The sequence below is a fragment of the Taudactylus pleione genome, unplaced genomic scaffold (genome assembly GCF_031769625.1).
Source record: "Taudactylus pleione unplaced genomic scaffold, aTauple2 ptg000207l, whole genome shotgun sequence".
NCBI classification, from domain to species: Eukaryota; Metazoa; Chordata; class Amphibia; order Anura; family Myobatrachidae; genus Taudactylus; species Taudactylus pleione.
In genome coordinates this window covers 6,569,414-6,641,502 of record NW_028284609.1, presented here as the reverse complement: position 1 = coordinate 6,641,502, position 72,089 = coordinate 6,569,414, and positions in this window count along the sequence as shown.

The following is a 72,089-nucleotide window of genomic DNA, read 5'->3' as shown; positions in this document are numbered from 1 at the left end:
GTGTGTGGGCACCTTGAGAATGTTAGGGGTGGCATTACAATTTTAGAGGTAACTTTTGGTGGGAGGGTGAAAAGAGATGAAATTTGGGAGGATGTTGACGGTCGAGAAGTTGAATATTTAGAAGTTGCACGAATCATAAATAAATGGAAAGTTTTGGTTGTAAAGTCTGTGATTCTTCCTATGATGCTGGGCACTAGGACACAGAGTCTGCAAGGAGATTCAACCTCTGACCTGATGTGTTACTGCACATGTGCAGACTGCAGCCATTTTACTTTGTAGAGACACACAGCACTTTAAGGTGAGGCACATAGGGGTCTATTTATTAAGCCTCGGATGGAGATATAGTGAACGGAGATAAAGTACCAGCCCATCAGCTCCTAACTGCCATGTCACAGGCTGTGTTTGAAAAATGACAGTTAGGAGCTGATGGGCTGGTGCCTTATCTCCGTTCACTTTATCTCCATCCAAGGCTTAGTAAATAGACCCGACAATACCTGAATATGCCACTGCTATTAACCTCTGCATTACCATTGTATTCCTGTATTAGCACTGTTACTTTGTTATCTGCTGTTTACCTTTAAGCCCAGCATCCTGTTTAAGGATTCTCTGTGTGGCTTAAGTCACTTTCCCATCTGCTGCCACCCTATTGTGACTACCACCTGAATAGGCTATATCAATATTCCTCCTGCTGTTAGTATTCACTCTAACAGAGTAAATTGACCCTAAAATGGATCTAACAGATCCAAATGGATCTTCCTAAAACATACATTATGCTGTTTGTTCAACAAATGCAGGCACAGAATAAGATTCTCCCAATCAAAGTATTTTGACCTTGACAATGTCTTAATCAAGGGCATGATAAAAAAAAACCCTGAAGGTCATAATGCAGCATCTGCACCAAGCAGATACTGTGCCTTAAGAAGATTAATTGCGAGATACACCCTGATTTGCAGTATATTACTGTTATCGCCAATAACAAATGTTTTTTCTGTTCTGTATACATATTAGGCATTAATACTGCCACTGCCCCTATTAGAATATTGGACTGTGCTGCAACCCCACCTCTGAGGCCGCCACTAGACTCAGACAATGAGCTTACAGTCTCGCAGCACTTGGGACATGTTGCTTTGTCATCCAATCACCTTTGTCGAGAGGAAACATAGTACACTTTTCACCCCCCTTAAGGGGTAGAATTTCAAAAAGTCCCTGCTTAGTGGGTGTTTACATTATAGAAGGAATATACTACCCAAATTTCATGTTTCTAGGTCCGGGGATTGGGCAGGGCACTGATGAGTCAGTGAGTTAGAACATTGCACGAGGGAGGAAACATTTTAACCATTTTCACCCCCTTAGGAGTCGAATTTTGAAAACTCCCTTCTTAGTGGGTGTCTACATCATGGAAGGCATATACTTCCCAAATTACATGTTTTTAGGTCCAGGGGTTTGGGCTGGGCGTTGATGAGTCAGTCAGTCAGGACATTTGCTTTTATATACTGTATATAGATTGAATTTTAGGCAGACCAGGAGGAGAATGAAAATTGGCTTTTCATGCCCAATATGATCACTTGGAATTTTCTACTATTCCCTTTGGTCTCTGTAATGCACCTGCCAACTTCTAGAATGTTAGCAATAATATGTTCAGAGATCTGATCAATCAAAATGTGGTTATCCATCTGGATGATATCCATTGTATTTGCATTGCTTTGCAGAATGTTTTAGACAATGCTCCTTTCCATCATTACAACATTATAATCAAATTAAAAAACTTTATTATGATTGAGACTCATTGGAATTCCTGGGTCATATCAGTTACAAATGGACTACAGCAAGACTCAGGGGCGTTTTAAAAGAGGAGGGGGCCCAAGTGCAGCCTCCGTTTGGGCCCCCTCCTCTCTGTTGGCGGCTCAGCGGCACTAAGCGCTGTAGATTCTGGCTTCATGCCAGAATCTACTGTGCATGTGCTTATCTCCGGGAAAATGGTGCTCGCGCCTACTTTCCCGGGGACATCTTTTCTGCGCATGCGCAGATCACTGGCAAAATGTCCGAGCAGCACTTCAGGAATCGTCAGAGAGGTAAATATAATTACCTATGGGTGCAGGGTGTGTGGTGTGGACCCCCCTGGACCCAGGGGCCCGTGTGCACCGCATACCTTGCACCCATTATAAAGACGCCTATGGCAAGACTAAAGAAATTGACAGTTGGCCAACAATGAAGGAGTTAGGTGGTAAGTTTAATTGGCTTCCTCAATTGTTACCACAAAATTTATAAAATTGTGGCATCCATAACAACATTAACACCCAGATTCAGCATAACACTTCATTCTTGAAATAGATTCATAGATAGATTCAGATTCAGCTTTATTGGCCAAGTATACATACATACATAAATATACAAGGAATTAGTTCTGGATTAACACTCGCCTGTAAAACTCACATAAAAACACAACAATACAAACTACCATATCACACTGCCAGTCTCCTACCATCCCCTACATAAATGCTGCAGACTAAGCCCTGTCAGTTGCCTACGACCCCCTAAATAATGCTGCAGCCTAAACCCTCATAGCCATCAATAGCAAAGGGATAAAATGCTGCTTCAACCCTGTGCTTATTTCTCCCAGAAATGTCTACCTGATTAGCAAAATTATGGTTTTGGGCAAATGGAACAGTTGGAAATGTAGGTAGCTTTCAAAAAATGGTGACATCTACTTTAGGGTGCATTGCCTCAATTTACAGTTCTCATCGACCACAAAAGCTGTGAGCACCTGACGGTGCCGGGATTCTGATTGCCAGCATTATCAGCGATTGGATCGCGTACCCAACCCAAAGAAACATGTATGCATATTTTGCCATGCCTGAATGAGGCACATCTATGTGAACATACGCTTACAGTAATAAACCTATGTTATACTGACCTTTCCTCCTGCTGTTTTGCTGCTCGTAGGGAATTACAAGTGCCAGATGTGCAGAGGACTGTTGGCTGGTATGTTAACTAATGTGATATTAGTTAAGATGTGTTTACCCAGTATTTACAAAGCCAAGTAGCTAAAGAAAATTGTTACTGTACTCCCATACAGAGAAATATTGTTTTTCTTTTCCAAATTTCTGATTTTCTAAGATGATCTAAAAAATCTCTAAATACATGTTTGCATTGATTTGTACTTGTAAAATGCATACTGTAAAGTAGCTAGTACAATTAGACTTTGACCCATAGATTAATTCTCATACTGTGTTATATTTAACTGTACTGTTCTAATGTGCAATAATGCTGGTTTATCAATCTAATAAAGCTTCTTACTGTAAGTAGGATAACTGCATCTCTTGTTTTAATGAGTTATGCTGCCTAGTAACCATATTCTGAAGTAAGCCAATATTTATAATGAATTTATGAGCTGAAGTTTCATAATGTTTAGGCTTTATAGATTTACTTAAATTCTACTTGCTTTAGATATAACCCCTAATTTTGAATCATTCATTTAAACCTTAGATCTATGAAACATTGTATACGACTGACTGGCAGCTCTATAATTTAAGTAATTTTTTTAGTTTGTCATTTTACTGATACAAATTGTTGATGAATAATACATTCCTAAGATATATTTGTACTGAAAATAGGTGGTTTTCAGTAGGCTTGCCAAGAACATACTAATTATTGCAGACATACAAATCAAATATATTTATCCTTAAAACATTTTAATATGCAAAGACAGTTGGGTATAATTAATGACGGATGAGTGGGCATTATTAATCTGAATATGATATTTTTATGGAGCTATTATTATTATTATTATTATTAGCATTTCATTTTAAAGAGTCATGACGATGATACAGAACACTGGACACTGGAGAGAGGGACAGTGCACAATCTGGCAGGAGTGAGAGTATAGTTGAGGTGCAAATGTGTTACAAGCTGTAGTTTTGGATAGCAGGGTACCTGTGCCCAGTGGGAGCAGATTAGTCAGGTAGTTATGTACGTAAGCTTTAGAGATATTTTGTGTTTTCATAGATTGTTTAAAGCTCTGTAGATGGGAAGAGTCTAATAAGCTGTGCTTTCCAATAACATAAGTAGGGTGAGTGTTTTTGGCAGAATTTTGAAAGACTGGATGTGAGTGTTGGGGTAGAGAAGAGCACATGGGCAGTGGACTTGTGAGACTGAGGACTTGTGGGTGTGAATAACACCATGTTATTGACATTGATGCAGAATAAGTGACTCTGGTAGGAGATAAGATCAGTTTCATTAGTGACATGCTGAGCTTCAGGTAGCATTGGGTCATTCATGTGGAGATAGTGCATGTTATAGCTGCTAGTAGAATACCAGTGGGTACATAGTCTGAGCAAATTATATTGAAATAAAGACACAGGTGTTGTTACAGATATTTAGTGAATGCAATGAGCCTCTCCCTTATCCTCTATGGGGTTTCTAGTGGTTTGCTTTCTCTCTTTGTCTCCTGGTAATTGGATCAGCATCGTGGCTTCCGCCACAGCCCCTTCTCCCTCACCAGGGCAGCACAGGAAATTCATCCCAGCTTCCCAGCTCTGAGATGCCTACTGAATTGCCACCTGGTGGTTCTCATTCTCCCATGTCATCAGTGGGTGTGACCCACTGATGACATCACACTCACTCTGAATGGGGTGTTACATCTTATTGAATCCCCACATATATTTATGGAAAATACTTTATTTTTATTTTGTGTTTACAATGATTCAGCTGTACTCTAATAAGAGTATCATCATGCTCTAGGCAGTAAGCTAGAACTCAGTTTCCTTGGCAGAAAAGAATGAACTTGTGAACTTTTGTATCAAATGTGAGAATCTGGTTTATTATCTTCCAGTATTTTTGACAGTTGCTTTTAGCACAGTCAACAGTTGTGGAAAACACTGCATGACCCTGTGAGTCTTCATAACCCAGAATCATATTTTTTTTCCTTCTTTCCTTGCAATAGGAAGCTGGTATAATATGTTACTTGATACAGCACGTTTAAGACCTAGTAATAGCATGGATGAAACAGAGTCCTGTCCGTCACATAATCAAACATAGGATGATTGTCTGCTGATTTAAGTCAACGGTAGTAATCATCAGAAATGAGATGCTTAAGCTGGATCAGGTCAACACGAGTTACTAGGAAAACATAGAGAAATGAGGTACACAAGGAATCCAGTTTATTCAAAAGAACTATTTACAGACTGTTTCCTTTTTATTTAGAATTCTTTTTCACTATATTTCCTTTTAGTGTTATTCATTTTTTACTCTATCTTTTATTTTAGGTGTAATCTTATACAGTAATTAAATAAGTTTTGTGACCCATTGTTTAGTATTTTCTATTGTTCTTACATTACTGTTGTACAATATTTAAAATATGATTCATCATTTGTTTATTACTTTATAGTACACAAAACATTTCCATATAGAGGATAATTGGGTTCACTCTAATTAGCATGGTGACCTGTGTTTTAGGTTCCTGCCTTTCAGCTTAGATTTGAAGCCGTGTAGTATAGTATATTTCACAGTAGTGTTGTATATTAAGGAACATATTAACTTCATTCCATTGAAAAACATACTGGGGCTGCCTGCTGCAGAGCATATTTCAATTAAAAGTTACTGTACATCAATTTAACAATCATATTGAGTGGTATTTTCAGGATGCACACTCTCATGATTATATTGGATTACAAAAGGCACCTTGCCGTGTTTTCGGCAAAGTTGCACAGTAATTGAACAAGGTGCGACTTGTGATAAGTGCATAAAAAGTGGAGACCTTTAAAAATGTGGGAAATTACAAGGTAGTATAGAAGGCTGTTAGTGGGCAAAGCAAAGTATAGGAGGTTTTTAAAGGGCACAAATGATTTTTTTTGCATTTGTTTTATTAACAGTGGAAAAGTTATAGCATGCAAATTATTTTTTTTCCATAAAATTAAAGCCTTTACATTATTTATGGTCACATTAAAATAAATGTAATGTGATTTTTAAGTGAATTTAAGACTTTTTAAAAAGTATTAGGACTAAATACATTGCATCTGCAAGTTCAATTTCCCATCTAGACAACAGCTCCACATACATGCCTCATAACAGGGGCGTAAGTTCATTCTAAGAGCCTAGAGGGAAGATAGTTGTTGGTGCAACACTCCGCTTGCATTCACTACCAACAATCACACTCCAGGGATGAAGCCAGGTTTTCTGTCACCCGGGGCAAAGATTCAGCTTGGCGAACCCCCTCTCCCCCTCCCCAGTAGTGGAGCACCCCCTCTCTACCTCCTCAGTAGTGGTACTCCCCTTCTACCTATATGACAGCCATATAATGCAGAGATCACTGTGACCACCATACAATGCATACAGCATCACAGTGAGCATAACAGTGACCTACATATAATTCAGAAAGCATCAGTGACACCATGCAATACACCAATCATCCATATGAGTGAAAAGAGTGGAGGAGTAGAGAAGTTGCAGATAGCAAACAAATCTTTTAGGAAACATTTAGTACATTCTATAAAATTATGGGTAGATGCTGATTGGTTGCAATGGGCAACTTCTCAGCTGGTCCGTTTTACTCTTTTCACTGCTTGATACAGCAACCCTATAGTGCCCACCACACTGGCCTCTGGGCCATCCCCCCCACCCTTCGCTCTCTGCCATGTCAGTCATTACTCACTTCCCCCTGTCCTCAGTTCTGTTCTTCTTCATGGTAAATTATTCCGCCCATGACTTAAACAACTCTCTCTCTGAGAAGTAAAGAAGTGCAAGAGTTACACATCACACATTAGCCTAGTCCTGCCCCTTCCTCTGAGGAGGGATAAGGGAGTGGTCCTGTTACATATCATTAAGAGATGTAGGTTGGTGGGGCTCAGGTGGAATAGATGAGCGGGAGCCCCTTGCATGGTGTTCGGCTGTTCCCTTAGAGTGAGAGTCAGTGGGCCGCTGTTGCTGGGGTGTGCGCTGTGCACACTGTCCTCGAGCACAGCACCCACCTCACTGCCAGAGAACACAAGCACATGTCACTCATATGTACTCATATGCAGTCTGCAACTGGTCATGCACCAGGGTGCACTGTGCTCCACATAATATATAGAGAGGTCACATCACAGGAGAGAAATGGGGGACATAAAGCAAGAGAGATATAGGGGGAAAGAGACAGAGATAGACAGCTGTATATTTACAGGGCCACAGCATGGGAGACAAAAGAGAGAGGCAGAGAGAAAACGGGACGACAGCAAAAAAGAAAGAAATGGGGGAGAAGACAGAGTTAGGGCAAAGGAGGGGTAAATAGAGAAAACAAGGGCAAGAGACAAAGACAGAGAGAGATGGCAGCAAGAGGGGGAGAGAAACAGGGAGAGATGATTAGGAAAAGAAATAGATGGGGGGAGGCAAGGGGAGGGACAGAGATGGATTACTACCGGAAAGTAGGATGTTAGAAATTACTGAGGTGGTCTCTACCCTGGAGTTTTCTTTTTAGTACTATTGCTCTAAGCTACATATCTCCATTCAATTCATAGTAAGAAATCATTCATTTATTATTGAAGCAGGAAATAAAAGCTACAGTACTGGTCAGATGCTATAGGTGGCTCTGTGAATATGCAGAGCACAGGTGTAGCGGGCACTATGTCTCTGTCTCTGCAGCTGCCCCTAAGAGAGTGCTGGGCCTTGCTTTAGGATGCAACTGTAGAGCGAGAATATAAGGCCGTTATATAATGGAGTATTGTCACTCTCTGAGACCAGCAGCCACCAAAGATAAGGATTTATATTTCATAGTTATTCATTCAAATGACAGTATGAAAACCAACTAGTATCATTTTCATGAAACAGTGCATAAAATAATGTTATGTCCATGGCATCAATGCAACAAAACCCTGCATTGGAATACAATGAAAATAAATAAATGCGTATTGAAACAGATAGGCTAGAAGGAAATTGAAATCGTAAGTGTTCATACACAACACATAGAAATTGAAAACATGACCACAGGCTTTGTTTAGAAAACAAATAATACAGTATGAATCCTGATTGCACACAGCTAGAGCCTCATACACAGTATGGGGTTGATGTCTAATAACTTGGAAAAAATAACATCTAGTAGTCGTATGTTCCAAATAAAATGCAAAAAAAAGTCATTTAGATTTTGCTATATTCTGTCGAACAAAAGTGAGTGATGTAATTTGCAGCCTTCCATAGCTTTACTTCAGCATTAATGAGAGTCAGCTATACAGTCACCTATAGGACCTATTGAATATGTACAACGCCATCCATTTCTCTAAGCAATGAGTGTAAAGGATGGACAGTGGTCTTACACACAGAAATGCTGCCATGTAGAGCAGGCACAATTAGCTGCATCAGATTTGGCATATTCTGTGCAATATAGATGGTGAACTGAAGCCCCACCATAGATGAACTTATTTTATGTCTTAAAAGAAAAGAAAAAAAAGAAAAATTAGAATTACATACGGAATAATTTGATTCAATGGTGCCATGACTGTAGCCCATGGCAATCAGATAAATGCTATGATTTTTGTATCTCCAATTTAAAAAAGATTAGAGCTAAAATATAGGAAGGAATTTGTTGCTACTAGTTACAATTCCACTTTATTAATTAAGACTCAAGTAATATAAAGGTTGGGTATGATATAAGTATTTTTCTAACCTCTATCCTAACCCCACCCCCCAGTGCCTAACCCTAACCTTCCCCCCTAGTGCCTAAACCTAACCTCCTCCTCCCCACACCCTAAACCTAACACCCCCTCCTCGGTGCCTAAACTTAACCTCCTCCTTAGTGTCGAAACCTAACCTCCCCCTCCCTGCACCCTAATCCTAACACTCCCTTCCCGGTGCCTAACCCTAACTCTCCCCCTAATGCCTAACCCTAATCCCGCTACCTAACCCTAACCTCCCCCCTAACACCCCAATACTTACCTTCGGGATGCCGGCGGTCGGGATACTGGTGCTGGGATCCCAACCTTTCGGGGATTTTGGCGCTGGTATCCAGACCGTTGGCATCCCGCACGCCGGGATGTCGACTACATCCGATACAGTTGGGCTGTATTTTGCGAAGAGGAACACTGGAAGGTACAAAACATGCAGATTCTGTATATCTTCTTATAGAAAAATAAGGTGAGTGATTCGTGTGAATTCCTCTACTCCACCACAGCTCCACTGGTGGACCACAGATACAACATCATTGGTAGCGTAAATAGATTTCCATACTCTTTAGTTTGCCCATTATAAGGTGAGGAGGTTGAAAATAGAAGAATCAGCAATAAAGGTAAATGCTAAATACTATATATTAAAGAGCGTATCTAGCAAACTAATAGACATCAAGTAGGGGTTATATCTTCCCAAAAAGATCTATTTTTTACACTTATGGCCTTATGTAGAGCTATACAGTACATACTGTATATAGAGTTGCACCACATTAAAGGTACATGTTGGTGTAAATTAGTGCACTACGCACTTGCATCTGTATTCAGCAGTCTATGGGGGCATCCAATTAGCAGCGCTAAAGTGGTGCTGCTTATTGATTGCGGCGGGGCTATCCAATTAACCCCGAAGTGCCGCCTGACACTGGCACTTATCGTAGATATTTTTTGGGACCTGATTTGTCAGGTCGAAAAAATATAAGTGCTGTTTTTTCACCACCTAAATGGCGAAAACACATAGCTCCGCAAGCTTATCGTGGGTCCTATGTGTATTTGGGAGAACTATCCCATTATTTCGACCTAATAATAGGATAGGGTGAAAAAAGATATTGGCAAATTTTTTTTTTCGACGACTGCGGCTATCCATGCTAATTGGATACCTCCCAATGTATCTTTGTAGAGGAGGAGCAGGTGCATTAATAAGAGCAGTTACTGTATGTGGCGTTTGATCTCAAAAATAATCGCCAGAAATTATATTTTGTGAACTATGTGTAATGAAGCATCTGCATTTGATGTCCTTTAATTGACCCGTGTGTGTCCAGAAGGGCTGATGGATACTCCATGGTTTATGACTGGAACATCCTTTGATGCCAGCCACACCAGGAAGAGGGGTTAATAACGATCTATGTCAATTCCTGCAATTTGAGGAATATTTATAATAATAATAATAATAATAATTTTATATAGCGCTTTTCTCCTAAAGGACTCAAAGTGCTTTACATTTACAGTACAAAATACAAAATAAGCTTAAACAAGGGACATTAGTGAAATGCTTGGGTGAATAGGTGAATCATGAGTCTATTTTTGAAGGATAGAGTGGAGGCCTCTCGAACTGTGCGGGGAAGTGAGTTCCAAAAGGTTGGAGCCACAAAACTGAAAGCTCGACCCCTAGACAAATTCCGTGAGATTCTAGGTACTGTTAATAGTCCTTCGTCAACAGAGTGGGACAGTAAGGAATCAGAAGCTGCTTCAGGTACCCTGGACCATGGTCATGAAGGGATTTGTAAGTTATTAATCCAATCTTGAAAGCAATTCGCCATCTGACAGGCAGCCAGTGAAGGGAGTAGAGAATGGGTGTTATGTGGCACAGGGCTGGTTGGTTAATAGCCTGGCAGCTGCGTTTTGTACCATCTGCAAGCGGTGTAATTCTTTTGCTGGGAGACCGAGGTAGAGAGCGTTGCAGTAGTCTAGGCGTGATGATATAAATGCATGTATGACTTTAGGTAGATCTTCTGAGGGAATTAAGTGCTTGATTCTGACAATGTTCCTCAGATGAAAGAATGAGGATTTGATTGTGGCTGATACCTGATGTTTAAGTGTCAAGCCACTATCCAGGACAACAACAAGATTCCGCACGTTTAATGTTTTGTAAGTCTGAACCCCCAAGCATAAGTAAGTCCTGTTGGTTGGCTATGCTGTAGCCCTGTCCTGTGACCTATCATAAGAACCTCTGTTTTATCAGGGTTCAGTCGCAGCCAACTGGCACTCATTAACTCCTGAAGCTCAGCTAGGCTGCCATTTAGGGTTGGAGCAAAGGACAGGTACAGTTGTGTATCATCTGCATAGCAGTGGTAGACCAGTTGTGTATCATCTGCATAGCAGTGGTAGACCAGGCCATGACGTCTGATTATTTCACCCAATGATAGCATGTATACTGCAAAAAGCATGGGAGATAGTATAGAACCCTGTGGGATACCGCATGGAAGTGACACTGGTGATGAAGAGTTTACTCCAGAAGAAACTCTCTGTGACCTGCCAGTGAGAAATTATTTTTTTACACAGGCGCCCAAGATGGCTGCCTCACCTTTTACATGCTCCTGAATATTTATATAACTGTGTCTTGTCTCCTAAACAGACAGTTATGGGGTCCTTTGACCAGTTGAGGAAAATGTGATATTGGCTTATGTTATTTGAAGAGCAAAATGTGTATAAGTCACATAATATATTAAGAGCTGGCACTGGGAGAGTTAATCAGAAAGATGGGGGCTAGGAGGGCTCTCGCAGGACCATAAGAGTGCAGCTCTTCCAAAACAGTTTGTCACTCATTGGGATGGAACAGATGGAAGTGCTGTGAGTGCACCAGGATATTCTTATGGGTGAAATTCCCCACCCCATCAGCAGTGCTTAGAACTTTAATGTAAATTGTCTTAGGAACTTAGGCCCTCATTCAGAGCCGTTCGCTATTTGCGGTCGTTCGTTTAAAAACAAGGGGTGGCTATTCAAATGATCCGTACGCACATTGCAGTCTGTTCACACCTCTAAGTCTGAACGAACGAGCAAAACATACGCTCGTTTATTTGTTAAAAACGCCCCCTGGCCGCTCGCACCATACGTCATGTCCGCTATTTATTAGATTAATCGAGTACATCGACCAGCGTATGAACTGCTCGCTATTCTTGTGGTTGGTGTTTGCTACCACAAATTTGCGAGCAGTTCTGGCTCTAAAATAACCCAGTGACGTGGTCATTGACGCTGCTGTTTTAAATATACACACCCATAAAATGCCCGTTTTGACCTTTAAGCACGCCTGCGTTCGGATCTCCACTCCCCATTTTCAAGCACCTTCCCCTGTTACCACCCACATACGCCTCATTCTGTCACTCAAAATAGCAGGCACTCGCTATATAGCGTACAAACGATTTTCGGCCGCACTGACTGGTTCGCGCATGCGTATAACGATCCGTACGCATGCGCAGATGTGCAAACATCGCTCGGAACGAGCGTACTGCCGCTAACGAGCGGCTCTGAATGAGGGCCTTAGTTATTTATCTTTTATTTTTAGAAAATATTTGCATCATAATCTGTCATTTTATGAATATTTTTGTACCTAAGCCTTGAAAATATTTTTGGATTAAACACATTTAACTAGCATATTCTCAGTGATTCTTGTTGAAATTGCGAGCCTGTGAGACCCATGCTACATATCTGTGTGTAATTGAATGTGATTTATTAATAATCTGTTCGGAGATCGCAGAACTCCAGAAAAATCTGCATGGTGGCAGAAGAATCATGTATTTTGGTAAGTGACCGAGGTGTGCCGGCATCACGACCAGCTGATCCAGATTGTTGTATCTGTGAGTCAGCCCGGGTTCGTGACACTGTATACATTATTATTATATATGCACCTCTGAAATGGATCTTATTTTCAGTTACACAGATTTTAAAATAAAGCAGGTGCAAGTACTGGATGATGATGATGATGATTGCATACTTGCTCTGGTAGCATCTATACACTACAGACATACAGTATAATAGTGTGCAGATGATTATACAAAAATAGGATATCTTTACATTCAACTCAAAGGGGTCATTCTTTGCTTGTAAAGGAGCATCTCTTACTGCTGTTTTTGCGATATAAGTTGTCTTTTCATAGTTATTTATCATTGCAATCAGGCCGGGACAGCGCCTCAGATAAGAAAGAGTCCCAGTGATGATTGAAACTCTACTATTACTTTTGCTGCTTGCTATTCTGAACTTTCTACACATGTATACCTGCCAACCATCCCATGCGCTCTGTCTACTTTTGCTTTCACAGCAGAGCAGAGATGAATAGGAGCTGCATACACCTGCCACTGGTGTATGCAGCAATAATAGGATAATAGGAGTGGACAAGAGGTGTAAAAGGAGCAGTAATAGGCATGCCACCCATAGTGTGGCTGCACACCATCCATGATGCAGATATGCTCCCTCTGCTTTGTGACCATACCCCTATCCAGGTGTAACTCAGGTTTGCCTACCCTCCCGATTTGGCCGGGAGCCTCCCGATTTTCGGGTGTCGCTCCCGGACCCCCGGAAAGGCAGGCAAGCCTCCCGGAAGCCTCCGACCCTCCTGACCTCCCCCTCTGAAAAACTAGAAACCACCGCAGCAGAGGGGCTGGTGACGTGATTCGCCCTGAATCCAGGCTTGCCTACCCTCTCAATTTGGCCGGGAGCCTCCCGATTTTCGGGTATCACTCCCGGTCCCCTGGAAAGGCAGGCAAGCCTCCCGGAAGCCTCTGACCCTCCCGACCTCCCCCCTGAAAAACTAGAAACCCCCGCAACGGGGAGGGCGGTGACGCGATTCGTGCTGAATCGCGTCATCGCGGCCCCGCCCCCTGCTTCACAATGCCGAAAATAATGGCAATGTGAAGAGGGGCAGAGCCACGATGACGCGATCGTGCGGCCCCAGCCTGGCTCCGCCCCCAATGTGACATCAATTGTTCGGCCCCGCCCCCAATGCCCGCCCCCGCTGTTAGCCAACAATCAGCTCCCTCTCGGAAGGCTGGAGCTGATTGTCGGCAAGTATGGCTGAATCGCGTCATCGCGGCCCCGCTCCCTGCTTCACAATGCCGAAAATAACGGCAATGTGAAGAGGGGCAGAGCCACAATGACGCGATCGTGCTGCTCCGCCGCCCAATGTGACACCAATTGGTCGGCCCCGCCCCCAATGTCCACCCCGTCCCCCCGCTGTTAGCCGACAATCAGCTCCCTCCCGGAAGGCTGGAGCTGATTGTCGACAAGAATGGTGTAACTAGTCATGTGTGGGTCCTAAAGCAACATTTATAAATGCCACATGTACCACCCAATAGCAAAATATTCTCATAGAAACATGAGACAGACAAGGGAGATAGGCCCTTCTCACCTTTGGACCCTATAGCAGCTGCACATGTTGTAGTTAAACACTTGCCCCTTTCCCAATCAGCATATTTGCACTGTTGGAAAGGAATGCACATATACATACCTAGGAGAGGAGGAGCATGCAGCATGGCAGGGACAGGGTCTAGGAAGATCCCATTATACATACTCTCTCCTCTCCAGCAAGGATGTTATGATAGATCTCTGCTGTTAACAACACCCTAAGATGGTGTTAGCTATACCGGCCCAGTGTTGGATGATCCAGCCATGGAGGTGTAGAAATGCCCGCACACATGATTCTTAGGAAATAGTTTTCTGAGTAGGTGTTGTCATGTCACTGTGTTTTTCCATGTCCCTTCTCTAGCACACTGGCATGTGAGATGTCTCAGCGGCCTTGCCTGCATGAAGTCCTGATCATGTCACAATTACTTTTGTCAAGGCAACTCCTATGTGGACAGTCATTATCTATTTTGGGGCACATACTGTAAACATTACACTACCCAACAATGATCACTTGCCCAAGAACGAGATTAAATGATTCATAGGTACAGAGGCTCCCTTTTGCAACCATTTTTATGCACCATTCTAAAGCACACTGGCATAACTAAAGTAGATGCAAGGGGTGCAGCTGCTATGGGGCCCAGACTGTCTACAGGGCACGGCCCTCCCCCTGCACCTATGGTGCCAGACCAGCCATGGGTGTGTCCTCCTTCAGCAGCAGTGTACTGCACTGTGCAGGGCAAGCACATCTACCCTCCCGGTCGGCTCCACCTCCGTCTCTCCTCACTGGCTGATACTGGTAGGAGGCATGGCTGTGATCCGGGGATGTCACAGTAGGCTCAGCAAGGCTCCTCCCAGCATCAGTCAGTGAAAAAAGATGGAGCCGACCATGAGAGGAGATGTGCCTGCCCTGTGCTGCACACTGCTGAAGGAGAATGCAACCACCGAGCAGAGGTAAGTCACGGAGGGAGGAGGGCAAGAGTGTGGGGAAGTGCGAAGGGGGAGGGGGGGAGAATGGTGGGGGACTTAGGGAGGACTGTGAAAATTTTGCTATGGGGCCCCCCTAAGTCTAGTTACGCCTCGGTTAAAGTAGCAGTTCAATCTTCACCAAATTATTAACATGCTAGAGTCAAAGCTGAAATATTTTTTTAAAAGTTGTATAGTCCTTAAAAGGGTATGCATTCAGCATCCCGGCAATCTGGATGCCAACGCTCCTATTACCGGCAATGAAATCCCGACATCAGTCAGAAGCCCGGCGCCTGCATCCTGGCCACCGGGATGCCGAAGGTAAGTATTGGAGGGTTAGGGGGGTTAGGTTTTGGGTTAGATTTAGGCACTAGGGGGAGATTTATGGTTAGGCACTAAGGGAGGAGGGTTAGGGCTAGGCACCGGGGAGGGGGAGGTTAGGGTTAAGCACTAGGGAGGCAGGTTAGGCACCAAAGAGGGAGAATTAGGGTAGAGAGAGGGGGAGGATTAGCATACTGACCAACAAGTGTTGGTATTCTAGCCCTTTCGGGATGCCAGAATCAGGATTCTAATAGCCTCCATCATTTTTTCAAGGCGTCTGTAAGCCAAAATAATTACAGAGCAGTCTCGTTTTTTAAGTAGTTGGGTCAAAGTAGCATAATAAATATTTTAAAACAGAAAGAGAAAAACTGTGCTTTTCTTGCCCATTGCCCCCTCCATCTCTCTCCTATTGCCCCCCTCTCTCTCTATCATATTGATCCCTCCATCTCTCTCCCTTTGCGCCATCTGTCTCTCTCCCTTTGCCCCTTCATATCTCTCCATTTGCCCCTTCCATGTCTCTCCCTTTGCCCCCTCCATGTCTACATGTTTCTCCATTTGCCCCTTCATGCCTCTCTATTTGCCCCCTCCATGTCATTCCCTTTGCCCCCTTTATGTCTCTCCCTTTGCCCCATCCATATCTTTCCCTTTGTCCCCTTCATGTCTTTCAATTAGCCCCATCATGTCGCTCCATTTGCCCTTCTCCATGTTCTCCTCACTTAATTACCTTTAGTTCTGAATGTCAGCGTCGTTCTGCAGCAGCTGTCCTCTTCCCATCTGATATCTCACAATGCACTGAGTTGTAGGACCCCATTCAGCAACAGGAAGCCTCAGGATTCACTGCCAGTTGCGTTACAGTGACAGCTCTCCCCACTAACCCTTCTCCTACCCAGGCAAAATATATATTTTATACAATAATGCAAATACACTGGCTTGCCTCATTAGGCCACTGGCCACCGTGGCACCCCAGTGACAGCACTGCAGCATCCCAGGGAGCTATGACGTACAGTTTGGGAACCACTGACATACAGTAATATAATATTTCCTAGATTCCACTACATACTTAGCTACTTTTTTGAGATGACCTTCAGGAGATCCAGGTGGGAAGAGTAGAGGGTGTGGCACCATGAATCACATCCTCGCTGCCCTGCCCAATACTCCAGTGCTTTCAGGATGGTTATCTACTCTCCCTGAGTCTACAGTAAATTCTGTGAGAGCAGGTAAGTATGTTCCATGATATACAGTAAAGAACAAGTGGGGAAAGGAAAAGTTCCACTTTGGCCTGGAGTTACTTTTGTTATGATTTATGACATAATTGAGAAGCTGTAGATTTACCAAGTGTACTTGCCGAGACACCTCACAGCCCCTGGTGCTACAGGGAGGATGTGACCAAACATAAGGGTGTGGCCACGCCCTACTCGCAATACAAGGAAAAGTAAAGATTGTGTGTGCCACCATGAAGCATTGCCCTGACCTCCCTTACTGGCTCAGGCACCTGTGTAATCTCTAGCTGCCTGCCCCGGTTTGTTGTAGGTAAGAATGTCAGTACATCAACTTCAGATCATTAGTTTGTTTACAGATGTATTTCAAGCCAGAATCTTAATATATATCGATTTTGTGCTTTGTTGAGACTGGATGCTGTACATTTACTTATACTTCAAAATAATAAAAACTTACATTTGGGAGTCCATTTTACTGTGATAATTATATGCATTTCTTTTATAAACATGTATTTGTATTCTATAGTATGTGTTATAATGTATTGCTATAAAAAACAAGCAAATGCAATGTAATTGTTTATTTGTATATAATGCATCCACATCAAAATAGATGATTCAAGATTTAATAAAAAGCTGAATATAATTTAAAAAAGTACAATCTTAGAAATTGAATTGCCTGTGCCTTAGTTCTTTCTCATTATGTTATCCATCTGCACAATGTTTACCAATATTAAAGGCCATGACTAGGACATAAGCCAATTAGATGTTTTTATTCCCATGTGCATGAGTCTCAAGCTCTATAAAGAGAGATTACATACTCTTCTATGTCTTCCAGTTTCAGAAATGCCATGTATCATAGTGTATTTTTATGTAATAGTATTGATCTTAAACAGGCTATACAACTGACATTTTGGCCGTTAGGTTCTTTTATTATTTCTGCACACATTTATTGCTTCTTAGATCTATGTTGATGTGAGATATTCTGGTGAGACCGTTGTCTCTGAAGACCTTATTAACACATCACAAATCTCTGAACTCAATAAAAACCATCAGCTGCTGTGCAAACAGACTACACATTACATTATTCATCTTAACTGTTTAAGTCAAAGAGCATGCAAGTCCTATCCACCAGTCAGTACAGTGTAAGAGGACCCCAGTGGAAGAAAATTTAAGGAATGATATAGTGGAGCTACGTTCAACTTTTTTTTTTTTTTTTGTGCTCCTCATAACCCTTTCCCTTCTCTAACCCCCGGCACACTGTACATTAATACAGGCTACGCAAAAAAAGATAATAACAAGAAAATTCTTTAGCGTTTTATAATCTTGTTCATGGTTTGAAAATATTCAAAGTTGTTTTCAAAGCTTGTAATGTGTCCATACACTGTGCAATACTATGAGATAAAAATGTCTATCTTTCAAACTGAATAAAATAACTGCTATTATGGCTAACTGCAACTGATCAGTGCTCCAGGGTAATTTAAATAAAAAATAGCTCCATGAGTAGTGATTAGCAATACACTGAGCACTGAGCAGATGTTGTGGAAGCCTTTATCTTCAATGAGATACAGAGGAGACCATGTTTAAATATGTCACTCTAAATATCAGGGAATTCCATTATTTATACCCGCAGTGAAATTGAAGTCTGCAAATAATGAAATATTGTATAAAATAATGCAGGTGATAGCGATGGAAAAAGGTAGCTGGCTAGTGCTATAAATCAGTTTGTTTACACCCAGGGGCAAGTTGAGTAGCCCTTCCCTTGAAAAATGATGGAAAATCTTGAACTGGTTCAAAGTTACAGTAGAATGAATTTTCCCTTTAAACATTAATTCCACAATTCTCTAAAAATACTCTTTTGCTACAGTTGAATGCCTATTTGCCATAACTAATTGAATGATTAAATAGAACACAGCAAGGCAACTTTCTGCTTAGAATTATATTTGAGATTTGTTACTTGTTTACATAAGTGATCTATCATAATGTTTCATAATCTATATTATCTGCAGTAGAATAAAGAAAGAACAAAGGGGGCATTTCTGAAAACTGCTCCTTATGTTTTTATACTTAACTTTAGTTTGTGAACTATAAAAATGACAAATACATTGTTATTTGCTAGAGGCAACACCACCTTTCAGCATAGTTACCCGGGGAACATTTTCATAACTACATATTTCTCCAATGATAAGTGATATGATTTACCACTACTAGGCACAAATATTGGGACAGTGACAGAATTTTCATATTTCGGCCTCTATTCACCACCACAATGGCTTTGAAATGAAACAAACGAGATGTGCTTTAACTGCAGACTTTCAGATTTAATTTGAGGGTAATTACATCCAAATCAGGTGAACGGTGTAGGAATTACAACAGTTTCTATATGTGCCTCCCACTTTTTAAGGGGCCAAAAGTAATGGGACTATCAACTCAAAAGCTATTTCATGGACACCTGTGGGCTATTCCCTCGTTATTTCATTATCAATTAAGCAGGTAAAAGGTCTGGAGTTAATTCTAGGTGTGACATTTGCATTTGGAATCAGTTGCTGCTGACTCTCAATATGAGATCCAAAGAGCTGTCACTATCAGTGAAGCAAGCCATCATTAGGCTGAAAAATCAAAACAAACCCATCAGAGAGATAGCAAAAACATTAGGTGTGGCCAAATCAACTGTTTGGAACATTCTTAAAAAGAAATAACGCACCGGAGAGCTCAGCAACACCAAAAGACCCGGAAGACCACAGAAAACAACTGTGGTGGATGACAGAAGAATTATTTCCCTGGTGAAGAAAAACCCCTTCACAACAGTTGGCCAAATCATGAACACTCTCCAGGAGGTAGGTGTATATGTGTCAAAGTCAACAATCAAGAGAAGACTTCACAAGAGTGAATATAGAGGGTTCACCACAAGATGTAAACCATTGGTGAGCCACAAAAACAGGAAGACCAGATTAGAGTTTGCCAAACAACATCTTAAAAAGCCATTACAGTTCTGGAACAACATCCTATGGACAGATGAGACAAAGATCAACTTGTACCAGAGTGATGGGAAGAGAAGAGTATGGAGAAGGAAAGGAACTGCTCATGATCCAAAACATACCACCTCATCAGTGAAGCATGGTGGTGGTAGTGTCATGGCGTGGGCATGTATGGCTGCCGATGGAACTGGTTCCATTGTATTTATTGATGATGTGACAGCTGACAAAAGCAGCAGAATTAATTCTTAAGTGTTTCGGGCAATATTATATGCTCATATTCAGTCAAATGCTTCAGAACTCATTAGACGGCGCTTCACAGTGCAGATGGACAATGACCCAAAGCATACTGCAAAAGCAACCAAAGAGTTTTTTAAGGCTAAAAAGTGGAATGTTATGCAATGGCGAAGTCAATCCCCTGACCTGAATCTGATTGAGCATGCATTTCACTTGATGAAGACAAAACTGAAGGTAAAATGCCCCAAGAACAAGCAGGAACTGAAGACATTTGTAGTAGAGGCCTGGCAGAGCACCACCAGGGATGAAACCCAGCGTCTGGTGATGTCTATGTGTTCCAGACTTCAGGCTGTAATTGCCTGCAAAGGATTTGCAACAAAGTATTAAAAAGTGAAAGTTAGATTTAGGATTGTTTAGTTTGTCCCATTACTTTTGGCCCCTTAAAAAACTGTTGTAATTCCTACACTGTTCACCTGATTTGGATGTAATTATCCTCAAATTAAATCTGAAAGTCTGCAGTTAAAGCACATCTTGTTTGTTTAATTTTAAAGCCATTGTGGTGGTGAATAGAGGCCAAAATATGAAAATTCTGTCAATGTCCCAATATTTATGCACCTGACTGTAAGTAAAATGAATTAGCAATATAGGAATTCTATGTATTAACATTGGTATTGGTCCCCCGAAAATGAACATTTCATATTGCTGCAAATCTCTGCAATTTGGGGTGTATTTTTACACTTGTTCATCAATCCAGGGTTCCTCTTAGAGCCTCACAAAAACTTTTCTGCTAAGTACTCATTTACTCAGTCTCACCAGCAGCCTGGCAGGAAGTTCCTGCAGAATGCACAGTCATTGGGCTACTTTGGAGCAATGCAGGTAAGCAGAGAGTAATCTTAAGGATCCTGCTCAAATTTTTATTTATTTTTTTAAAACGTAGCCTATTGGCTACAATGGATGACTCAATCAAAAGACTGAGGGCCTGGTTCAGATTTAAAAATAGAGTAAGAAAGTGCAAGTAACTATGCATTTTGGTAAAACCATACTGCACTGCAGGGGGTGTAGATATAAAATGTGCAGAGATAATTTGATTTGTGAGGGGTGTGTCCAAACTGACATCTAAATTGCAGTGTAACAATAAAGCTGTCCAGCATTTTTCAGTTACATGCAAAAGCAGCCAGTATGTACCCCACATTGAAAAACAATTATGTATGTGCACCCCTTGCATTGCAACATGGTTTGTTCAGGTACACAGCTATTTGCTCTATCTTACTCTATTCCCAAATCTGAATCAAGCCCTGAGTAAGCTAATGAGGACAAGCTGGGAAGAGGCTTGGTAGATAGGGTCAGACCGAAGTTCCCATAGACAATAATGTGGACTGCCTCCTGCAGGAGTATTTAGCTTAATGCAGGAGTAACCCCATTTTCTCCATGATTTTAAGGTAAAAATAAATTGTCTCCCGAGTCCATTAACATGAGCTAGAGAAACACCTGTGAGGCGCTGTTAATGTTACTATTCATACAAACAGATAGAAGGGAGTAATGTGGAGAAGCAGGAGTTAAGGGGTTCTCCTCAATAATGAATGCAGTAGTAGAACAGAATATATTTATACCTCAGGGGCAGTGTGGAAATTAATAACAGCCCTGGCATATAAATTGAACAGTCCACATATGTATCTATGTATTGTGACCACTGCTCTAGTGAGACCAGGCCCAGAGATCCTAGTGACTGCAGCCTATGAATGACTGGTGGAGACATGCAGGCAGCCAGCGGTGAGTGCAGGAAATGCTATCAGCAGCACATATGCGCTAACAGCACTATAATGTACAAAATAAGAATGGAAAAGGTAACATAGAAAGATGGAGGCACCCTCGCTTCAAAGTCCCCCACTATGTGCCCTCTCATTTCCATAATTACACCAATATTTTGGGCACCCATATTTGAAAGAGGGGAGTCTGATCTTTCAAATTATGTGGCAACTAATAGCTATTTCTGATGATCCCCTGTGATCACCAGACAATGTTACCCTGCACTGCGGAAAATAGTTATTTTCCATATATGGGAGGGCACTACATGCCCTATTATGCCCATAATTACACCTGTAAATGTAGGGTCACTCACATATATAAGAGGGGATTCACCTCTTTCAAATTATGTGCCCCCCTTAGCAGCTATTGTCTGGTGATCTATAGTTTTCCATAGACGGGGAAGGGGCACATTGTGCCCCCTTAGTAGTTATTGTCTGGTGATCACCAGGCAATAACTGAAATAGTACACAAAAAAGAAACAAGATATGATTGGTGTGGGTGCTGCATAAAACACCCAGTAATATAGATGTTAGAATGTGAGTAGCGCTACTGTTAAAATTTGGCCGCGGCACTGAGGTGAGAAAGCCCCAGCAGCAAGAGGATTTAAGTGATTTTTTTGAACATGCTGGAACAGAGCATACCATATGTTATTTGCTTATATATTTAGGATTAGTAATAACTATCAAACATGTAATGCAGCAGATATCACAATTTCTGTTTAAATTTCATGACACTATCACCGCTCTGCTCACTTGAATGGCACCCGATGCTTTTAGTTATGTATCAAGCTCCAAAAATAATTATCTGTGAAGCTTTATGTCAGATCCCTCCAATGTGTCTACAGCCCCTCCTCTCTTTCTTACTTGTTTCTGTTGCAGCAAAATGAGATTTGAGATCTGGAAATTGGACCTTGGGACCTGCTGACCTCTGCACCACTGGACCTCTGCACTTTATTCAGGTATTATTCATTGAGCTCCATGCTGCCTTAATTGACATCAGTGAAAAAAACAGAAGGGCTGCTGTTAATGGGTGACATTATGGGTTGGGTATGAAATGCCGACGGCCAGGAAGGGTTGTGCCTAACCCTAACCTTCCCCCAGGAGTGCCTAAACCTAACCCCCACTCCCCGCACCCTAAACCTAACCCTCCCAGGTTGTGCCTAACCCTAAGTGCCCCCGGGGGTCCCTAAACCTAACACCCCCCGCGCGCGCGAACTAAGCGCTAACATTGCCCGGCTTACCTTCATTGGGGAAGTTGTCTGTCTATGTTCCGGCGTCAGGATATAGTCGGGCGTCAGGATTTCGACGCCTGTCTTTAGTCCCTCATCAGTATTTAGAAATCAGGATTTAGTCAGACGACTTCCCGGCTGTCGACATTTTGACCGTATCCCGACACTATAGTGTATTCTGTACAAAGTGCAGTTTTATTTTGTGGATTGCACCATAACTTTCCATACTGCCCAACTCTAAACTAAGAGATGCAAATGACATTGCAATGTTGGCTTCTAGCGAAGTGGAGGTTTGGGAGTTAAAATTCTAATACTCCTACACTCCTCTCCCTGTCACTTCACCCCACTGCCATCCACATCTCCCTCCCTGCCCACCTCCTATAGGTTCCCTTTCTAGCTCAGGTGCCGCACCATCACTAAACTCTATTCATATCGGTCCCCCAAATTAATCTTACCTCCACGTTACAGCAACCCGGATAATCTTATTCACATCTCCCCCACAAATGCTATCTCTCTATCCTGTGCCCTCTGGAATGCCAGGTCAGTCTGTAATAAACTGGTCCCCACCCATGACCTTTTTATCTCCAACTCTCTGAATCTCCTAGCCATCACTGAAACTTGGATCTCACCCTCTGAAACTTCTCCTGCTGCTCTATCCTCTGGGGGCCTTGCCTTCTCCCACACCCCCCGGCCTGGGGGTCACCATGGTGGTGGTGTTGGGGTCCTTCTATCCACCAGTTATTCCTACCAGCTAATACCCTCTGAACCATCCCTTACATTCCCCACATTTGAGGTTCATGCTATACGCCTCTTCCAACCAGTAAACCTCAGAGTAGCTGTCATTTACCATCCCCCTGGCTCTCCCTCCAAATTCCTTGACAACTTCGCTTCCTAGCTCCCTTCCTAGCTCCCTCACTTTCTCTCCTCAGATCTTCCCTCCATTATCCTAGGTGATTTTAATATTCCTATTGACATTCCCACAGAATCCTCTACAGCTAAACTCCTTACCCTCACCTCTTCATTTGGTCTCACCCAATGGACCTCCTCACCCTCCCATGTGAGTGGGCACTCACTTGACCTGGTCTTTATGCACCGTTGTGATATTTCTGATTACTCCAATTGCCCATTCCCCCTCTCTGACCATCACCTTCTCTCTTTTAACTTATCCCTCTCTCCTTCCCCTCCTCTTACTCCTAAGGCTACCATTACTAAGCGTAATATTGAGGCTATTGACACTGTTGCTTTTTCCTCCCTGCTGGACTCTCTTCTCTCTCCTATCATTTCTCTCTCCTGTCCTGAACAAGCTACTTCCCTGTACAATTCCTCCCTTACTTCTGCTCTTGATTCTGTTGCTCCAGCAATAACCACTCACCCTCGCAGATCCACACCACAACCCTGGCATCCCAAATGCACCAGATACCTACAAAAGTGTTCAAGAATTGCAGAGGGTCAGTGGAGAAAGTCACGCTCTAAGGCTGACTTCCTCCATTTCAAATTTATTCTCTCTTCCTACAGTGCTGCCCTGTCTCTCTCCAAACAAACATATATTAAGAACCTCATCTCCTCCCAGTCCTCAAACCCCCGGCGTCTCTTTGCCACTTTCAACTCCCTACTCTGCCCTTCCCCTCCTCGCCTTCCCTCCTCGCTCTCTGCCCTCGACTTTTCCACCTACTTTACATCTAAAATTGACTCCATACGTGAGGACATCATATCCCATCAGACCCTCAGCACTCCTCCCCCTCCTTGCCCTTACCACCCCTCCCCTTCTGTCTCACCAACTCTGACATCCTTCTCCCCTGCTTCTGGAGAGGAAGTCATGGCCCTCATCCGGTCCTCCCCTCCTTCCACCTCCCCTCTTGACCCTATCCCTTCCCGTCTCCTCTCCCACCTGTCTCCTTCTGCCTGTTCCCATCTGGCTCACCTCCTTAATCTCTCCCTATCATCTGGCACTGTCCCTTCTGCATTCAAAAATGTTCTTGTCTCCCCCATTCTTAAAAAACCTACCCTTGATCCTAACATACTTTCCAACTATCGACCCATCTCTCTTCTCCCTTTTGCTTCCAAACTCCTTGAGCGTATTGTCTACAACCGCCTTACCACCTTTCTTTCCTCCCACTCCCTCCTTGACTCATTTCAATCTGGCTTCTGATCTCTCCACTCCACTGAAACTGCCCTCACGAAAGTCAGCAACGACCTCCTTGCTGCCAAATCCAAGGGCCACTACTCTCTGCTCATTCTCCTTGACCTCTCTGCTGCATTTGACACTGTAGACCACCCTCTCCCCCTGCAAATCCTTTACTCTCTCGGTTTACGTGACACTGCCCTCTCCTGGCTTTCCTCCTACCTCTCTGATCGTTCCTTCGCTGTGTCCTCTCATGACTCCTCTTCCCCTCCACTTCCACTAAAGATAGGAGTTCCCCAAGGTTCTGTTCTTGGACCTCTCCTTTTCTCCCTATATACATCCTCTTTAGGTGAACTCATTAACTCCTTTGACCTCCAATATCATCTGTATGCAGATGATACTCAAATTTACCTTTCCACCCCAGAGCTCACCCCTGAGCTCCTTACCCGTATCTCCAACTGTCTCTCTGCTGTCTCTTCGTGGATGTCCCAGCTCTTTCTTAAACTTAACATGTCTAAGACTGAGCTGATCATCTTCCCACCCTCTTCCACTACATCACTTTCCACAATTTCATTATCTTTTGATGGCACAACTATCTCCTCTAGCCCCAAAGTGCGCTGTCTTGGAGTTATCCTAGACTCCTCCCTCTCCTTTAAACCACACATTCAGCACCTTTCGCAGTCCTGCCGTTTTCACCTAAAAAATATCTCCAGGATTAGACCCTTCCTCACCCAGGATGCCGCTAAAACCCTCATCCACTCACTGGTCATATCCAGATTGGACTACTGTAACCTTCTCCTAGCTGGCCTCCCAGTCTCTCACCTCTCTCCACCTCAATCTGTTCTCAATGCTGCTGCTCGGCTCATCTTTCTCTCCAGACGTTCTACATCTGCTTCCCCTCTCCTTCAAGCCCTACACTGGCTCCCCTTCCCCTTCAGATGCCAATTCAAGTTCTTACATTCGCCTACAAAGCCCTCACCAAATCCTCTCCCGCATACATTTCTGACCTCTCCCTTCACACTCCCGCCCGCCCACGTCGCTCAACTAATGCATACCGCCTCTCTTGCCAACTGATTACTTCCTCCCACTCCCGCATCCGAGATTTTGCCCGTGCTGCTCCCTACCTTTGGAATGCTCTCCCTCTCCCTATAAGACTCTCCACCTCTCTACAAATCTTCAAACGGGCTCTCAAGACCCACTACTTCATCAAGGCCTTCCAGCACTCATCCTAACCCACCTCATGCTCTTTCCTTCCTTTCTTACCCTTCTGTGTCACGCCTGTCTGTCTGCCCCTCCCCTTAGAATGTAAGCTCTCATGAGCAGGGACCTCTTCCCTCATGTGCTTCTATTTACATTTTCTTCTACTCTCTACTCCCCATTAGGGCACCTAACACGGGACCGCCAACTCCCGGCAGCTTATTGTGAGTGCTTTAATCACTATTTCAGCAATGTATATAAGTTGTGTCCTTGTCCTGCACTGTAATGTACTGTAAGTTACTTGTTTCTTGTTCACCTATTAGTTCTATGTACGGCGCTGCGGAACACTTTTGGCGCCATATAAATAAAGGATAATAATAATAGTGTACAGTGCACATACCTGACGTTTGATCTGAGCATGCGCTGAAGACAGAAGCTCTGTTTGGCACATGCCCAAATTGAGGAATACCTGAAAAGAATGTCACATATGTAAAAGACTGCTGCAATGGCCAAAGGGACAGTGAGGGACATCTTTGCTGGGACATCAGGAATTAGGTCACAGCTCTGCATTATTGATAGCTTGCAACAGTACAATTTTACCTAACTTTGCCAAACGCAGCAAATTGTGCCATAACTTAATGGGTTCATTCACTAAATATTGGGAAATAAATGAATAAATGACATTTATATATTACCTATATATAATATTTTATCACTAGAATACTTTATTATTATGGAAACATTTATATATTTTATATTATGGAAACATTGTTAGCTATATTAGATGCACATTGTGCACTGACAAGGGTGGATATCATAGTGATCAATGATTCCCATGGGAAGTCCGTTGCAATGACATTATGTAAGAGGAGACCATTAAAGGTAATTGAAAACAAACTGCAACAGACTGGAGAAAAAGCTCTGTGAATCTAACAATCACTTTTTAAATATTAATGATGAAAATATTCGTGATTAGCAATTTTCATAATACATTGTGCAATGTTTTAAAAGCTATGCTATACAACAGAGCAAATTAAATATGTATACTGTAACTGCTAGCTGGTTGGTACAATGGATTTAAACAAAGTGACCACGGCAACCAGAGATCATTATAGAAAAGTTGTTCTGTAACATACAGTATTCTCATATCATCTACTGTGACATTCTCTTCAACTACTCAGTATAATGAATTAGAACAGCTCATCTTCCTTTATGATATTTTAAAATGTACTGTATATTTTCACCATACTTTATGTCCCCTGTTGAAACATGCCGCACATTTTCCACACAGCTTGATGGCTGATGGAGGCAATTTCCCCTTTGAGACAAAATTGCATGTTGCTTCACTGTATTTTTGTCTTAATTTCTGAAATCTAACAAAGAGAAGACATAAGCACCTAGGACTTGACAGACTCATGTTGTTATGTAGCCATTGTATGTGTGTGTGTGTAGTCACTTCCTTCACAGCTGGTCACTTGTAGCCTCCTTTCCTGAATGAATAGGATATTTAAAACTACAATTGAAACATTATAGATGGATTGCTCAGTGGTACATTGATTCATCTTGTAACAAACAAAATAGATGTTTACATCCTTAGTACTACAAAGAGGAGCATCAGCTGGGTGAATATATACCTCTAAATTACCATTTTATAACAAATGGCTGTCAGTTGTGCGAGATCAAAAATGCACTTTCGCTGCTTGACAATTTAAACTTCTATGTTCAGCATTTTAGAGATGAATTGGAGAGCCACAGTCAGACATCACAATCCATATAGAAAAACATAATTGTGAAGACTATAAATTGTTTTCAATTTCCATGAAATACTTTGTCGCCAAAATTCAAGGGTATGTGTACCCAAAATATAAAATATGTAATATTTTTTTTACTACAGTCAGAAATATAAAGGACAAATTAATAAACACATTAAATGGTATCACTAAACTTTTATTTGATTCTCCCATTTGTAACATATAACATCACATATTTAAAATTATTCTGCATCCAATCTATGGTTGAGTTCAAAAGCAACTGGTAATGTTTATCCATGCATGAAAACTGTATACACAGATGGTACAGTATGAAGGGGCGGCTCAGTAGGTAGAAATTATGGCCATGGTCTAATCATCTCACTATTTGGATACTGCCACTTTATGTCTTTCTTAATTACAATCTCTGTACAAATCAAGTTAAAATTCAAGCTATTGTATTCTTTGTAAAGGAGAAACTGATCTTACAGCTAATTGAATTTTACTAACTGCATATAAAAATAATTGAAATCATATTTTATTTTTAGGTGATTGCTATTTAATTGTCTTGTTTTTATAAATATATAAGATTTATAGTATTTTCCTAAAAAAAAACAAACAATAAAATGTATCTATTCAAAACAGACTTAAATATGAAAAATATAAAGGTGGATTAAATATTATATCTACTACTACTACTACTAATAATAATAATATTTTATTTAATCAGTAGTACAAGTCATGTGTAGTTTCTAAGATGTGGGGCATACCAAACATCAAATTAAGGGGCATTTTTATCACAATCCACATTTTATGTGATAAATATTTTTTGCCAAAAAATCGCAGTGTGAAAATTTATATTTTCACACAAATGTACTAAATTTTTTTTGATAGGAGATGGGCTCTCATAAGAACCCGTCATGGTGAATAGCTGGAAGCAATGTGATAGCTGTCGGTCAGCACATGTGTCACTGGGGGGTGAAAGAGGCTCCCTCTCCGGAACAAATTGTGAATTAGTAGCCCATAGGATACTATAGGGTAATGCAAACCAGAGATAGTGTTACCTATCGGGGCCAAACTACAGAATGCTTTGCATATCGGGCCTTGGTAAATCCTGCAGCCCAGCAGCCCCCATAGAACCTATAGGGGCTGCATTTGCAGACAAGAATGAAGGGACAGCGACAGATATCATAGATATCTGCTGCGATCCCTCCATAGCACACCTGGGGGATATGTAATATTTGCATGTACCCCCAGAAAATGGCTTTTTTGGGAAGAAGATCCCACAAATATTTAATAATAAATAGGCCTACCACATGCTCATACACATACACACTAGGGTCAATTTTGTGTTGGGAGCCAATTAACCTACCAGTATATTTTTGGAGTGTGGGAGGAAACCGGAGTACCCAGAGGAAACCCACGCAAGCACAGGGAGAATACACAAACTCCGCACAGGTAGGGCCATGGTGGGAATCGAACCCATGACCTCAGTGCTGTGAGGCAGTAACGCTAACCATTACACCGTCTGTACACATCAGACATTGCTCAAAGATATGAATATATCAAGTATGTAATCATCTTTTGGACCACTGGGTGCAAATAATAACCGAAAAAGGTAGGTGGCTGGATAATACGTAGAACCCGCCCCAGACACAATGTTGCACCCAGATATGGTTGTCAGTGACAGGGTCAGACAAACCACCACTTTGTAAGTAAATGTTCCTGAAATCACTTATTACTTTCTTAAATGTTTGTCTCGGCTTTAAATATGACTTTAACCGTTTATGTGTTTAAATTTGTTATTTGACACAAGAAGTCCCTTTTTGTAGCTCAGTTTTGTATAATGGGTTAAGATGTCAAAAAAGAGTCACACAACTAAGCTGCATGTATCAGCGGCAATGACTGACTTCTCAGCTATATGTTTACTTGGATATTACTGTCTGCATTTCCCTGTCTTTAGCATGACACATTCTTTGTTATATCATACTGTATTCTTTATTTCTGTATTGTATATGCTTTGTTTTCTGTCTTCTCTTGTGGCAGGTGTGGACCTATAAATCGCTATGACATCTGCATGTTACACACATTTACAGAATTTTGATGTCAGCTGTTACCTGATGTCTTTTGCAACTCTTATCATTTGATAAAATGTCATGTTATACCCACAAGGCTGGCTTTGAGTCTGCCTGGCCTATACAAAGTTGAATGTCAGTCAGCTGTAATTGCTCTCGCATTGCATGTACAGACCTAACTGCTTATATATGCCTGTATTCAGAGTTGTTTCCATCTCTGCTGGAACGCCCCTATCCATATGCCCGATTTCATTCACATCATCATCAGTGGACATGCACTAGCCCTATCCTTGGGGATATGTCTGTAAACAGCGTATTTACACTTACACACACAACTCTGCATAGCCAGCATACGGTAACATTGCCTACATGAACAAAGCCCCTTCACAGCCCAGTTATGCCCTTGTAGTCACAAGTGGAGTGGTGACTACTATTGTTACAGGCGGAGTGTAGATGGATTTTCCGTTTGGACACTCTGTCTCCAAGGGGGCTAAATGAACATCTGGGACTTAGTTGTTACCTGTGATCTATTTGGTTCTAAGATTTGCGGATAATTTTTTACTTGTATATATGTCCGTTTGAGTCATAACTCTTTTTTCGATATCTTTGATATGCCAAGTATATTTAGGATTGTTATCTTATATATATTTTAGCGTTTTGTGGCGCATTTATTGAGCTTTAAATATCTGGTAATATATTAGAGTATTAGAGAGGATTGACTTGCTGCCATTGCACTGTTTTTGCGATATCATGCATATTTGTTACTTTTATATATCATAAGGTTACTATTTATTCTTCGTTCTTGTTTGTGTATATGTCTGTTTGTCTTATGCTATAAGAGATACTATTTACCCTGTCCAGTAGTGACATGTATGTTATTGCCTGCCGGTTGCTAGGTGATCTAATGGTTTGTGCTTTCTATTGGTGTTTAGGTGTCACGTGGTCCGGCCCCTCCGTGACGCTGATGCAGGCGCTCCCAATGACATCACATTTACGCGTGGGACTCCGCGGGCAGACGGCGCCATGGATGGTCTGGTGGGGGTATATAGGTGAGTTCACTGTCTGTATTTTTGAGCCCTGACGAAAATGTTTACATAAACATTGAAACGTTAGCAACAACTGTCTTCTGCTATATATGTATATATATATATATATATATATGTATATATGATATATAGATATAGACATACAGTACCATAGGTGCGGCACTCGCTCATAAATAGAAAACTCCAGTCATGGTTTATGCATCAACGTTTCAGTGCTTTAATGCGCTACCTTCAGGATGACGATTGAATTTCAGTGTGAAGGCACCGCTTGAGTTATAAATCAAGTTGTTTGGAGTGCCGGACCTCTTGATGCTATATACAGTATATATATATACAGCCATGTACAAAAGTTTTGAGAGTGACACAAAGTTTGCTGCTTCAGTGTTTTTAGAACTTTTTGTCAGATGTTACTATGGTATACATTTCATAACTGTCAAAGGCTTTTATTGACAATTATATTAAATTTATGCAAAGAGTCAATATTTGCAGTGTTGACCCTTCTTTTTCAAGACCTCTGAAATTCGTCCTGGCATGCTGTCAATCAACTTCTGGGCCACATACTGACTGATGGCCGTACAAGTTCTCAATGGGATTAAGGTCTGGGAAGTTTACTGGCCATGGACCCAAAATTTCTATGTATTGTTCCCTGAGCCACTTAGTTATCACTTTTGCCTTATGGCAAGGTGCTCCATCATGCTGGAAAACGCATTGTTCATCACCAAACTGTTCTTGGATGGTTGGGAGAAGTTGCTCTTGGAGGTTGTTGTTATACCATTCTTTATTCATGGCTGTGTTCTTAGGCAAAATTGTGAGTGAGCCCACTCCCTTGGCTGAGAAGCAACCCCACACATGAATGGTCTCAGGATGCTTAACTGTTGGCATGACACAGGACTGATGGTAGTGCTCACATTTCCTTCTCCGGACAAGCATTTTTCCAGATGCCCCAAACAATCTGAAATTCATCAGAGAAAATAACTTTACCCCAGTCTTCAGCAGTCCAATCCCTGTACCTTTTGTAGAATATCAGTCTGTCCCTGATGTTTCTCCTGGAGAGAAGTAACTCATTTGCTGCCCTTCTTGACATCAGGCCATTGTCCGAAAGTCTTTGCCTCACTGTGCGTGAAGATGCACTCACACCTGCCTGCTGCCATCCCTGAGCAAGCTCTGCACTGGTGGTGCCCCGATCCTGCAGCTGAATCAACTTTAGCAGATGGTCCTGGCACTTGCTGGACGTTCTTGGGCACCCTGAAGCCTTATTCACAACTATTGAACCTTTCTCCTTGAAGTTCTTGATGATCTGATAAATGGTTGATTTAGGTGCTGTCAAAGCTGGATAATTGGCTGAGACAAGATCAATTTAAAATTGAAGCATGCGCAACGCCATCTTGCGAATGGCAGCTAGACTCCATTTTAGAAACAAGAATCTGCAAAACGCCATTTTGCGACCAGCGTCACTTTAAGTTACAACTCACGAGCTAAGAACAGATGGCAATGTTTTTGATAATCTACCAAGAGCAACTAGAAGAACAGCCTCATGTGAAAAAGTAAATAGAATAGACAATGCACCAGAAACTGTGAGTGTTTTACATACAAATTGGGAATCCCTGAATGCAGACAAGTATAGTTGTGGCAATTGTAATATAATCCAGGCATTGATCTACACAATTGAATGTGTCTGAATCCTAAACAGGTTTTAGTTTCACACTCAGACAGAATGGCCCTAGCTCCACAGCTGGAGGTAACACATTTGCATTGCAGTCTGAAACTGTGAGTGAGGAATGATATGTGTGTATGTATGTATATATATATATATATATATATATATAAATATGTTAAGTCCATCATAGATGGAATCTCATGCATAAACACCGCACATTACGCACAATTGAGCTGCTAACGTGACGCCCAGTAGCGAATGCACAATTATTAGTATCATGCGATTGCATCTTTCACCATTTCACATACACACATTATGCTTAAGACCCCAAATGAAAACACTGTTTAGTAGCTAAATGCGCACGCATCTGTCCCCAGTTAACTAGCGTCTTCATATCAAACCCCGTACTCTCACACATTACATATTCACTTACAAGGTTCCATTAGCGTTAAGGTATAAGATTTAAGTTTGTTCAGTTAATATAAACGCTGTGAAATAAAGATATTTGGTAACTAAGGTTTTATACATGCTAAACAAGCCATGTTTGGTTTCGTACTGATGCGTACTCTTTCCACAGTATTCCGCTGTAATCGGTGGGGAGATCGCATCATGCATTCTCGAGTTATGGACCGCAGAGACTTCAAGCAACAAAATGTATTAACTGTTAGGATGTTACAGGGGGCGGGAAGGGAGAGACCCCAGTTGTTAGAGGCTGGGTGAGTCTATTTGAATCAGCCTGTTAAATGCTCCGTAACAGATGGATTCCCCTTGGGAACCAATAGCATCAGCAACAAACGTCTCTGTTGTTTTGCCTATTCCTGGGGGGTATAAGTATGTGTTCTCCAACACTGAGTCTTTAGTCTTCTTGCTGAATGCTGCCTGAGGGGTTTCTTGCTGATGCCTAACATCTGGTACCGGAAGCACTGCGTAAGTATACTGTACCTGGGTCTGTATAATACCTTTGCGCCTAAATTGTGTCTGGATCAATTGTGTGTAACTGACTGTACTTTTACTTGAATAATACTTGTGCTTTGGAATCACAGATTCCAGGTCTAAGTCTTTATTTACTGTATGACTGCGTACGCAAATTAGCGTCATCCTTAGAAGGTATAGGCAGGATATTAGAAGGTATAGGAAGGTGTGTATAGAGGTTCAATTTTAATATCATCAGTGCAATCTTACTAGAAGCAATATCCTTGCCTGTGAAGCCCTTTTTGTGCAAAGCAATGATGACTGCATGTGTTTTCTTGCAAGTAACCATGGTTAACAGATGAAGAACAAGCTCAAGCTCCACCCTCCTTTTAAAGCTTCCAGTTTGTTATTCTAACTCAATCAGCATGACAGAGTGATCTCCAGCCTTGTCCTCGTCAACACTCTCACTTGTGTTAATGAGAGAATTACTGACATGATGTCAGCTGGTCCTTTTGTGGCAGGGCTGAAATTCAGTGGAAATTTAGTTTTTTGGGATTAAGTTAATTGTCATGGCAAAGACGGACTTTGCAATTAATTGCAATTCATCTGATCACTCTTCATGACATTCTGGAGTATATGCAAATTGCCATCATAAAAACTGAAGCAGCAGACTTTGTGAAAACCAATACTTGTGTCATTCTCAAAACTTTTTACCATGGCTATAATATATACATATATATTATTTATTTACTACCACTTATTTATATAGTGTATACATATTCCGCAGCGAAAAAAATGTTTAAGCACTTCTGGTGATCTGAGCGGACAAACAAAACAAACGTACAAATAACACATATATGTTTATACTCTTTTGTGACTAATGAGAGTTGCAGCTTGCTGGTGTCTTATCAGCGTTGCTGAGAGTGGCAGTCTGTATGCCCGTTCCTCTCCTAACTGTCCCTTACTGTACCTCAGAGTGTCCGGTGATAGCGGCGATCTTCTCCCTTACACGGGGTGCCTTCTCACTCCGGATCACGACTCTGCTTGCAGCGCTGTAAGTGTGCCGCGGCAGCCGGGTATCTAGCAGGCTCTAGCGGTGAGGACTGTTCCACGTGACTCCAGACTCTCCTGCTCCAATGCGTTTCGGACCTCACTGGGTCCTTTGTCAAGGATAGGGGTTGGACTGCTTATGACCTCTATTTATACTGTTCTTTATTAAGCACTTAGTTAAAACAGGAAGTCTGCAAATTGGGACTTCCTTCTTCTTTTTGGTGGCAACCATGTGTTGTCAAAAAATGAAATAAAATCCACTTTAAAAATTCATATATTAGTCATTTGTATTTCTTGCCGGTTTGCCGTTCATTCTATAAATACTATGTGTGTATAAAATATATTAAATTGGAAGAATAATATAATGTATGGGTATATAGGCTAGGGATTGTGTGTCATTTTAAAATTATAAAAATGCTTTTAGTTCGATGTCTATATTCAGCCCATATGGATCCAAAGTTCTCAACACATAGATCCATTTTGTTTCACTTTTTTTCAATAAAGTGATTATATCCTCACCCCTCCAATTGGGGGTCACTCTTTGAATACCCAAAAATTTCAAACCTTCTGGGTTTCTATTGTGATGTTGATGGAAGTGTGCTGATACACTGTGAGTCATTAATCCTTTCTTGATGTTAATGATATGTTCATAAATTCGTGTTTTGATTTTTCTCTTCGTTTGTCCCACATATTGTATGCCACATGGACATTCCAGTAGATATATGGCACCCTCTGTTTCGCAGGAAATTGCATTCATAATTTTATGTTGTTATTTTATTGTTTTTGAAGTAAATTCCAGAATGGGTTTTGTATCTGTTGTTTGATTTCTACAACCTACACATTTTGTGCAGTAGTGGAAACCATTTTTTTCTTTCTTTCTTTTATTCAAAGTGTTTGTAGGCAGAAAACTTCTGGTCAGTTGTTGTTTTAGGTTTTTTGCTTTGATATATATTATTTTTGGTTGTTCCGGAAGTATCTTCTTCACCTCTTCGTCTAGAAGTAAAATTTTCCAGTGCTTATGCAAAATCCTTTCAAAAATTGTGTGATTACTGTTATATTGTGTGATAAATGATAATGGTCCATAGTCTTCTTGTTTCTTTGGTTTATAATTTATTAGATCTTTCCTATTGAGTTTGGACACTTTATTGATTTCAGATTCCAGATATTCTTCTTTGTACCCTTTTTGAACAAAATTGTTCTTCATTTCTGTACTTTGTTGTCTGAAGGTAGTGTCTTCCGTACAGTTTCTTCTAAGACGGCGAAATTGTCCACCAGGAATATTGTTAATCCACTTCTTATGGTGGTTGCTTTGGGCTGGTAGAATATTATTTCCATTCACTTCTTTCAAATGGTTTCTTGTTTGTAGGTGGTTATTTTTGACAAAGATTTCTAGATCTAAAAAGATAACCAGTTCTTTGCTGTGGGTCGATGTGAATTCTAGGTTGAGGGTATTTGTGTTCATCATTTTGAAGAATTTTGTTAGTTCTTCTTTCGTCCCATCCCATATGAAAAAAAGGTAATCTATGTATCTTCGCCATATCTTGATCTTGTCTAGAAACGGGTTGTTCTGACATATGTAGTTGTCTTCCCACCAAGCTACAAATAAGTTGGCAAAGCTTGGTGAGAATGATGTACCCATGGTGGTACCTTTCACTTGCAGGAAGTAGGTGTCCTCATACCAAAAATAATTTTTTGTTAAAATGAAATCTATATTGTCCATGATGAAGTTAATTTGTCTGTTTGGAATTTGTGTTAATGTTGATAAATAGTGCCGGGTTGCGTTGCATCCATCTTGATGATTGATCACTGTGTATAGCGATTTCATATCGCTCGTGCATAGTGTGTAATTATTTTTCCATTCTGTAGTGTCCAATATCTGGAGCATATGCATAGTATCTTTAAGAAAACTTCTCTGTTGTGATACTAAAGGTTGTAAGTAGTGATCCACATACTTAGATAGATTGGCCATCAATGATCCAATGCCCGACACTATAGGTCTTCCCAGTGGTCTTTCTAAGCATTTATGAATCTTTGGTAAGTGGTAAAAGGTGGGGATCCTTGGGTGTTCTATGCTAATTAAATCGTATTATTTTTTTGTTATAATGTCCAATTGTAGGCCTTCATCCAGTTGTGATTGTAGGATATCTTTAAATTCCTTTGTGGGGTCTTTTTGAAGTTTGATGTAGGTTTTTGTATCCGAGAGGAGGTTGGTGGCTTCTTCTTTGTACTTTTCCACATCCATAATTACCACACCTCCTCCCTTGTCTGCCGGTTTTATCACAATTGAACTATCCTCTTTTAAATCTTTCAGACTTTGTATTTCTTCTTTTGTGAAATTGTATGATATTTTTTGTTTGTCCGGTAAATTAGTAATTTCCTCTTCTATCAGTCGTTGAAAGGTAGTTATATGGGGCCCCTTCATATGTGCCAGAAAGAATGTTGATTGGGGTCTATAGTCTATGTGTAGATACTCCCTTGTTTATGGTATAATCTCTCTTGTAGGAGCATCTTTCAGAAAATATTTCTTCAGACACAATTTTCTAATGAATTTTTGTGTATCAATGAATAGGTGGAATTTGTTGCTGCTTGACTGAGGTGCAAATTTAAGGCCTTTTTTGAGGACATTAGTTTGATCTGTTGTTAGTTGTTTCTTACTTAAATTAAAGATGCTTTCTTTAATATTTGTTCCATCACTTCTTTTTGTTTTCGAGTATTTCTTTTCTCCTCTTGTACCTCGTTTTCTTTTGTGGAAATATTTCGTCTCTTTCTGTACTGTGTTTGTGTATGGTCTGGCAGTTTTCCTGATCCCCAACTGATGTCTAAAAAAGTTTCATCATCATCGCTTTCCAAATCTTCTGTGTAGTTTCTTTTTAATGTTCTCTTTTTTGGTGTTTGGTCTTTCTTGTCTTCTATAGTCTGTAATAATGTACGATAGTTGTTGTGTTCTTCTTGTTTTGCATCTAGTGTCCCCTTATGGTAAGAATCTTTTATTATTTTATATGGATTTGGTTCATTGTAGGTGAAATTCCTCCAATTGTAGGGTTGGTAATTTCTCTGGGTTCTTGGTATTTGTGGTATATGTTTAAGTAGCGGTTCTGTTTTCTTGTGGTTAGCTTGAGTTCTTATTTGCTGTTCAATTCCATGAGTCTTCTTTTTCTCCTCACCTATTTGCTGATCTCTTCTTGCATTGATTGTTCTAGTGTATGTATCTTTTTCCTCTAAATCTCTCAAAAATTTTCTTTTTTTCTGTTGGATTATGTTCTCCTCTAGTTTTTCAATTTTATTCTTCGTCATTTCTGTCAATTTTCTGTAATCCTCCATATTCTGAACTGGTTCAAACTTTTTCTCCAATTTTTCTATTTGTTCATTTATATTTCCTAATGAAAATTGTCGATCTGCAATTATGAGCTTGATGAGATCTTGTGAACATTTATCCAAAATGCCATTCCATTGTTTATAGAAGTCAATTCTGCATGGTTCAAATGTGGGGTTTTTCGATATTCTGAGTCCCCTGGGAATCAAACCCTGTTCCACATACTTGGAAAGGGTTGTGATCTCCCACCACTGTCTCGTCTCCTGCGTATAATATTTTTCCAATTTAATAAATTGATTGCAGAATCGTTCTTCTTCTATTTCTGGTTCGATAATAATCGATGTTGAAAATATTTCTTCTAGTTTATTTCTTTTTGGGTTGTGTGTAATATGTCGTGAAGTGTATGTCATAGCTGCAATATCACTCAATATAGATATGTAATTGGGAGAATTGGAGTGTATGCGCTTGACTAATTAGCTGCTTAAATAGAAATAGAAATAGTGAAAAAAATGTTTAAGCGCTTGTGGTGATCTGAGCGGACAAACAAAACAAACGTACAAATAACACATATGTTTATACTCTTTTGTGACTAATGAGAGTTGCAGCTTGCTGGTGTCTTATCAGCGTTGCTGTGAGTGGCAGTCCGTATGCCCGTTCCTCTCCTATCTGTCCCTTACTATACCTCAGAGTGTCCGGTGATAGCGGCGATCTTCTCCCTTACACGGGGTGCCTTCTCACTCCGGATCACGACTCTGCTTGCAGCGCTGTAGGTGCGGCCGCGGCAGTCGGGTATCTAGCAGGCTCTAGCGGTGAGGACTGTTCCATGCTTGTTCCATGTTAAATGCTTAAACATTTTTTTCACTATTTCTATTTCTATTTACGCAGTTAATTAGTCAAGCGCATACATTCCAATTCTCCCAATTACATATCTATATTGAGTGATATTGCAGCTATGACTTACACTTCACGCCATATTACACACAACCCAAAAAGAAATAAACTAGAAGAAATATTTTCAACATCTATTATTATCGAACCAGGAATAGAAGAACGATTCTGCAATCATTTTATTAAATTGGAAAAATATTATACGCAGGAGACGAGACAGTGGTGGGAGATCACAACCCTTTCCAAGTATGTGGAACAGGGTTTGATTCCCAGGGGACTCAGAATATCGAAAAACCCCACATTTGAACCATGCAGAATTGACTTCTATAAACAATGGAATGGCATTTTGGATAAATGTTCACAAGATCTCATCAAGCTCATAATTGCAGATCGACAATTTTCATTAGGAAATATAAATGAACAAATAGAAAAATTGGAGAAAAAGTTTGAACCAGTTCAGAATATGAAGGATTACAGAAAATTGACAGAAATGACGAAGAATAAAATTGAAAAACTAGAGGAGAACATAATCCAACAGAAAAAAAGAAAATTCTCATGGAATTGAACAGCAAATAAGAACTCAAGCTAACCACAAGAAAAAAGAACCGCTACTTAAACATATACCACAAATACCAAGAACCCAGAGAAATTACCAACCCTACAATTGGAGGAATTTCACCTACAATGAACCAAATCCATATAAAATAATAAAAGATTCTTACCATAAGGGGACACTAGATGCAAAACAAGAAGAACACAACAACTATCGTACATTATTACAGACTATAGAAGACAAGAAAGACCAAACACCAAAAAAGAGAACATTAAAAAGAAACTACACAGAAGATTTGGAAAGCGATGATGATGAAACTTTATTAGACATTAGTTGGGGATCAAGAAAACCGCCAGACCATACACAAACACAGTACAGAAAGATACGAAATATTTCCACAAAAGAAAACGAGGTACAAGAGGAGAAAAGAAATACTCGAAAACCAAAAGAAGTGATGGAACAAATATTAAAGAAAGCATCTTTAATTTAAGTAAGAAACAACTAACAACAGATCAAACTAATGTCCTCAAAAAAGGCCTTAAATTTGCACCTCAGTCAAGCAGCAACAAATTCCACCTATTCATTGATACACAAAAATTCATTAGAAAATTGTGTCTGAAGAAATATTTTCTGAAAGATGCTCCTACAAGAGAGATTATACCACAAACAAGGGAGTATCTACACACATACTATACACCCCAATCAACATTATTTCTGGCACATATGAAGGGGCCCCATATAACTATCTTTCAATTACTGATAGAAGAGGAAATTACTAATTTACCGGACAAACAAAAAATATCATACAATTTCACAAAAGAAGAAATACAAAGTCTGAAAGATTTAAAAGAGGATAGTTCAATTGTGATAAAACCGGCAAACAAGGGAGGAGGTGTGGTAATTATGGATGTGGAAAAGTACAAAGAAGAGGCCACCAACCTCCTCTTGGATACAAAAACCTACATCAAACTTCAAAAAGACCCCACAAAGGAAATTAAAAATATCCTACAATCACAACTGGATGAAGGCCTACAATTGGACATTATAACAAAAAAATAATACGATTTTATTAGCATAGAACACCCAAGGATCCCCACCTTTTACCACTTACCAAAGATTCATAAATGCTTAGAAAGACCACCGGGAAGACCTATAGTGTCGGGCATTGGATCATTGACGGCCAATCTATCTAAGTATGTGGATCACTACTTACAACCTTTAGTATCACAACAGAGAAGTTTTCTTAAAGATACTATGCATATGCTCCAGATATTGGACACTATAGAATGGAAAAATAATTACACACTATGCACGAGCGATATTAAATCGCTATACACAATGATCAATCATCAAGATGGATGCAACGCAACCCGGCGCTATTTATCAACATTAACACAAATTCCAAACAGACAAATTAACTTCATCATGGACAATATAGATTTCATTTTAACAAAAAAATATTTTTGGTATGAGGACACCTACTTCCTGCAAGTGAAAGGTACCACCATGGGTACATTATTCGCACCAAGCTATGCCAACTTATTTGTAGCTTGGTGGGAAGACAACTCCATATGGCAGAACAACCCGTTTCTAGACAAGATCAAAATATGGCGAAGATACATAGATGACCTTTTTTTCATATGGGATGGGACAAAAGAAGAACTAACAAAATTCTTCAAAATGATGAACACAAATACCCTCAACCTAGAATTCACATCGACCCACAGCAAAGAACTGGTTATCTTTTTAGATCTAGAAATCTTTGTCAAAAATAACCATCTACAAACAAGAAACCATTTGAAAGAAGTGAATGGAAATAATATTCTACCAGCCCAAAGCAACCACCATAAGAAGTGGATTAACAATATTCCTGGTGGACAATTTCGCCATCTTAGAAGAAACTGTACGGAAGACACTACCTTCAGACAACAAAGTACAGAAATGAAGAACAATTTTGTTCAAAAAGGGTACAAAGAAGAATATCTGGAATCTGAAATCAATAAAGTGTCCAAACTCAATAGGAAAGATCTAATAAATTATAAACCAAAGAAACAAGAAGACTATGGACCATTATCATTTAACATACAATATAACAGTAATCACACAATTTTTGAAAGGATTTTGCATAAGCACTGGAAAATTTTACTTCTAGACGAAGAGGTGAAGAAGATACTTCCAGAACAACCAAAAATAATATATACCAAAGCAAAAAACCTAAAACAACAACTGACCAGAAGTTTTATGCCTACAAACACTTTGAATAAAAGAAAGAAAGAAAAAAATGGTTTCCACTACTGCACAAAATGTGTAGGTTGTAGAAATCAAACAAAACCCATTCTGGAATTTACTTCGAAAACAACAAAAAAACAACATCAAATTATGAATGCAATTTCCTGCAAAACAGAGGGTGCCATATATCTACTGGAATGTCCATGTGGCATACAATATGTGGGACAAACGAAGAGAAAAATCAAAACACGAATTTATGAACATATCAATAACATCAAGAAAGGATTAATGACTCACAGTGTATCAGCCCACTTCCATCAACATCACAATAGAAACCCAGAAAGTTTGAAATTTTTGGGTATTCAAAGAGTGACCCCCAATTGGAGGGGTGAGGATATAATCACTTTATTGAAAAAAAGTGAAACAAAATGGATCTATGTGTTGAGAACTTTGGATCCATATGGGCTGAATATAGACATCGAACTAAAAGCATTTTTATAATTTTAAAATGACACACAATCCCTAGCCTATATACCCATAAATTATATTATTCTTCCAATTTAATATATTTTATACACACATAGTATTTATAGAATGAGCGGCAAACCGGCAAGAAATACAAATGACTAATATATGAATTTTTAAAGTGGATTTTATTTCATTTTTTGACAACACATGGTTGCCACCAAAAAGAAGAAGGAAGTCCCAATTTGCAGACTTCCTGTTTTAACTATGTGCTTAATAAAGAACAGTTTAAATAGAGGTCACAAGCAGCCCAACCCCTATCCTTGACAAAGTACCCAGCGAGGTCCGAAACGCATTGGAGCAGGAGAGTCTGGAGTCACGTGGAACAGTCCTCACCGCTAGAGCCTGCTAGATACCCGGCTGCCGCGGCCGCACTTACAGCGCTGCAAGCAGAGTCGTGATCCGGAGTGAGAAGGCATCCCGTGTAAGGGAGAAGATCGCCGCTATCACCGGACACTCTGAGGTATAGTAAGGGACAGTTAGGAGAGGAACGGGCATACGGACTGCCACTCACAGCAACGCTGATAAGACACCAGCAAGCTGCAACTCTCATTAGTCACAAAAGAGTATAAACATATATGTGTTATTTGTACGTTTGTTTTGTTTGTCTGCTCAGATCACCACAAGCGCTTAAACATTTTTTTCACTATTTCTATTTCTATTTAAGCAGCTAATTAGTCAAGCTCATACACTCCAATTCTCCCAATTACATATTCCGCAGCGCTTTACAGAGAATAATATATGTCCTTTCACATCAGTCCCAGTCCCAGTGGAGCTTACAATCTGTCATATATACAGTATGTGTGTGAGTGTGTGTGTATATATATATATATATATATATATATATGTATATATATATACGTGTACAGTATATTCATCTGATCACTCTTCATGACATTCTGGAGTATATGCAAATTGCCATAATAAAAACTGAAGCAGCAGACTTTGTGAAAACCAATACTTGTGTTATTCTCAAAACTTTTGACCGTGGCCATATATACATATATATTATTTATTTACTACCACTTATTTATATAGTGTATACATATTCCGCAGCGCTTTACAGTGAATTTTATATGTCCATTCACTTCAGTCCCAGTGGAGCTTACAATCTGTCATATATACAGTATGTGTGTGAGTGTGTATATATATATATATATATGTATATATACAGGGGCGTTGAGAGCCATGCTGGGCCCGGGGAAGGGGGCGTGCTAATAGCGGGAGGCATGGCCAGGCAATTAGGATTAAAAAAAAGGAAAAAAAATCAGTTTTGCAGCTCCTGTGCTGGGAAGGGGGGGGCGCTGTGAGCCCCTCATCCCGGTGCAAAGCCTGGGGGTGGCACGATCAGTGTGACCACTCCCCCCAAAGGCATAGGAGACTGCTGCGACTGGGCTGCGTGTGCTGGGGTGCTGTGAGGTAAGAGGGGAGGGGGCACCGGTCCCCTCCAGCAAGCCCGGGTAATTAGTATTTGAAAGATACAACAGAAATTTTGATTAAATTGCAGAATTGCGATAACTTCCCAGATGTATGCTTACTGTAGACATAGTAAGCTTATACACAAATATTCTGCATGCAAATGGTTTAAAAGAAGTAAGGAATTTGCTGTTAAATAATGTCCACTACACAGTGCCTGAGTTAACATTTTAACTATTAGAGTGGTGCCGGTCACAAAGGAGAGGAGATATATATATATATATATATATATATATATAGGCATGTATAGAGAGAGAGCACTCACCAGTACTCTTCATGAAAAAAGCTTGAGGTTTATTCACTCACATATTAGCAATTGAAAGCATGTCGACGTTTTGGGTTCCACATGACCCTTTGTCAAGAACCAGACACCCAGAATCCAACAAGTGGCAGCCAGTTGTCTGGTGAGTGCTCTCTCTCTATACATGCCTTTATTTGACTAGTTTTGGATTAAATTCTGCAGCTGTGCCTGAGACTACGCACCCCAGCAGCGTGAACACCATTATTAGTGAGTGCCATCTACACAATTTATATATATATATAAATAGATATATATCTATGTGTGTGCAAAAAATGCTCTTATATTGCGCTAAATCTAAAATGTAAGTATTATTAAATCAGCAATACCATACAATCGTATAAGAGCAGCACCCCCCAATGGACACCCCGTTAGTATGATGTCCAACAAATAGGTATAGAAACAAAGATAGAAAACTCACCTCTTCAGACAAGCTTATCAGATTCCAGGACCGCCCACCTAACCTTTTATAGCTCCCTATCTAACTCTCTTCTTATAGTAAACACCTATCACATCTTCTCTTTCTTCAATTTAACATCCTCCTAACCCTACGCCAACTTTCCAGTGTGATTGGATTATACAGCCCATTGGAACATCTGCAATCGGGCTGGACCAATTTGCAATGTGTAGCACCTATCCTTGTGTATCAACACATATTTCCCAATAGATTGTAAGCTTCTGAGCAGTGCCCTCTTACCCTTATGTATGTCTTTTATGTATGTATGTCTTTTACAACCCAGTATAATGTTAATGTTGATTAAAATTGTAAAGCGCTATATAATAAACTGTTAATAAATAAATAAATAAATAAAGGGCACTCCAAGATATTATTTAGTTGCAAATTGGACCATCCCACAAATACCTATTTGAGCAACTGTAAAAAAACAATAATTTTTTTTTAGAATACCAATCAGTCTTTTTTAGAGTAAAACAAAGTCCTCCTTATAATGGAACAGATTCAGATGGTTGTCCCATAGGAGTTTGATTTCATTTTTTTCCGAAATTCCTTCCATGAAATAAGCACCAAGATTCCTCAATATGAAGAAAGATGCCAGTAGATCAATTTTACAAGGGACTATTCCTCTCTTAAGCATGATGCTTATGCCATTACTGAGATTTCCATGCTAACAGCTCCACTGTGGAAGCTTCAACTTGGGAAATTTTACAAAATTTTTGTTCCGGTGTGAACTTGAATATTATCATACTGTCCAACAAAGTGTGATATACCCCTGATGAAGTCCTTATAAGGACAAAACGTGTTGGGTCACATGGTTGGTTGAATTGTGTCTAATCTTTGTAGGGTGTGTTTTAGTACAACCCAAAGAGAGGACTATGACAATATGATTCTCCTAAAAACAAGATAAGCTTTTAATATATGTTTTTAGAGTATTTATGAACTTATATATACCTCATCCAGAATTATGGACTTTTACTTTTTATCTATGTCCCTTGATTTACTGTTTTTATTGTTTTTAACAGCTGTGCCTAAATAAATGTGAATGTTATAAACGTATGTGCTGGATATATATCATCTATTTATTACTGGGCACAAAACCATACTTTACTTAATAGTTATCAATTACTTATGTTTTAATCACATATGTATTTTTGCACTAATAGCACTAAGCACTTTCTGAGTTTTCTTATGGCACTTTAAGGCGCTCTGATCTGATATACAGCTTACAACTTTCTTTTGTTTATAAGATGCTGACCACTTCTTATTATTCATTGGATTGACCTGACACCCGTCGTTGTTTTAACTGTTTTATTGCTTCACTGTAACACCTTATCAGGTATATTCTACTTACTGGCACTACTGAGATCTCTCTAGTTTATATATATATATATACACAGTATATATATTTTTTCAATGCAGTTTGATCAATAGTAAATACAATAAATAACCTCTATGCAATGTACAAAGTGTAGAGCAAGAGGTGGCTAAGTTTACCTTTTATGTGTGTGTGTGCATATACATATATAGTAGAAACACACACATATATACTGCACACACATACTTTAAAATATATAATTTAAATTTTTTCCTAAGACAAAACAATCTAAATTATATTTAGCTTACCTAATATGTTGCAATATCCTTGCTTTCAACTGTCTTTTTATCTGACTTCTATTGAGGCCACTCACATGTCTGTCAGATTGAGCAGCTGAATGTTTCGATTTCACATGCTTCCGTGTTGAAAATAAACAACTCACATATATTGATACTAGTAGCCTGAGCATAGGGTAAAAATTTAAAACAGTTGCAAAAGCGCTACTTTAGGTGAAAGATCCCACTGATGTAACTTATGTAGGGTTATTATATATATGTCTGGTAATTCACATATATCCACCAAAGGTATAGTAAAGCATACACTATTTATTGACATATATATAAACAACACACTAAAATATTAAAATATATAATCATGTGTGGCCAGATGGCCATGCTTATAATAGGCTATAGATTGCCAGATGGCTGCTTTACCAGAGAGTAAAAGTTTGGGCATTGGTGTTAAAGACAGAGAGGTAAACCGGATATCCTCAGATCTGTAAGTCCATTCCTTCCCACAGTCTGGTATCAACAACAATATCCCTCCTAGTTGCCAATGTGTTTCGGGACTTATAAGTCCATTTTTCAAGGTATGGCTTTTTCAATTTTTATCCTATTGCACCACGGTTTCGGGTAGACCAAGAAATCAGTGCTAGAGCAGCTTTCCCAAATTATTAGCGCTGTAGGAATTCCCCATTTTTTTTATTTTTAGCCTGAGCGTAGGGTGTCTGTGGTTCTCTAAAACTCAAGGGCTCCTCCCTTGAGGAAAGATTTACAGCCTGTTGTCCCCAGAAAGTTTAATCACTTCAGTCTAGGAAATTGCTTCATCTGTGAATAAAGGGACTTTCAAATAGTCTGCATGAGCACTGAGGGTGTCCACCAGGATTATAATGTGAGGTATTTTTAGATAAAGATCATGGAATCTTTCTGGGTAGCCATCTTTAGGTACTTCAAGTAACGCTGTATGCAAATAAAAAAACCTCCAACTTCCCTTGGATATCCAGGTTAAGTATGTCCAGAAACCACAGAACATCCACCAGTAGTAAAATCTATTGTGAGTTTAAGGACTTTGGCCCTCATTCAGAGCCGCACGTTAACAACAGTACGCTCGTTGTGTTCCGATGTTGACTAACCGCGCATGCGTCGGTGTTACACTGCGCATGTGCGTACGGCAGATTGCGAGCTTTTTTTCTCTCGTTCCTAAAATAGCGTACAGGAAGTGACATGTCAAATGTGATTGACAGAACAGGGCGTTTTTGGGTGTTGACGGGGGTGGAGATGAAAAAGCGCAGGCGTGGCGAGGCGTTTTTGGGGCGTACATACATTAGCAGATGCGAACGTCAAATGTGTTCGGACCGTCTCATACGTCACTGGAACATCCGCTTTCCCTTCAAAATGCTCGCACAGCTTAGGGTCAGGATTACTCGACCACATTGGCGATGGCCTTCTCCTCCGTCCCGGGACTCAACGATGGTGCTGCGATTAATCGCGGCTGGTCAGTAAAGTAATTAGTGTTGGATTGAAAACCGGATAGGTATGTGTTTGGAAAGCAGTTTATTGGGATAGCACAAAAGCGTACGCAGGTGGAAATCAGAGCTGCTAATGTCATGATTACACAATCAATTAGCGTACATTTTTGGGGTTTTATTTTGGCCACAATTTGTTGGTTATGGCCTATTGTAACAATAATGTCATCATGTTTTAATTAGCTCCCCTTTTTTTTGGTTTACTGTGGAATTTGCATCGCTATGTGATTTTTTAAACGTTCCTTAAAGAGGCCTTTTTTTTTTTTGAAGAGGGTCAGTTTTTGCCTTTAGGGCCAGGATTAAATGTAACCCATTTGTACAATAATGTCACAATACAATCTCATTTTTTTGTTTTTAATTTATTGTTTAAACACAAACAAATTGGCCTAATATTTTGTTGCCTTTTTTTGTGGCAAAGATATTTGTTAAAAAAAAAAAAAAAACATAACTGCTAACATAAGCGTAAATACAAAATTTAAAAACATTTCACAAGAAAGGAGAGGGAAGTTTTGACCAGAAAGGAATATGAGCCAAGCACAGAAGGAGTGTGGGAAAAGTCGCCATTGCTGTCACCGTTTTCTCGCCCGTTTGGCTGGGTGAGGGTGGGCGCCAGACCGGGTCCGGGATGCCATCGGGCTGGCCTGTCCAGAGGCAGATGTTGTGGCCTCTGGACTAGGCACAGGGCTAGGCACATTTGGAGGATTGGCTGATGTTGTGCCAGAGGTGGAGGATCCGGATGTTCCGGCAGGAAGGGAGGTCGGCTCCACCATGTGCTGGCGAACGAGCTGCTCCAGGGCATCGGCGATGCGGATGTTGGCCCTGGTATTTTCCGCCAGGGCCTGACCAATGGTCACGTTGGCCGCAGCATTTTGCTCCAGGGCCTCAGCCACCCGTATCAGACTGGCGTCCATCCTCTGCAGAATCTCCGTATGGAAATCCGATTTAAAATTGAGTTCTGTGAGGAGGCCCACTGCCTGCGAGGGGGCACGCCCTGGACTGGCTTCTGCAGGGTCCTCAGCCGGATGTACTGGTTCCTCCCCTGCAGAGCCAGCAGAAATTCTGCGGCCAAGGCTCCCCTCTGGAGCAGACTCATCCACCTCTGTCTCTGTTAGGAAAATTGCGAAAAGACTCACATTAGAATCTACATATTGGCACAATAGCATTTCAGAGTTGGTGACATCACAAGACTTACCTTGGCCAACATGAGGAGCCGCAAAGTCTGGCATGTCCGTATCCATGTTGGACACGCCAAACACCTCCACAGCCTGCACACACCCCTGTGCCAGCTCTTCTAAGTCTGTCAACTCCAATGACACAGGGGTGGGACCCCCACCTGTCCCCCTTGCATGCCTAGCCCTGTCGGCAAGTTTTTGCTTGAGACGATATTTGAAGTCTGCCCATCTGTGGAATGAAATTGGACCCATTATCCTTTTTTTTACAATGGGGTTTGTTTATAGGATGGGAAAGTGTTTACTTACCGCCGTTTGACATCCCGGGCTAGACGGACATAATCACCCACCCTATTGACAGCAACGGCGACCTCCTCCCACATTCTCCACTTCTGGCTTTGGCTCATATTCCTGGCTGCCTGGGGCAGGATGTCAACGCACTTCTGGATCAAAACCTCCATCTCCTTGCTTGTGAAATGTGGCTGCCTTTTTTTTTTGGCAGCTTTGGCGGGTTGACTGGGGCCAGCAGTCTCTTCCATGTCATCCTCCTCACCTATTTGGGTAAATATGCAGATTTAGCCACTTCACAACTTGACCAATATATTTGTTTTAAAATAATCATGGAGACAAAATGCATGAAGGCCTTACCGCCGGATTTTTGGCCATTGTTTCCCTGGTCTGAAACCATGTCTCTGCTTCCAGAATGAAATCAACCAGAAATTCAATGTGATTTCGTGACGTATTTATACATGCGTCCTTTGTTTGCGGCCGCATCATTGATTGTGCGTCCCTATGATTCATCCTTAATTTGTGCGGGAAAATAAACACTATTTATGGCTTGGTGTGTGTGGAGTCGAGGTGGGGTTGTTGGATTGTTGGCGGTTAAGTTGTTTGGATTTGGTTGTTTGCGGTTGGAGGATTTGGCAGAGTTGTTTTTTTGTTTGGTTTTGCTACAGTTGTTTTGTTTTTCCGTTCGCATTTTTTTGCTTTTTTCCACATCCTTTCCTGATTTGGTAAGTTTTGTGCAGTCTAATTTGTGGCCAATTGGTGTCTACTTCTGTTTTTTGGTTAGCTAATTTTTTTTAACACTAATTTCATCTTTTTTAGTTTGTTTTGGCTTTCGGACCCAAAGACCTTTTTTTTGGAAATCTTATATATTCGAGTTGGGTAAGTCCATTTTTTGTCTTGCATTTGCGAACTAATTAACGCATTTTTGACTGTTGGTGTAGTGACTTGCATTTGCGAATTAATTACCGCATTTTTGACTGTTGGTGTAGTGACTTGCATTTGCGAATTAATTACCGCATTTTTGACTGTTGGTGTAGTGACTTGCATTTGCGAACTAATTAACGCATTTTTGGCTGTTGGTGTAGTGACTTGCATTTGCGAATTAATTACTGCATTTTTGACTGTTGGTGTAGTGACTTGCATTTGCGAATTAATTACCGCATTTTTGACTGTTGGTGTAGTGACTTGCATTTGCGAACTAATTAACGCATTTTTGGCGGCTTATTCATCATGTAAACCAGTTTTGCTTTTCCCTTTTCCATTTTTGGGGTCCATTTGAACCCTATTTGACGTACGGTGTGCAATGTCATTTTCATCGATGGCCAAATGTGTGTTTCGCCTATTTTATGTGTTGGCTTGCACCAATTTGAAAAACAAAAAATCACCCTCTAAATTTTTGATGTCTCATTTTTGGCTTTTTACAGTTTATACGTATCATGACAATACCCCGGCATGTAAGCAGCTATGGATGGTATCAGAAAGCTAAGTTGTTTTTTGTTACTTTTGGGGTGGCTCAAAAGCCTTACATTGTAAACTTTGAATTTCAGGTAGATCTGGGGCGAATTGTTCTGGCCCTGCTCCCGGAAGACGACCAACCTCAAACTCGTCCCAGGCGTAGGCATCGTAGGCATGCAAGGCCCCAGATATTTCGAACACGTGTCACCCTTTTTGGAATGCCCGATGATGAGGTTTTAAGACGCTACCGTCTACCTCCCAAAATCATCATAGACACTCTCTCATTAATAGAAAGTGATCTTGAGCGGCAAATTGACAGTCCAACAGCAATACCACCACTGACGCAATTTATGGCGGTGTTACATTTCTGTGCCTCAGGATCGTTTCAAACAACGGTGGGAATAGTGGCGGGCATCTCCCAATCCTCCTTTTCCCGGATCCTGAGGGCAGTGATGGAGGCACTTTTCAAGCACCTCCATCATTTTATTAAAATGCCTTTGGATATGGGTGCCCTTAGTGTGGCCAAGGCCAATTTTTACCAAATAGCTGGCTTCCCACACATCATAGGGGTTGTGGATGGTACTCACATACCACTTCAGCCTCCAGCACGGCTGGAGGCAATATTTAGAAACCGTAAACACTATCACTCCCTGAATGTAATGGTGGTATGTGATGCCTCCCTCCAGATCCTGTCCCTGAATGCTAAATTACCCGGAAGTGCTCATGACTCCTTCGTCATCCGGCAATCAGGGATATGGCAGAAATTAACCAACCTACAAGCTGGTGATGCGTGGCTTCTGGGTAAGTGGAGACCTTTAGTACATAACAATGTTAAGCTTGATACACAGTGTTCCTGATGTGGTCTATTTTTGTTCACAGGAGACAGTGGATACCCTTGCATGTCCTGGCTGCTCACTCCTTATTTGGCTCCCACACCAGGGCCACAAAGTGCGTATAATTCCGCACTTACAGCCACCAGGCAAGTGGTGGAGCGCTGTATCGGCCTTTTAAAAGGCCGATTCAGATGCCTCCACCGCTCTGGTGGCGAGCTCATGTATGTGCCGGATATGGTGTCGAAAATTGTGGTCCTGTGTGGGATATTTCACAACATTGCCATAAGGAGTGGTGTCCCAATGCAGCCAGAGGATGCCTTACCTGAGGATGGCCCCCCCGAGGTTGGTCGAAGGTCAGTATGTGGGGGGGCCATACGCGATGATGTGGTGGCCAGATTTTTTAGGTAAGTTTGAACAAAACTCCAGTGTTTATACCTAATGTGTTTGTGTTTGTTTGCGAACATCTAATTTTTTTTTTTTTTTCTCACCATCTTCTGTTTGTTCACATAATCTTTGGCACTCCAACGCTCACTACTTCCTGCTACCCTTACCAAACCTGGATCTGGTCCTTTTGGGCATATATTCTGGAACCCATATCGCAACGCCATGTTTGTGGAATCATGTTGGCATGGTCCTTCGTCAACCAGTTCTTGATTTTTTGTTTTTATTTAATTATTTCTTGGTATGTGTTGTATTTGAATTTATCACTGTGTTCTTTTTTTGGGAGTGACCACTTTGTTTTCTCTGTTATGTTGTGAATAAATGTTTGGAGAGTGAAATGGTCTTCCTTTTTTGGGACGTTAACAGCAAGTGTAACCAGGTTAACACAAGTTACATTTGACTAAGGGGTAAACCAGTACTGACGCCAGTTGAGCTAAACTGAAATATGTTTTCAGCTTCCCAATCCACACCAAAAGGAAGCCTGGCCCAACCTTGGGATTTGTAAGATTGGCCTAAGCAGCTTGCGCACCAAGTAGGAACCTGGAAAATGTAGAAATATGTAATTGACACTACACCCAAAAAGGGAAATGACATTGTTACTGTTATGTGTTTCTTGTGTCTGTTTGACATACAAAGACAAAACACAATCTAACTTTTAAAAAAGGGAAATCCTTGCAGGAACAGTCTACTTATGTCATGCTAAACTATCTTGGTTTGGGTTTTTAAAAATGAGCCACAACGTATATTTGTCTTAATAAATTTAATTTGAAAATATAACAAAAATAAAAAAACTACTGCCGAAGGAGGCCAGACAGCCGGTCGAGGGCCACCAGAATGCCGATGACATGTTGGCGCATCTGCCCCACAACATCCGCCACCTCTTGCCGACGCCTCTGTTCCTCTGTGGGTGAGAAAAGTGTGTGGGTTAATACAACAATAGGGAATCCACATTAAAAAAAAAAAACACAACCAAATCACTCCTAAACCCAAACCAAAAAAAAAAAAGGGGGGGCTGGCAAAAATACAAGGCCTAGGTACAAATTCCCACAGGTATGATATGTGTATGTTTAAATCACCAGGAAGAGGTAAAGGCAAACCTTCACAATCACCAAAAGTCAAGCCACAAAAACACGAAGAAAGGCACGACACATGATTACATACAAACAGTTTGTGCTTTAAAAAAAAAAAAAAAAAAAACATACCAGGAGACAAAACGGGAGCTCCGGAAAAACCTCCATGATCCTCCTCGGAGGATCCGTCATTACCCAAAGAATGGGGAGGAGTTATGATGGACTCCGGGGAGGGGGTAATTGGAAGAGGGGTGGGTGGAGGAGAGGGGGAAGTGGGACGGAGGGGAAGGAGGCCCGACATTTCCGGGAGAGGGTCTGGGAAGGATGGGGAGGAGTGGGGAATAGGGGAAAGATTTGGGGTGGAGTGTTGGCTGGGGGTTGGGGATAGTGGCCGGGAACGCCGTCTGGACGGACGGTGACGGCGGAGTCTTGGCTGTCCCCCTAAAATATGTCAAAGAAATTGCGGTTAGTTTATGGACAAATCCGGGCAACCAAACTAAAAAAAAAAAAAAAAAAAACAACAAATAAGCCAAATAGCAGTAGAATGAATAAATCAGAAATAGAGGGGAAACATGCACACGCAGATATGAGTACAAATAATAAATAGAACAGACAGGAAAACATGCACACGCAGATATGAGTACAAATAATAAATAGAACAGACAGGAAAACATGCACACGCAGATATGAGTACAAATAATAAATAGAACAGACAGGAAAACATGCACACGCAGATATGAGTACAAATAATAAATAGAACAGACAGGAAAACATGCACACGCAGATATGAGTACAAATAATAAATAGAACAGACAGGAAAACATGCACACGCAGATATGAGTACAAATAATAAATAGAACAGACAGGAAAACATGCACACGCAGATATGAGTACAAATAATAAATAGAACAGACAGGAAAACATGCACACGCAGATATGAGTACAAATAATAAATAGAACAGACAGGAAAACATGCACACGCAGTTTGCCCCACAAACACAAACATTAAAACCACAATACATAACACTTACTTTCCAGGATCTGCATGCGAAAGCATGCCAGCAAGCGGGGCGTTCGCCGTTGCAGGTCGGACCACCTGCGCTCCAGCTGCCCGATGTTGCGGCGTGAGCCGAAGGACCGCAGGCGGGACCGTGCCTCCGCATACGCGGAGCGCTTCTGCCGGTTGGTCATGGGTTGAGGTTGGCTGGTGATCCGGCGATCCATGACCTCCGTAAGCACCAGCAGCTCGCGCCTGGTGAATGCGGAGGCTCTCATGATGGCAATGGTGTTTTTCTTAAAAATCATTTTTGATAAAGTGTGTAAAAATTTTCTGATTGGCTAATGTATTTTGGAAATTAACAGGAGCAATTTTATTGGTTAGTGTATGAGTCATGTGTTCGACAGGGCCAGAAATCTCTGGAGAGTTATGATAGGCTTGATGCAGTGACATGCGTAAGCAAATTTAAATAAAGAAATGAACCCAGGGAAATATGCGGGGATCCACAGCAATAGTACAATTGTTTAATTGTGGTTCACATGTTTTTTGAACAATAAAAGCGAATGTTTCATTCGTACGTATTCTGCGGGTAAACACAAACACGGACAAGAGTAAAGTTTCTTGCATTGTGTTGAAAAAAACAAACAATTAAGCTAATTGATACATTGATTGGCATGATACGATTGATGGAGGTAGGCAGAATAAAGGAGCAGGTAATCGACATCTGACAAGGCCACTTCCTGTTTATACTTGTGCGTGCGTTCCTTTCAAGCCATTTCGGGGATGTACGCTCGCTATTTCGTACGCTCGTTAGTTAGAGGAGGGGTCGTCAGAGTTTTGGGAGGCATTTTAGATGCGAACGAAAATACGAGCGAGCCATTGAATTTAAATATTTTTGTACGTACGCCTAACGTACGTGCGCCCGCTTGCGAGTGGGTCTGAATGAGGGCCTTAATTTTCTTCACTTGCAAAAAAGCTTCACAGTGCCCAAAATTCCACAACGTGAAATAGCACTTTAGCTATTGAAAGCCACATTACAGTACAGTGAAGAGGCAGATGCAGTTCAGCAATCAGATTCTTGAGCTGTCATTTGTTTGAGTACAGTAGCTGACAGCATGTCTGCAATATAATTTATTGTTTCCAGAACATGATTGATTATGGTGTGCAAATGTAGATGGTTAGACATGAGTTGTTCCCAATAGATGATGCATATGTCCGTCCACAAGGATGATGAGGTAGACATAAATAAATCATGGGAAATATAGTTTGATTATCATGAATGCTCACACACTGTACTGTATATCACACTGTACGATATCGGGACCCTTTGGCAGGTATCTTCTGACCAATGTCTCGCCAAATCACTCATGCCTACACACTACATGAGAATATAGCCCAATCACCTGATTATTGGCAAATCGGCCCAATATTTGTATAGTGTATACCTAGCTTTACACTACAAGCTCTTTATTAGAAGTAAATATAAAAGCTAAACATTCTAATGAAATGTATCCTACTTATTCACAATTAATCAAGAAAGTTTACTAAAATAAATAATATGTGATTATATTTAGTGTAGTGTGCTAATACCACACCACAAGGATACTGGAAAATCTTGGGCCAATATATCCCAATTAAATACAACTAACCTGGAGGTACGGAGTCTAACAAGATCCCCAGATTTCAATAAGAACTACCGCAAGGCAGGATTGTCTTTGTGTTGGAGAGCTCGCAAGTTGAGGTAAGATCGGCATGGGAGCAGATGAAGGATGTTGCACTGTAGCCATAGAAAATAGTGAGGTAAGAGGCACAGGAGGGCAACTCTGGAAGCAGTGAGGTGCTGAACAAGAGGCACCAATGCAGTGCTGGGAGCAGAATATGTGATATGTGAGGCACTTGAAAAGGATGCACTGAAGATACAGCTGGGAGCAATGAGGTACAAGACACCACAAGCATAGAGGCTGGAGACACATGATACCAGGGCAACCTGCATACAGTGGAACACCAGGAGCCAGGGATCTAATCCCAGGAGGATAAACAAAGTGCTGTACATTGTTGCCAGAATAAGAAGGTTTAAATAGGACTCCTAATTCCAAGAATTTCAAGGATTGGGTGTACCGGTCACATGACTGCAGTTTCCAGGTTGTGGATTGGCTGGCAAGCTCTTGGAGGAGTAACCAAGAAGTTGGCCCATATGTGCTGGCCTCTATACTGGATTGAGGCATCGCTGTAGCACCGAGGGGGAACCAGCATCTAACCAAGCTGCCATAGAGGAAGACTCAGATGGCAGGAGGGAGGGGAGAGGCTCCACACAACAAAGGAAGTGGTAAAAGATGCCTGCAGTTCGGCTTGTGGTAGCTAAAAATACACAATGAAAGAACTATTATTAAAACCACTCCAATCTACTTCCAGCCATTACCCTGCCCAAAGTTGTTTCTATGTGAAAATCTTTGTACTATGAGCTTGGCGAATTATTGGAGCTGAGGGGTTGGCACAGCGGAGAACCTTCTGAACCATGAGAGTTTCATTTCTGCAACATGCATGTCTCTACTATGTGGAAAAATAATGGACATGGTTTTTAGTAATCTCATTTATGCATGTAGCAATTTATGTATAACCTATACCAGGAGCAGAACTATGGGAGACAATGGAGGCGCCTGAGTGAGCTCCATATCAGACTATCAGCTGCTGCCTTTGTCTATCTATAGCCTGTCTGCAATGCGAATTGCTATATTACAGTGTCAGCGGCTGTGATGAGGGGGGGCACCAAATTATAATTTGCCTCCGGGTGTCTGGTATGAATTTACGCCACTGACCTATACTGCTGTGCACTTTAAACAGATATGCATTATTTTGTACAGATGGAAGAATATAGATATTATGTGGAAGCTTGACATACTTTAAATGTATACTGTGGTGAGTAGCTCAGCTCATATTATATTTTTGTTGAGCTCATATGTTTTATTTTTATATTAAAGAATTAAAAGACATCATCTAGGATACAATGTATTATAATTTTATTCTTTCATGAAACTCATGCACAGCATAAATGAAATGGTCTTGACAGCCTTGACGTCGCCACATTCGACTTTTTGCTATACAGCCGTCGGCTATTAACATTAACATTGGAGCATGTCTGCAGACCAGGTCTTTTGCAGACATGTCTCCTCTCCAGTGGTGACGGGGATTGTGCAGGAGGCACAGACAGTGAGGACACTGAAAAGTGTTAACGAATACATTAATAAGTAACAGTTTACTAAAGCATTGCATTAGTAAAGAGAAGCAGTTTAAGTGGGTGATTCAATTGAGCGCAAAGTTTAACACCGTAAAAAACCTTGCCACCCCTCACGGGCAATTTTGGAGTACTGAGAGTGTGTGTCCATTTAAAAAATTATATACTCACCTGTCCGGGGGTCTCAGATGGTCTCTCCGTGGCTCCCGGTTGCCTCCCCTCCATCTTGTCACTGGGGAGGGTGCTGCTGGGAGGCTCCGGAGGCTGCTGGGTGGCACAAGGGCTGCTAGGAGATGTAGTTCTCCCAACGCCGGCTACAGGGAAGAATACACCAACTGAATAGCAAAACCCAGCAGCTGCGTGAAAAACCTGTGCTGCCGTTTTTTTTTTTCATTTCCCACCCACAATTGGATTCTCCCCAAAGTGTTAAAAAAGTGTTTAGTTTACTGAATATTCTGAACAAGTTTACTGATGTTCTGAGCTGCCTAGTTATGCTAAACCAGGGGGCCCCATGTTCTGAACTTGAACTATTAAATATTGAAATATGGTCAATAAAGACAATTCATTCTTCTAGTTTTCTTTAAAAGCAGAGAAACAGGTTTTTAATGTGGGGATAGCACATATTAGTGATGTATGTAATTTGTCTTAGCAAACAGCAGTTCTGTTTGTTTTTGTTTTTTTTGTTTTAGAAGTTTATTTGGATTTTTATCTTATAAATAAAATACATTTTGTACTTACATATGTTGCCTGGAAGGGTGCATTGGAGTTTGAACATGTGTGCGGTTTAAATACTGTACTCTCCCTGTTACATAGCTAATTGATTGATTGGGTAGCAGAAGTGTGTTGTTGCTGTTTTAGCATAAATGTGCAGTATGGATAAGCCTGACCCATGTAATCTTATCTCACCATGCAAAGTCAAACATCCTAAAATCAAACATGCTAAAATCAGGGTTAATCTACTGAGTTAATCAACTGAGTGGTCATAAATTCTGCACAATTTGAAACATGTATGCTATTATAGCAAAATGTTTTTCATGTAAAACCCCACTAGTAATTCACTTTAAAAAGGGTATCTATTGTATTCTGTTTTTGTTCCTAATTGCCACACCCCACAAACTAATCCTGCACCAGTGGCAGATTCGAGGGGGAAGATGTATTAACAAGTGATAAGTGCCAAAAGTGCTAGATTTGGAACACTTCCTGAGAAATATATTTGCAGAAATGGTGTTTCCTTAACAACTTCTTATACTTTTAAGGTGTTGGAAATTTATGCTGATTGGCTGGAGCACCATTTATCATACACAGTGAACTTTATCACTCGTTTTGGTGATAAAACTCGTCAGTAAATGGGCATACCTCCCAACATGACCCTCTCCAGGAGGGACACAATGCTCTGGTCCTGGACTTCCCTGGTAAGAGGCAGGGCTGCAGCGCAGTTCAAAATTCACATAGGGGAGCCACACCAACTGTCATTTCACACACTGCCACACATCACTGGCTGGGACTCACTGGCAGTTGGTGTGACTCCCCTATTTGAACTTTGGACTGTGCTGCAGCCCCGCCTCTGGAGCCTCCACCAATCATAAATTACCAGGGAAGTCCAGGACCAGAGCATTGTGTCCCTCCTGGAGAGGGTCATGTTGGGAGATATGCCCATTTACTAATGAGTTTTATCACCAAAACGAGTGATAGATTTCACTGTGTATGATAAATGGTGCTCCAGCCAATCAGCTCCCAACTGTCATTTTTCTAGCAGTTGACAGTTGGGAGCTGATTGGCTGGAGCACCATTTATCATACACAGTGACATTTATCACTCGTTTTGGTGATAAAACTCGTTAGTAAATGACGCATTTTGTGTGGCCCTCGGTAGTTTACTAAAACTTGGAAAGTGGCCCGAGCTTAAATAATTGCCCACGCTTGCCCTATCTTCACAGTGGGTGTGTGGCCACACCCTCTCACACCCTCAGCCACACCTACGTCCCTAGCCCCACCCTTTTCCCTGAATATGGTGCCTTCCCCTAGTAATTTTTTTTCTGGATCTACCACTGTCTTGCATAATGCTATTAACACACAGGGCCGGTTCTATGCATACGCATGCTACGCAGCTGCGTAGGACACCACATAGTGGAGGGCTTCTTGGTTGCGACCATGCTAATTTATTATTGTGTAAAAATGCAAGGCAGCAGGCCGCGGGCAGACTGTTTCTGTGACACAACTGCACCGCGCGTGTAGTGGCTAACGCTTAATACACTTTAGAGAAAGTAAATATTGAAACTGCCCAGACGGTGAGCAATCAGGGTAGCGGTCATGACCTATAAAGCAGACAGCGAGAGCATAATACAGATTTAGAACAAAAAGCAAAAGTCAAGGGAATGCTTGAGTGTAAATGTTATAATCGGCAAGTTACTAGTGCTGAAGGCTGCTATTTAAAATAGCTGGTACCATTGAGAATCCATCACAAGACCAGTACCGAGATCATATATGTCATGAGATCACAAGTTTCCAAACGCATAGAACAAACAAGGGAGCTAGTAGGCAAAATTTAATCAGGGCAGTAACTAAATAACAAACCACAATTACCTGCTGTTCCTAACATTTTCCTCTTTCTTATTTATTTGAAGCTTGGCTATTCCCTGCTGTTAATTTTAAATTGAATTACTTTGATAAAACAGCATGGTCTAATGAAGATTTAGGCTCAGTCTACATATACCTGATTAGCCTATAAACTGTACACTATACAGTACTTCTTGTCTATTGCACACACAAATAATGATACCTTATCTGTTCTTTGATGAATGATGGAAATGAGCTTACTTCTCACAGACAACTTAAACCTCAGCAAGATTTCAGTAGATAAAAAGGTATGAAAGTAAATGTACAGTAGCTGACTGGATATCTACTGTGTCCAATTATAGTGTTCCTGAGTAGAGATTTTCACTTTTGTTGACCCGTATCAATCAAAAACCAGACACAGGCGTGTAAACTCCACATAAGATTCTCCAATTATTTCTTTAGTGGTGTATAAGATTTTTCTTCTATGGATGTGAATAGGCAGTAAGCACACACATGTCATTTGTCATAGTATTCATTTGGAATCTCTTCATTTACACTTAAGTCAGCCCTGCACACATGTATATTACACCATACATTTTAATTATTACATTTCAATTTGTAACAATGATGGTAACAGAAAAAAAAAAAAAAGTGAAGGTAAAGACCTTTATGTCAGGATTTAGCTGAATGCTTTGCTAATTGTAATGTTGGTGCTGATAAAAAAAAATGTGCTCAAAATTAATGTGTAAATAAGAAAGAAATGAATTTCAGCTAAAAAATATAAAACAAAATAGTAACTGAAAAACATATGACATATGCTGACTGGGGGATACAGTCGATAACCCGGCGGCCGCGATGCCGGCACTGATATTACCGGCGCCGGAATCCCGACGCCTATCACAATCCTGGCGCCAACATCCCGACTGCTGGGATACCGAAGGTAAATAGTGGGGTGGGAGGAAGGTATGGGTGTGGGTTAGGATTAGGCAGTAGGGGGAGGGTTAGGTTTAGGGTACGGGGAGGGGGAGGTTAGTTCAGGAACTAGGGGAGGACGTTAGGGTTAGGCACCAAAGAAGGAGGGTTAGGGTAGGGAGAGGGGGAGGGTTAGCATACAGAACAAGTTTCGGTTTGCTAGCCCCATCGGGATGCCAGTGTTGGGATTCTGACAGCCGGTATCCCGACTGCCTGCATCCCATATCAATTCCACTGACGGGACATTAAACACTATGTTCAAGCAGTAAAGACTGTGGTCAACAGCAGTGTGAGTTCCAGTACAAAATGTCTCCCAATATTTTGCATTTCTGAAATCAATATTTTACATTTCTGAAAAAAAACTACCTTCCTCTTCCCTCTCTATGGAAAGCAATATAATTTCAATGTTATCACTGGATAACCTGAGATCGGCCTGCTGGGGAACCATTCTATATCCCATCATTTTAAGTTACAATGGCTCTCTCTCTAAAAATAAATACCCAGGTCAAATCCACAAAACTGTAGAAAATGATGTGTGTACAAGTGTTAATACTACAGTTTTATATAGGCACACACACTCTATGAAACTATAAGCAGCCCAGTTACTTAACCAGTTGTGTTGGTTTATTGATAGATAACAGGTACAATGGAGTTAATGGAGATAACAGGTTAATGGAGTGAAGCTTGAGTGGAACGGGGACCCATAAAGCTCACCCGCCAGTGAGTGTATGCTTCTTGCAGGTAGTAGTGCAGGGTGCTGTAACAGCCTCTATATAAACAGGGATTAATCGGGTCTCTCATAGGAGCTAAGCAGAAGACTTCTGTCTCTCACCATGTCTTTAACATACAGTACAAAGTTGGCTGCAGTCACATGTGCAGGAGCACATCAGGGTGGAGGACAAACCTCCCTGCAGACTCTGGGTCCTAGTGCTCAGTATGTATGCACAGTGGTGCATAAAGTTTCTCCATGTTACACAAACATTCAATTTCAGCTTTTATGTAGCAACCTGTAAAAACGGTAGGGTTAAACACATAAAAAGGCATCAACAAACCACGTGACTTCAACTTGGCTTTCTCGGGAGATACTTTAGCAAAAGTTCCTTCACTGGGGGTTATTCATCTGTTTTCACCCATGGTAGTTAGTAATGGGCATCCAACGCAGCAATTCAGTGTTCTATAGGGAAACTGTAGGAGAACAGTTCTTGAGATAAACTGTTGTGGACATGTCTTCTGCCCAAAACTGCTTGTCTAGGCCTGCGTCCTTTAACATGCGTCTTGCTCTCTCTACTAGTGTATGGTTTCCTTGTTCAATGACACCACTTTGCTCAGGAGTTTAGGCAATGGTCATTTGATGCTCTAATCCATACTTTCTTAAGAATTGTCCCACCTCTGTTGAGATATTCTCCACTGTTTCCAGATCTCAGGGTCTATAGTCTGTAACCTCTTTGATTTTATACAAGTCTCCTGTAATCTGCAGTGATGTAGTTTAGAGTATAGATGGATCAGTAATGTAGTGGCAGGTATAGAGGGATCATTAATGTAGTGTAGGGTATAGAGGTGTCAGTGATGTAGTGTAGGGTATAGAGGGGTCAGTGATGTAGTGTAGGGTATAGAGGGGTCAATGATGTAGTGTAGGGTTTAGAGGGGTCAGTGATGTAGTGTAAGGTATAGAGGGGTCAATGACGTAGTGTAGGGTATAGAGGAGTCAGTGATGTAGTGTAGGGTATAGAGGGGTCAGTGATGTCGTGTAGGGTATAGAGGGGTCAGTGATGTCGTGTAGGATATATAGGGGTCAGTGATGTAGTGTAGGGTATAGAGGAGTCAGTAATGTAGTGTGAGGTATAGATGGGTCAGTAATGTAGTGTAGGGTATAGAGGGGTCAGTGACGTAGTGTAGGGTATAGAGGGGTCAGTGATGTAGTATAGGGTATAGAGGGGTCAGTGATGTAATGTAAGGTATAGAGGGGTCAGTAATGTAGTATAGGGTATAGAGGGGTCAGTGATGTCGTGTAGGATATATAGGGGTCAGTGATGTAGTGTAGGGTATAGAGGAGTCACTAATGTAGTGTGAGGCATAGATGGGTCAGTAATGTAATGTAGGGTATAGAGGGGTCAGTGATGTAGTGTAGGGTATAGAGGGGTCAGTGATGTAGTATAGGGTATAGAGGGGTCAGTGATGTAATGTAAGGTATAGAGGGGTCAGTAATGTAGTGTAGGGTATAGAGGGGTCAGTGATGTAGTGTAGGGTATAGAGGGGTCAGTGTTGTTGTGTAGGGTATAGAGGGACCAGTAATGTAGTGTGAGGTATAGAGGGGTCAGTGATGTAGTGTAGTGTATAGAGGGGTCAGTGATGTTGTGTAGGGTATAGAGGGGTCAGTGATGTCATGTAGGGTATAGAGGGATCAGTAATGTAGTGTAGGGTATAGAGGGGTCAGTAATGTAGTGTAGGGTATAGAGAGGTCAGTGATGTAGTGTAGGGTTTAGAGGGGTCAGTAATGTAGTGTAGGGTATAGAGGGGTCAGTGATGTCGTATAGGGTATAGAGGGGTCAGTGATATCATGTAGGGTATAGAGGGATCAGTAATGTAGTGTAGGGTATAGAGGGGTCAGCAATGTAGTGGAGGCTATAGAGGGATCAGTCATGTAGTGTAGGGTATAGAGGGATCAGTAATGTAGTGTAGGGTATAGAGGGGTCAGTGATGTAGTGTAGGGTATAGAGGGTTCAGTAATGTAGTGTGGGGTATAGAGGGGTCAGTAATGTAGTGGCAGGTATAGAGGAGTCAGTAAAAATACTTATCGCAAGTACTTAGTACACTATTATTGAATTAAAAGCCAAAGGTCAAAGGTTTAATACGAGTGACCCCCACCATGCCTTGCACCACATATTATTATACTTAATCTGAGATATATAATTTTTTATAGAAGGGGGAGGGCAAAGGAAATTTGCTTTGCTTGGTCTAGAACCGGCCCTGGTTGTGACTCTTTTCTGTGAATACACAATTACTGTACTTGGGCCTGATGGAGATATCTATGGTATTCCACAGCCACAGGCAAGCAGCTGTGCAGTATTGTATAACTAACATACTAATGCCTGCAGGAAGCGTCTGAGGGAAAAAGATACCTTCAGCCAGCATTGCAGATCCGAGAGCTGCGTCCGAGGACGCAGCATCAGATCAACATCGCAACCATTGCTCGTGATACTTATGGCATCAGTCATCTGAGTAAGCAGAAGATGAAGATTATATAAGAAATAACTTTTAATAGATACCCTTAAAAAAGTACATTTATCAGTGTACTAAGTAGTGCATAAAAAGATATTAAGTAAATGTGATGGTCAGGGGCAGAACTATGGGAGACAATGGAGGCACCTGCCGCCGGGCGCCAACACTGTAGGGGCACCTCCTCCATTGCCCACAATATATTCACCCCACTTAGGGCTGTAAATAAGTACCCGGAGTGTAACGTCACAGCTGCACAATACATGACACCTCTTCCCGGCATCTGAGAAGCTACCATAACCATATACTAGTGGAGGGATCTGTGTCACATAATTAGTTGCAAAATGCTTCAAAAAATAAGGTGAAAATATGTCTATGTATAAATATCTATGTCTAAAAAGTTCCCTTGACTCTAAATAGAGTGTAAATCTAGCATACATTGCTAAAGGGATATATGCTGACACACGGCTTCCTGTCTCCAATTGGTATTAACTAAAATGGTCTGTTCCCAAATACAAAGGATGTGATATAAATATGCTCAATACAAAGCTTACTCCACCTCCTGCCTGCTTGTGAGGCTAGGAAATCTGCGTCCTCTGGTGCAGAACCTGGCCTTGGCACTCCCAGGAAACTGGGGTACACCCCCAATTTTTGGTAAAGCAGGCTGGCTTCACCCCCTCCTCGCCCCCAAACGGCTGCAGTATGTCAATCATGCTACAACTTGGGGGGTACTGTGTGCAATCATGCAGGACTTGTTCTGCACATACACAGAACGGATCGTGTGCATGCACATACACTTCACCATCGGAGATGTATGTAATTGTAAATCATCGGGTTTATGTTCATCTCTGAATCAGGCCCTTGGCCAGTACTTGTAAGCAGTCTCCTTCCCCCATTCTACCTCTCTAAACATAAGGAGCACAAAATGTGTCCAAATCTGCATGAGGATGGATGCAGAAGTTTTTTAATGCAGTACAAGAAAGCACTTGTGCCAAAAAAAAATATGCTTACTGTACGTCCAAGCCTACATTTGCATCTAGTTGTAGCTGCTGTTCCCTCTATATTTAGGTTTTGGAGATGACACTTTTAAAACTTGTCCCATTATTCAAGTTTGTACTGATCAGCAGTTTAAATAAAAAATGTAGCCATTTATTTCCAGAGAATACAGTTTAATGATCACAGTATTACAGTGATAGTATCTAAGAAGGAGGATTTCAGTTTTTATTTGGAGACAGGTGCGGAGATAGCTGTGTTTGAATATGGATGATATCTTACCAGATGCGTGTAGTGGTTTCTAACAGTGCAAAGTAGAAGTAGATCTCCATGGAATACTAGCTCTAAATTAAGATAAATAATATGTGCGTTGTTTTGGCATGTTGCTATCTTCAAGCATGAGCATCCGTGGAATAATAATACCCCTTCCCATAAAATCAATTAAAATCTGCATAATAATTTCACAATTAAAAGCCAATATTATGCATATATAATACTTGGATATACAATGCACGTTTGTTGAAGAGCAGATAAGAATGACATGCAAGTACGAGAAAAAAACATTTCAATATAAACCCAGAAAACAATACAATTACATAACCAATTTATAGGCAAAAAAGGTATATTTAAATACTTCATATTTGACAACCATACTGTATCTTATCAAATATTTATTAAGGGTTCCTAAAAAGTAATCCAGAATACATCTATCGCCTGTAAATTTTTATATTGATCTCCAAGACTTGTATCTTTATAAGTTCTTTCTAAGCCATAAACCTTTGAATTAGAGATGTGCGGAGACCTTTGTGTTTTGGTTTTGGTTCTAAAGCTTCATTATGTTTTGGTTTTGGCAAAACCACTCTCAAGAGTTTAGGTTTTGGATCTTGATTTTATTGATAAAAACAGCTAAAATCATGTAACTTGGACCTGTTTTTTGCATGCGCAATACACCTGGCAGGCACCAAAGAGAACATGGGCCAGATGGTTGCAGCTCGGACTGCAGCACACGGGCAACCGCCTCACATAGAAAGGTAGGAGCTACCACTGGCACAAACACATGGCAGTTTAAATATAGCACATCAATGAAAAACAATTGTAAGTGCTGCTCTCTTCAAGTTCTCTTCTAACAAACATACACAAGAGCCTGTTTGCACTGGATTACAGGTGCTGGCTAGTGTCAGACAAACAAACATACACAGTGACAAAGATGCCTGCAGGCTTTTACACACTTCCCACCCACTCAATCTACCTATATAACTCTCTCTAATGGTGACTAGTATGTAGTATTACAGCCCACACCTCCTCCATACACTATCCTGTGTGAAATGGCACCTGTAATCACGAGGGAGAGACTACCAGTACATGCAATCCAAAACACGCAAGATCCGTTTTAGAAATTGGAGATCCAAACTTGTCTAAAAGACCTGAGTCTCAGTTCGACTCATAACCCCAAAGTTTGGGTGTGTTCGATTTTCAGCAAAACCAAACCGCTCATCTCTACTTTATTTATAGTGACTGATTGCAACAAGCGATCAGAATGTTTTATTGTGTTTTACCTGTAGAACAGCATGTAATTATGTGATCCATTAATATACAAATGATAAGTGCAAATTATTAAAAAATGACATAAGAAGTGCCCCAATTTATAGCGAGTTAAAGAAAATCTTTTTAATTGTTATGAGATGGAAAAAAGTATTTGGCAGCAATGGAATTTTCCCTTAATTCATCTGGTATGATATATCTGGTTATGTACAACAGTAGTATGTACCAGGTCATTTGATAAATTAGGTGCTCCCATGGAAGTAAGTGTTGGAACATTACTATTAAACGGCTGTAACCACTACTCATGCTGCACTACTTGCCAATATTAAATTAATATTTAATTGATCTCTATAGATGCAGAGGTGTATTTGCACAGTATAATTCAGACATTGTGAGATCAAATTCTTCTTCCTTCTGAGTGATGTAATAAGAAAACATGGGGCCTAATTCACAGCTGCTGTACAAAAATATGCTAATGTCTGCAGGAGGCGTCTGAAAAAACAAGGGCCCCCATTTACCAACGAAGGCAAATACCAGCAGAGTTTTTCGTTTAGCATCACTGTGATACCAACGAAGAATTCACTGGTATTTACCAATACTTACCCCTCTGGCGAGGTCTCGCGAAGTTCTCGTCCTCGGTGAGGTCCTCCGCTGGGCTGCTGGCAGCCTAACGCTGCCAGCGATGAGGCTCTGGTGTTATGCGCATGCGCGACGGTCCATCATGACATGGTGGGCCGCCAGTGCCAGGATGTCTTCGCTGAAGTCGGAAAGGCACCGCCGGGTTTCCATTGCGAGAGCGTGAGCGATGCTGTGACAAAACAGTGGTAATCTTAGATTATCGCTGTTTATTAAATGCAGAAATGAGGACATAACCCCTTTAGCGAGCTATGGGCAACATCTCCACTTCTAAAAACTCTCACTTTAGTACATTTACCACCTAGTCTCTGCTTCAGACATATATAAAATGATTTTTTTCTCTATCTGGGTCAAATTTCTGCTTCAGACATATATAAAATGATTTTTTTTCTCTATCTGGGTCAAATTTGGACTCTTAGGTGCCAATAAACGGTCACTGTTAATGATTTATGATTATCTTCAATTTAATTAGGTTCATTTGGAAACTCACTCCTCATTTAGTTTAGTATTGTAGACTCAACTAGAGGAGCAACATTTTAAAAACGTATATATGGATTATTTGCCTCGTTCCAACTGTGGCTGTAATTTTATGCACATTTTGGCAATGAATACCTGCTATGCTGCATTGTACATGCACAGTAACATTCCACTGTATCTGGAGTTTTATATGATTTCTGTTTGCAGCCCATTACACCTGGGGAGGTGCTATAAAGGCGTGCATGTATAGGAAGAGTACAGTAGTGTCTGCACATAAATTTAGCATGATCTCTGGAGATGCAGCCTAGTTAGTTTTGGCTACATCACCAGGTATCCTTCTTTAGATACGTGTGACATGTAAAACATAATTTTGCATCTGGGTTGTAAAATTACAACCTATCCTAAATCAGATCCTTAGCATTAAATGTTTCCAGTTATGTATGAACCATACTACACAGCAGAATTAATTGGCCATTGTTGAAAACAACTCCAGTCATACTATAAAATTGGCGAAATGCAAATTTACAAATGCAAAGCAGAATGCCATTCCACAGACAAGTGTGAATTGGAGATTGTATCACTGGAGTGCCACACTGTGAAATCACCTGTAAAATCACGTTTTGACCAGAAATTTATGTTGCACCATTTTTCACAGCAATATCACTTATATCCAGTTTTGACCCATTGTCTATTAAAAGACACATAACCTACAATTCATTTGTACTGTATATACATAAAGCTCAACTATTATTATAGTTATTAAATTGTAGGGCAACAAGTGTCTTCTGGTTACTTGGAAACGTTGTTGTCATAGAAACTGGATCTTTGACCACAGGAATTGACTGTCTATTAAGCCAGTTTATTATTAAAAAATACTGTCCCTACAATGACCTACCTCTGATGTTGGTACAGACAGTTTCATTAAATTACTTTTAAGATTAAAAAAACATACCCTGAGGAGAAGAATATTTTGAAGAACTTGCTTGTATGTACTGTATCTCTTGGTATATGTTTTATTCTATTCAATGATACAATTAAAATAGTAAAATGTTGTAAATAATTATGTATAAAAAGTTGTGAAAATATTGGAGAGTATTCCCTATCCTGTGTCTGACTGCATATTATCACAATACAATACAAAAACAAGTTTATTCTGTTAATATAGCAAGATCTTCCAGGTGATCTTCTGGCTTTACTGCTTCCTTATTAGATGCATTACATATGCCCTAGTTGTTTTACTCAATTTTGTTGTGTTGAGAACTACACATTAATAATGTACTAGCAACTCCCAAACGGACAGCAGTATAAATTATATCCCAGTTTTGCAATGTTTGTTTTATTTCAAATACCTCAATGACATTTGTCATATACAACAAATAAGTTATGGTTAACAGTATGAATTAAATTAATCATTTTCTCTCACTGACATTTTGTTTTTGATTAGATTATATACTTGTTCAATTCTGCAGTGCAGTGTCTGATAAAGTAGTTTTGCAACAAATACATACAAAGTAGGTTATTGTGAAATATAATGTACTGAATATATAATTATATATGAAGCACCCAAGATGTATATACTGTAGCTATCTTCCCAGATGATCTAGGCACTTAAGGGCTTCTTTGTGTGACTCTCCTCTGCAATATGTTTGAGTACTGTAGACACACACAATCAAAAACAGTGAAATAATAAAACCATTACAATTAATGTTTGTTTAAAAACCCCCACAGTATTCTGTATTCTACTCAAACATGAAACTTGATACTTACATTATATAAATATAAATATTAATGTTGCAAAATTTGCACATTTATTAAAAAGTTGTGGAGGTTTATTAGGGCAGCACAGACAGTGTAGCATTAGTTTGTATATTCTCCCTATGTTTGCATGGGTTTCCTCTGGGTACTCCGGTTTCCTCCCACACTCCAAAAAATATTCTAGTAGGTTAATTGGCTCTCAGCAAAAATTAACTGTAGTATGTGTGTGCATGTGGTAGGGAATATAGATTGTAAGCTCCACTGGGGCAGGGACTGGTGTGAATGGACAAATATTCTCTCTGTAAAGTGCTGCGGAATATGTGTGCGCTATATAAATAATTTGTAATAAATAAATAATTAAGAAAGTGGAAAAAGACATAGGTCAATTAGGGTCAAATGTACAATTCCTACAGTGGTGGTAGAATGCTACAATCTACATATATACAAGTAAAATCTAATGTACTCACTGACTGACTCATAAATGCCCAGCCCAAATCCCTGGACCTAGAAACATGAAAATTGGGGAGTATATGCCTTCCATGACTTAGGCACCCACTAAGCTGGCATTTTTCGAAATTCGGGTGATAAGGGCTAAATCGTTTCCTCCCCGTGTGCAATGTCCTGACTGACTGACTCATCAATCCTCATCGCAAACCCAAGGACCTAGAAACATGAATTTTGAGGAGTATGGGCCTGATTCAGAGCCGCTCTTAAGCGGCCGCTCGTTCGCTCCTAGCGATGTTCGCACATCTGCGCATGCGTATGGGTTGTAATGCGCATGCGCCAACCAGTCAGTGCGGTAGGAAATCGTGTGCTCACAAAACAGCGAGTGCCTGCTAATTTGAGTGACAGGATGAGGCGTTTGTGGGTGGTAACAGGGGAAGGTGCTTGAAAACGGGGAGTGGAGATCCGAACGCAGGCGTGCCAAACGGTCAAAATGGGCGTTTTAAGGGTGTGCATAATTAACAAAGCAGCGTCATCGACCACGTCACTTGGTTGTCTTTTAGTCTGAACTGCTCGCATGATTGCGGTAGGAAAATGCTACCACAAGAATAGCGAGCAGTTCATACGCCTTTCGATGTACTTGATTAATCTAATAAATAGCGGAGATGACGTATGATGCGAGCGGCCAAGGGGAGTCTTTACAAAATAGCGAGCGCATGTTTCGTTCGCTCGCTCAGACATAGAGGCATCAACAGACCGCAAAGAGCTAGCACTCAATTTAAATAGCCAGCCCCTTTTTCTGAACGAGCGTCCGCAAATAGCGTCCGGCTCTGAATCAGGCGCAATATTCCTTCCATGACGTAAACACCCACTAAGCAGGGATTTTTCGAAATTCGACCCCTTAAGGGGGTGAAAAGTGATAACATGTGTCCTTTTGGCCGAGATGACTGGGTGATAAAAGCAACATGTCCCAAGTGCTGTAGGACTGTAAGCTCATTGTCTGGGTCGAGTGGCAGCTTCAGAGATGGGGGCTGCAGCACAGTCCAATATTCAAATAGTGGAGCCACAACAACTGCCAGTGATGTTTGGCAGCACTTGGGGTGGCAGTTGGTGTGGCTTCCCTTATTTGAATATTGAACTGCGCTGCAGCCCCACCTCTGGAGTCGCCGCTGCTAAGGACTTAACAATTTGACTAGACGCTCGACTCCTCCACACATTCGAAAGTGTTAAAAGTATTTGAGACCACATCTTGGTATTTTTATAGAGTTGTGACCTGAGGATCATTCCTGTTTGTTTACTTAATGTATTTTGTTATGTTAATATGATTGTCAGGGGTTGATTCCGACCATGTTCGGATTTGTCTCATTTAGGAACATTCTTGAGGACAGAGACAATTCATTCATAATTATCATATGATTGAATAATCCTCCATTCCCCCTTGTTATGTCCCCCTCCCTTTTCTTTTTATTTTCCCCCCTTTCTTTATCTTATTATATTTATTTGTATTATTATGTTATTACTATTGTATTTGTATTGTAATGTAGTTTATGGTATGTACTTGCATTTCGGAATATGTGGTCAAATATCTGACTTTGAACTTTAGATTAATTTTTTATTCCGGTTACGGTATTTGATGTATGTTTTGTATATGTGCATAATGTTTATGGTACTTTTATGCCATTGTTTTGAAAATTGTAATTTTGAAAACCTTTTTCTATATACTGCTGTAATGTATAATGTTTTATTTGAAATAATAAACAGATTTAAAAAAAAAACAAAAAAAAAACAATTTGACTAGGTTTTTTCCATTTGGATACTACACTTGCTCAGGATTTGGATTTTTCATTTTCTCGAACATGGCAATTGAGTTTTTGAATGTTAAAGGGGAGATGGTGCCTCACATCATTGTCCTCATCACAGGAGATGGAGCCTGTCTGTCCCGGTCCCTCTCCTATCTCATGTATGACACTCAGCTAATGGCTAGGGAGGTGCGTGAACTAATTGCGAGGCACGTGGTGGACAACTGGGAGGAGTTCTCCATCATGTCCCTCTACAACAAGGGGGACAAGTACACCAGCTCCGCTGAGTACCTCCTGGACATGTCCCAACCAACTCACCTTGTATAAATGTATTTCTGTTTTTCTTTGCTCTATTAATGCCACTAAAAATTGTTTGCAAAAAAACCCCAACATAATCTACTTAATCTTGATACTAGCACACGCCTTTACACCAGAGACATAACATAAATTAAGCATATACAGTATGTTAAGTTAAGTTGGTATGAAGGAAGTGAATTATCTCACTATATAGTGAGTGTTTTCTTTTAAACTAGTACAAGCATAACATACACATTTATAATGGAACCATGCGGTGGACCTGCTTGAAACGCCAACACAAGGCTTGATAAATCTGTTTATACAGTGAAACGTGCGCTTTAGCGATTCAAGCGGTTCCACTGCATGGTCCCATGATAAATGTGTTTGTTATGCTTGTACTAGTTTAGAAGAAAACACTAAATATATAGGGGGACAATTCATCATAAAGACTAGAGGAGTGTGGTTGATGCGAATATTGAAGCAGCACT